Source organism: Lucilia cuprina, chromosome 6, assembly GCF_022045245.1.
Source record: "Lucilia cuprina isolate Lc7/37 chromosome 6, ASM2204524v1, whole genome shotgun sequence".
Lineage (NCBI taxonomy): Eukaryota > Metazoa > Arthropoda > Insecta > Diptera > Calliphoridae > Lucilia > Lucilia cuprina.
Window position 1 is genome coordinate 38,626,331 of NC_060954.1, and position 69,774 is coordinate 38,696,104.

The 69,774-nt window shown below is 30.8% G+C and overlaps 1 protein-coding gene and 1 long non-coding RNA gene across 2 annotated transcripts; both read left to right on the forward strand.

Annotated features, from left to right (window-relative positions):
- Positions 1-4,203: 4,203 nt before the first annotated feature.
- On the forward strand, positions 4,204-8,426 carry LOC124420913. The gene is made up of 3 exons (XR_006941436.1): positions 4,204-4,398; positions 7,741-7,832; positions 7,910-8,426. It is a non-coding gene; the product is annotated as an uncharacterized LOC124420913 (long non-coding RNA).
- A 37,607-nt stretch (positions 8,427-46,033) lies between these two features.
- Positions 46,034-47,279, forward strand: LOC111686580 (sodium/calcium exchanger regulatory protein 1-like). Its single transcript, XM_023448950.2, has one exon. The coding sequence runs from the start codon at positions 46,723-46,725 to the stop codon at positions 47,173-47,175; it is 453 nt and encodes a 150-aa protein (XP_023304718.2). The 5' UTR covers positions 46,034-46,722; the 3' UTR covers positions 47,176-47,279.
- The last annotated feature ends 22,495 nt before the right edge of the window (positions 47,280-69,774 follow it).

Sequence of the window (69,774 nt, forward strand, 5' to 3'; positions counted from 1 at the left end):
AACTAAGCTTCAAACCATGGTAAACAACCAAACTGACAATCAAACAAACCAAACAACATAAAAGATTATATGAAGCCACTAAAGCGAACACAGTTATAAAGGTGTTGCCAGATTTAATGTTTTTGAAGCGTTAAAAATTATCCTAATTTTACTTAAACTATTTACATAATATTATTTAATTACATATGGATGTATGTGATGAGCCTGACTACTTCGTCTGAATATTGGATATTATTGCTATTGAATCATGCTGTGTATAAAACTATGTATATACTGTTGTCAGATCTTACAACGTTGGCAAAAAATGTCTAATAACCTTTTTAACTCGCAATTTGTTGGTTACAACGTTGTAAGGTAAAATCACTGCCAGTATATTGTAAAACGATAATATTGCCAGACATCTAAAGCTAGATATACACGGTTGTCAAATCTTCCAACATCGGCAGAAAAAATGTTCAGAAAACGTGTAACAATTGTGTGAATATAAAATGTTTGTCTTGCAAAGTTTTAAGATAAAGTATTGTCAGTAAATTGCAAAACAATAATTTTGTCAGAGATCTAACAATCATGTAAACACGTTACATTCCTCATTGCTAGATAGTTGTCTATATAGTTTTTTGTCAGATGTGCGAATTTTATGCATCTGTATCTTAAATAAGATCTGGCAATTTTTGTCATACAGCAACATGCCAATAATATAAGATCTGGCTCACACTAGAAAACTTTTGTTAAGAAACTTTTAATTTTGTGTGTGAGAGAAAGAAATGGTTGATATTGCTTTCTCTTTCTCCCACACACAAAAATCAAAAGTTTCCCAAAAAAGTTTCCTAGTGTGAACCAGCTGTAAGTGCCAGTTCACATAGAGAAACTTTTTTTGGAAAACTTTTGAATTTTGCGTGTGAGAGAAGGAAATATTAACCATTTCTTTTTCTCACACACAAAATCAAATGTATCTCAGCAAAAGTTTCCCAGTGTGGACCTGGACTAAGCTGACAATTTTTGTTGACATAAAATTTATTGTCTCACAAATGTCTGTCAATCAAATTGTAAGATTTACTTGCAACCGTTAAAACTGAAAATTTATCTGTTGCTAACAATGTTTCATTGTCAGTACATTGTCAGCTCATTGACAGATCTAAAAACTTTAGTAGATCTAACAATCGGGTACAAAATTTAACAATCGTGTAAACACATTACAGTGGATTATTGTCTGCAATTTTTTTGTAAAATGTGAGAATTTGAATGTTAACGATTGACAACATGGTAGGTACATTAAAATAACATATGCGCCAAAAATAATATCTGACAAATTTTGTCATTTAAATATCTAACAACGTGTGACTTGACAATAATTGTTGTCAGATAAATTAAGCAATTGTCTGGCAATGTAATTGTAAGATTTTCTGGCAATCGTCTGAACTCACAATACCTACTGAAAACAAACATTCACTGTTACAACCATGGCATAATAAAGTGTAACCTGGTCAGATCCAGCAATGATCTCTCAAAGTTATATGATATGACAACCGTACATACATAGCTTAAGACATATGGCGGAAACTTTGATGGTAAACAGATATCTCTAAGGACCTGCATCCAGCGGACGTCTGTGAAAAAATGGAATGTGTAAAATGGATTAGAAGAAATATGGCTTAAACATGGCTTATCATAAATACATATTTACCGACTGGCAAAATACAGTAAGGACGACATCAGGTACCAAGGTAAAACATGAGAACATAAAAAATCTTACCCAAATAATCTTCCAGAGTTAAGCAATCCGTCATATAGATACAAGGTATTCGAGATGAAAGACGAATACTCTAATAAGATGAAAACAAGAAGCCTTCTTAGAATGAGTGAGGCGAAGGAACACATTCTGATATCTGATTTAATATCTCTAGAGCGATAAGATTCAAGATGTAACTACCTTCAACGACATTGATTAGGAAATTTTACTGAACTACGGATGATATTAAAACAGGATGTCACAACTTTAAAAAATATTTGTATAAAATTTGGTGAAGGATATGAATTTACAAAGCGTACAAAAATATCAATATGTATTCGAAAGGACAAAATTTTCTGCGTCTATTAATTTTGTGTGACCGATATATGTGGTCGAATATTTTTTGTTGTGTTTTGTCTAATGCTCGCTTTAAATGAATCTGAATTCTGAACAGATCTTATTAATATATATATATATTGTGCACATCTGCGAACAAATACCTATAAAATGATATACCTTTGGCCAAGATCGGATGTATACTGTAAGAGTAAAAGGGGTCACAAAAAATCGCCTTGCCTATCCCAGCAGTTCGACAAAGAGTCAATGCATACGAAAAAGACAGTAATTTCCACTAATAGTTATCCACCTGGATGATTGTTATTTGTATGCTTTGGTCATTCGTCATGAATGTACCCTTTGTAATCGAGAATGAAGGCAGTCGTCACTTTAGTGTCCCCTTTGTAAGCGGGAGCGGAGACAGTCGCCTCTTTACTGTCCTCAAGTAACCTAGAGATTGTACTCTAAAAAGTTTTGTTTTTGTTGTACTTCCGAAAGCAGTTATTTTACCCATCTTTTGGAGAAATTATTATTATATTATTATATTAGGCCACAATCTGGTTGACTCAAATTTATAACTTTTCGGTCAATCGTCACATTATTGTCTCATAGTATTCTGGAGAGTAGACACTTGAAATTTTTAAATTTTAGTTCCATTAATATTTTACTACCTGGCTTACTCCAATTCGTATGTTTTTGGTCTTTCGTCACAAATAAACTCTTTGTAATCGAGAATGAAGACAGTCGTCACTTTAGTGTCCACTTTGTAAGCGAGAGCGGAAGCAATCGTCTCTTTACTGTCTGTTTGTAGGGTGTAGAGTGACGATTGACTTCCTCGTAGGACAAGCCCATGTTAAAATGGTTGGTCACCTAGGTAGTCAGGTGGCTAGGGGCCACCACAAGTGGTAGGTTAAGTGGTCAGTTCGGGACTGTCCCATCGAACTGCTGGGATTAGTTATATAGATATAGCAAATGACAATATTTTCGTCCAAATATTTCGTCTTCATTTTTGAAAAAAGTAACGTCAAATGAATTAATTGTTGCGTTCAGGTTACTATTCAGTGATTTCAGTGACTTATAATATATACTTTTGTAGGTTAAATATAAATTTTTCGATTTGATAAAAACGGAATGTAAAAAAATTATATACTCCTTTATATTTGAGAAATCCGTCAGACTGAAATGAAAATTGGGCTAATTTGAATTAAGTATTAAATACCTTTTTCCGGAATATATCGGACATGGGATATTTCCCAGCACTACACAGACAACGGATGTGTATAAAATTTAGATGTCGCTAACGAGTGATGTCGTACGTATGTATATAAAGTTAAACTAAGAGGTAACCTAGTCTAGCGAACCAGTAGTTACAACTCATACATGCCCAGACTAAGCGATCAAACTGAAAACACAACCAAAATATTATAACAGTAAAATAATAAAAGATGGTTTGGCTTGGAGAATAAGGTTGTAGTAGTAATAGTAAAGAGTATGATCACGTTTATTTTGAATACCGGCTTAAATTAAATTACTCAGATTTTTTTCTCTCACTTAACACAATATTCTTTAGGTATGTACATATGTACATATTAATGTGTGTTTTTTTTTTTGTTTGCTCATTTTATGAATTTATTTTATTTTAAACAATCCGGTTTATTTTCAATCTTAAAAGTTTTGAAAAAGAAATGAGAGCAATTGTACTGATCTTAGTATGTATTTGTATGATGTACGTATGCAAGTGAATGTATGTATTCGTAATAAATAATTAAGTTTTATTGACAAAAATTATTTTTGTTAATATTTTTTATTCAACAAAGAAACATTGTTAAATTATTCTAGTTGTCCAAAAATTGTTATTTTTTATTGAAAACACAAGCTGCAATGTAATTACTAGGCCATTGACGTTAATTATCCATAATTGGTGAAAATAATAATTTTATATTCTGTATTACTCATTCAATATTTTTGGAGAAGTAACTGTTGAATGTTTTTTTAGTTTGCACTAAATAATCTGTGTATTACACCCACCCAGCAAAATTCTAAAATGAAAGTAGATTTTAATATATGTTTTAATTGAAGTTGAGGGAAAGGACTTATAAACTTTTAATTTAACATTTATTATTTTTTTTCAGAAAATAATGTGTCACCGATTTCATGAATGAAAAAACTCGAATAATAAATTGAATAATTTGTTTTAAAAGTATATTTTTTTGCTGGGGAAACTAAATATTAATCCGTTCATAAATATTCAATGGACGTATTACAAATATTTTAGAAGAATATGTGTCATATATCCCTTAAACGACAAAACTCGAAACAACATAAATCATTTGGTGAGCATCTCCATATGTATTACTTTAATTTAATTTCAAAGAAACACTTTCAGAATTTAAATATTGCGATCTTAAAAATTCACTATATGTAAGATATCCAACCTAACAAAACCGTCTGTGAAAGTTATTTTTATACCCTATATAATATATAATCCATGGTAGGCCTGAAGATTGTGACTCACATTTTTGTGGTGTATTTCTAAGAAACTAACTAACTAACTAACTAACTAACTAACTAACTAACTAAAAGAGAGATAGAAGATAAAAGAGAGATTATAGAAAGACTTCTTATATGTATGTGGTAGGAGTAAGTGTGGGCCTATTCCTATAAGTTTTGATAGAGGAATATACGTCAAGTTCACGTCTAGTTAGTTTATTTAGACTATAGACTAGACTATAGACTAGGCTATAGACTATACTATAGACTACACTATAGACTAGACTATAGACTATACTATAGACTAGACTATAGACTAGACTATAGACTAGACTATAGACTAGACTATAGACTAGACTATAGACTAGACTATAGACTAGACTATAGACTAGACTATAGACTAGACTATAGACTAGACTATAGACTAGACTATAGACTAGACTATAGACTAGACTATAGACTAGACTATAGACTAGACTATAGACTAGACTAAAGACTAGAGTATAGATTAGACTATATACTAGAGTATAGACTATACTATAGTCTGTAGTATAGTCTGTAGTAGACTATACTACAGACTAGATTATAGACAAGACTGTAGACTAGACTTTAGACTAGACTATAGACTAGACTGTAGACTATACTATAGACTAGATTAAATTGCAGAAGATTTAAGCATCGTTTTTAGGCAAAATGAAAAGAACGTGTAAAATTTTATTAAATTACCGTAAAACTGGGACTTGTAACATGCGCATAGGATTTACATAGACATACAGAAAGACGGACAGATATAGTTTAATCGACTCAAAAAGTGATTCTGAGCTAATTGGTGTACTTTAAGGTGGGACCAATATATCTGGATGTTACAAACATCAGCACAAACGTAGAATACCCTCCCCATTATAGTGGAGTAGGGTATAAAGAGTGAATTGTGGAAGAAAAAAAAAAGAAGTCGATATATCTTTAATAGAGTTCTCAGAGAAAACTATTTTGTGATAAAATTTTGGTAAATTAGATTTAATTCTTTTCTGTTATGGATTTTATATCAAACCTTACCGAAATATAAAATTTTACTTAATAGGAAACATGTAAAGTTAACCATAAACTGTAATGATCAATTTTAAGGTTGGAAGATTTTCTTTAAACTATAGTGAATATTATTTTGTTTTCAATCTATTTACATGAAATTTAGGAAAAATATGTAATGAGGACTCGAATTTATGATGACTTCGAAAAAATCGATTTAACCCTTAAATGTTAATATATTTTTATAATAAACAAGAAAAGTGTTCAAAATAATTGGACAACGAATTTCATCACAATTCCCACTTTCGAAAATCTTATTCTTTTGTTGTAGAATACAATATCTGCAGACATTCCCTAATAATACTTTCTGACTTGTTAGATAATTGTTGTTTGTGCTAAAAAGTTAAATAAACAACAGATATTGAGAAAAATAATAAAAATTATTTTTATTTTATTATTCAAGTTTTAAGTTAGCAATAATTGTTTGTTTAAAAATATTTGGGTAGATATTTTAAAGGTTATTAAACAAAAACCGAAATTATACTTAATATATGAATATATATATAGTATAGCAAATATATAAAATGGGTAAACAAACCGATAAACAAGATTTAAAGGTCCTAGGAAATTATTATATAAAAAATTAAAAAAATTAAAATTAAAAATATTTAAAATGTTCTAAAATACATGCACATTAGGGTATAACTTTTAAAAAACTTTTGAAAATTGTATAAAAGAATGATTTTAGAGAATGGATTTACAGCCACTAGGTTCTGGCACGCAGGTAATGACCCGGGAACACTACTAGCTATCACATAACGATAGGGCTTTATTTTGGTTATTACCCTAATATACATGTCAAAGTTAAACTGATTATTGTTTTTTTTAATCCCTTTTAGCACTTGTAAAGTGTTAAATGAATATTAGCGCTGGAAGTGTTTTTAAATAAATATTTAAATTTACTTTAATTTGTAATTCGTAATTGGAATCGATTTAAATATTTAAACGCATTGACGAGGGTGTGAATTTATTTATTTTCTATTTGTTTGTATGTTTTCATCTGATTTATAAATTAAAGGGAAATTTTACAAATATATATTACAAAAATGTTTATTTTTAAACTGTTTACGTAGTAGTACTTATTATTTGTTGTATAAAATATTTAACTTATTAGTAAAGGGCACTTCACACAATCACACTTTAAGTACGTATAGTCTAATGAAAAAGTAAAATGTAATTCCATTCGTATAACATTTTTTGTGTTAACACGATTGGTATAAAACAATAAAAAAAGTAAGATGGAAACAGCTGTTTCATTTTTATTGGATACATAAAAACACATCCCTGGTCAAATGAGACCTGACTCATTTCAAAAAATGAAGAGAGCCATACGACTGTCAAATTTTCCATTCGAAATCTCTCTCAATGTGTGATGGTTTCTTTACATATTGCGTTTAAACGATCTCATCCGCACTCTTCTACACAAAATTTTAACAGATCATATTACTTGTGTGATCGTGTAAAGGCTATCAGACTATAGAGTCTAGACTATAGACTCTATAGTCTAGTCTATAGTCTAGTCTATAGTCTAGTCTATAGTCTAGTCTATAGTCTAGTCTATAGTCTAGTCTATAGTCTAGTCTATAGTCTAGTCTATAGTCTAGTCTATAGACTATTCTATAGTCTAGTCTATAGTCTAGTCTATAGTCTAGTCTATAGTCTAGTCTATAATTTAGTCTACAATCGTGAGGCGCCAATAGTCTAAGTAATTTATAGACTAGACTAATGAGTGGTCCATAGACTAATACTATAGTCTATAAGCTTGTCTATAATCTAGTCTATAGCCAATTATATAGTCTATTTTAAGGTCTAATCAATAGACTAATCTATTTTCTATTCTATAGTATAGTCTATTCTATAGTCTATTAATTTAAAGAAAACATTTGCAAATGTATAGGGACTCATAATTATTAATAAATAAAATTAAATCATTTCTCACATTATTAATGCATTATTTGTAAAGAGAATCTGTAGTTAGTATATTTAAAAGTGTTTAACTTCTTGTTTACATATATAAATCACTAAAACTATATTAATATTATTTTAAATTGTAGACGATAGTGATTTACACAAAATATATTAATAGCTGATTGTTTCAGTTTGAAGTGACAAACAACCCAATAGCTGGCACGCGATACACGTGATGTTTGAAGGCTTGAGGCGCAATTTACATAGTGAATGATTTAAGAATGTACGTCAATTGCACTCAAATACACATTACACACTATGACTAAATAATACAATTATTAATTTTGTGCCTATTTCTAGATTACCCTACATTGTGATGCATTAGTGAAAGACTTGGATTAATGGCGAAATAATTGACATGTTGCGTAGTCCATAGTGCGAACTGGACTTTCATATAAGTTGCCCCTTTGTTAGTTACTTTTATCTGTAAAGGCCGAAAATGTCGTTAATTCTTTTTATGAATGGGATTAGATTAATCTAAACATACTTATATAGATCTGATTGATCAATCTATATTAACTTGATTAAAAAAAAAATTAATATGATTAAGAAGTAGAGTATTATAAGTAGCGTCAGCCTTAATCAGTTTCTTTTTGCATTTCACCCATTTTACATATATATTCAGTTTGAGGCGCCAATTAATAAATTATTTAGCTCAATTTACAGCAAATTCAATATACTTAATTAGATTAATAAATTAGTTTAATTGTAAGCATTTAAATGGAATACCTAAGTAAAAAACTAAATATCAGTTGCAGCAAAAAAGTATTAGATATGAAAATTATGTTATGAAAAAGATGTATGAATATGCAATTTTCCAAAGAAATTTTGTGACTAATTAACTGTTTTCTATTTTAAGTGACTTTCAGAATCTAATCGATTCATCTAATGGATTCATTTGTCATTTATACTGTACCTGGAGTTTTTCGGGGTAGTAACATAAAATGTTGTTGGTTTAAAACAATTTCTACAATTGCTACCAAAAAATTAAAGAATCACGATTTTAGCTTTTGTATAGTGGTGATATAGGTTATATATAAGTTTAACGATACATGTGCAACAACAAGGAATTCTAAATCGATTTTTCTATGTCCGTCTGTCTGTATAAAACACGTTCACTTTGAAACTAAGCAAAGGAAATCAAACAAACGAGTATTTATTACTACTAGCATACCCAAAGGGAGCTTCGCTTCCCTAATCGAAATTAAATGAATAATTCAGATTCTACAAATATGTATTTAAAAACTTTAACTAAAAACTACAGAAACAAAACACCATCAGATGTAATGTACTCTCCTCTCTTATATCAATATGCTCTTTTGATACAATTTTGTTTCTTGCTTTGTTTGTTTGTTTGTTTTTTAGTTCAAGCATACATACGTGTGACCTTTGTTTCTATGTATTAGTAATAACTTTAAACGCTTGTAACTTCCACAATTCTTAACCGATCTTATTAATATTTATATATTGTGCACATCTGAGAACAAAATCCTATAAAATGATATATTATTGGCTAATATCCGATGTGTACTGTAGGAGTAAAAGGGGTCACAAAAATCGCTTTGCCTATTAATTATATGGATAGATATTATCCTAAACTGTTTGGTATCAGCAAAATGGGTTCGGAACGTAAAAAGTTATGAGTAAAAATTTTAGACTGCATCAAAAAATATGACTTTATTTCCTAAAGTTTGCTTAGAAACTTCAAAATATATTTCGATGGATTTTTTTAAGCGTTTTTTTCTGCCAGGGACCAAATATATTCCAAATCATTATAATAAATCCAAAATTTTCCATTACTCTTATACTAAAGTACATATTCCTCGAAATTATTATATAAATATAATATAAACATAATTATATTAACTACGTATATCCGTCGACCAACTATTGGCTGCTAAATCTTCAAAATAATAAATTTTCTAAATTTTATTCATAAATAAAGCTATCATGAGAAAATATGTTTTTATACCCTACATCACTATAATTGGGAGGGTATTATGCATTTGTGCTGATGTTTATAAAAGCCAAAAATATTAGTCACTTTCTGAGTCGATTGGGCTATGTGCGTCTGTCTGTCCACCTATCTGTCTGTCTAAATTATTAAAGGAATAATCTACATGTTTGGGTACTTAAATTGAAAGAGGGGTTAACCGCAGTCCCTTAACATATAAATATCGTAAGTAAAACCTTAACAGAAGCTATTTTAACGCTCGAGGAAAAGGCGTATACTTTTTTGACGTACTTCTTTATGCTCTATGAGGCATAGATAGGAGCGATTTAAAATTTTAAAAAAATTATATAAAAGTTATAAACTTAATGTATATGTAACTTATTTTGTAAAATATTTTAAAACGTTGGAACCCTGAGCAAGACAAGAAATCTCCTCAAAATAAGCAGGTCTGAGGTTAGTATGTTGGTATGAATATACACAAAATTGGACGTGCGGATTCAGACAAATATAGAGCATGTAGAGAGGACAGTGAAACTCTGGAGCACTTTCTCTGCTACTATCAGTTAGATCCAAGTACACGCAGAGAAAAAAACATAGTTCGATATGGTTACTATAACTAAACTATGTTCACGATAACAATATATTCTTATCAAAAACATATAATTGTTATTTTAATTCTGTTTAAACAATATTGTTGTTACTGTCATTATTTTCATGTTCATTGTTATTATAAATTTGAGTATGATTTACTGAAAAAAATTATTTTTTCAATAACTAATTAATATGGTAACGATAAAAACATATTATGTTACTAAGAAATATTTTAACTTACAAATAAAAATTATATGTTATGTCGCACATCACACACCTCACACATATTATTTTTTGTCTTTGTGTAAGTTTAAGCGATAATAAAATGAGTTGAAATAATTCTCATTTAGTTTATAACATTATATGTATAAGTATTTCACTTTGCATCTAATAATGTAGTTATGTTTTGTGAATCAAATTGAAATTTTGTAGATCGTGTTGTGTAATGTAAATTTGTTTTTCTTTTTAAAAACTGTAATTTTACTGATTCAGTAATCAAAATAAATTTGATCGTACATTTTTAATGACATTTTGATCATATTGAATCATAATATAGTCATGTATAAAAAACAATATTATGGCAAATAAATAGTATTATGATAAAATATTTTAGCTCATTTTAATCATAATATGATATTTTAAAATTGTTACAATAACCATAATATTTTTAGACTACAATCATAATTTTAACCATAATATGTTGACTTAGAACATGGTTACCACAACCATGTTTTTTCTGTGTGTGTATCTTGGGAGTAATGTTATTCCGGAAATGACAATCTTTACTAACACGGATTAAAACCACAGTGAACCATTTCTTCCATGAAAAGGAACAGGCCAACTTAATCTAAACAAAACATAATGCGTTTTAAAAAAGAGAAGCTTGCTGGTGGAGGGTATTTAAGATTGGGCATAGCCGAACCTTATTATTCTATATAATTACAATAATTTGTCAAAGAATATTAAATTTTAAGCTTTTTACTTTTATGATAAATCCTTATAAACATGTAATAAATAAATCATTTTAACACTTAATTTTATTTTATATTTTTATTGGTCAATATTATTACTTACCAATTGACTATAAATAAATTGAATGTAAAACTTTAAATAAATGTTAAATACACAATTATTGTTTGTTTTACTGATGACCAATTAAATAAGAATATTTTAATTTTTTATTTACAACACAAATTTTGTTTTTATAACTTTTATGTAATTTACTTTTTTTTATTTTTTTTTTGGTAAATTTTTAACTTTATCAGCATATAATAAAAACACTTATAAATATATTTTTATTAGTGTTTTTGTGTATAAATATTTATATATTGTAAATGTTAATAAAAAAAAACTTTTTTTATTTAAAAATATAAATAAATATGTAAACTAGTTTCAAATAAATATTTTAAACTGAAACTAATTATTTAAATTGACAACAATTTATAGAATTTTGTTTTTTTGTGTTTGGGTGTATATGGATTGTTCTTTTTTTCATTTAATCAATAGTAGTGTATTAAATATACATATGTGTATAATAAATTAAAAAAATAATTATAAAATTTAAATGATTTTTTAATTTAGTTTGATTATAGAAATCGATTTGTAATGTGTGTTGCATAATACAATTTTGTAATTAATATGTTTATTTATATCACTTTTAGACATTTTTTGCTTAAAACAGCAAATTTTTGAAAAAATATGTTTTTTTTTAAATACGTAGTTAATTGAAAAGTTATTAAATAAAACTAAAAGTTCTTTATACCTTCTATACATATTCAGTATAACATCTTGTAAATTGACAGTACACAAAATTCAATCTTAAGACGATCTAGACATGTTCGTCTGTTTGTTGCATATTTTCCTACCTCCCATATGCAGTCCTTTTAGAATTTACTTCAGATCTGCCGTAGTTTGGACATAAAGCAACCAATTACAGCTTTCCTCGAATAATTATCTTAGAAATGCGAATGTAAGTATCGGGTCATAAACCCGAGGAATACCAAATAGCTTTTTGTCATGGTAGTAAAGCCCATACTATTATGTTGTGCTCTTGTCTGGTGGAAATTTGTACAAAAATAATCACACCTCGAAAGCTTTGAAGGAATCCACTGAACATCAGCTTAGCTGATAACACTTCCCCATTAAAGACTCTCTATGTCATAATGGGATAGTTACATATAGTTCTAATAACTCAAAAGAACTTTACCTTCTTTACATATTTCTGTATAATATCTTGCGAATTGACAGTATACAAAATTCCACCTTAAAACGATCTAGACATGTCCGTCCGTCTGTCGCATATGTTCCAACCTCCCATAAGCAGTCCTTTTAGAATTTACTTTAGCATTCAAATCTGCCGTAGTTTGGACCAATTACAGCTTTCCGCGGATCATTATCTCAGAAATGCGGCATCACACCCGTGTAGGAGAGCAATATGTAAGTCACGGGCCATAAACCCAAGGAATACCGAATACCAAATAGCTCATAGACATGGTAGTTAAGCCCATATTATTATATGGTCCATTTGTCCCATGGAAATCTGTACAAAAAGACTCACACCTCAAAAGCATTGAGGGAATTCACCGAACATAAGCTTTGCTAATAACGGGAGACTTTCACACAACCCCATTGAAGGAATGGCTACATATTGCTCTCAATGTTGCGATTAAACTGGTATGTGGCAGATGATTCATGCAGGCTACTCAACCACTTTAGATTCTCTGGGAGCAATGCATGACAATATTGATTTTTACGTTGCCAAACCATCTTTTGATATAAGCTTTTCGGTGAGACTAGATCATAGTGAAGACAGTAGCTTCTATACAGCACATTCTAGAACGGAAGTTTCTTTAAAGCTTCCAGACTAAAGTAGCGTTCTTCAGACTAAAATTTCAGACATAAAACTGGCTGCAAACCGACACAGGTTTTACCGAATATACGGCGTTAACACTTTCACGCACAAAACTAACCGCTGTACTTTTTATACCCTACACCACTATAGTGGGGATGGTATTATACGTTTGTGCTGATGTTTGTAACATAAAAAAATATTGGTCCAATACCCACCTTAAAGTATACGGATCGATTCAGAATCATTATTTTTAGTCGATTAAGACATCCGTCTGTCCGGCTGGCTGGCTGGCTGTCCATGTAAACCTTGTGCGCAAGGTACAGGCCGCAAATTTTCAAGATAATTTGATGAAATTTGGACCAAGCATGTTTTTTGGCACAGAAACGAAGCCTATTGAAAATGGTTGAAATCGGTCCATTATTTCACCTAGCCCCCATACAACCGTACCTCCCGATTAGTACTTTTTATGCCATAATTACGTCAAATATTCTATTATCTCTCTGAAAATTGGCACAAATAAGTTCTATATAAGTATAAATGACACTGCAGATTTTCGTAAGGAACGGCCCTTATTTGACCCTAGCCCCCATACAAACCCCCCTTCAAAAAATGTCTTAAACGTCTAAAATTGACTTGTAACCATTTGTATCGTAATGAGATTTAACAAAACTAACTGTTATTTAAAAATATATCCTTTCCCAAATTTACCGAGGATCGGCCCATATTTGACCTATATAAAGCCTCATTTAGAAATTTTAGTTTTTTTTTATCAATAAATTGCTTAAATATTTTGGAATTATGGTAAAAATTTTAAAAATATACTCATGGTGTAGGGTATTAAATGGTCGGCCATGCCCGACTATACTTTCCTACTTGTAATGTATAAGACTTTATTTTGACGTATATTGTTCATTTCTGATGAAAATTGGAAAAAGTGTTTTCGAAGGATATCACAGGATATTATGCTTTTTAGCATGTACATCAAATTCTATGAAATAATGTATTTGTCTTTGGAAATAACCGTGAAATCCAGAAAATTTAAAAAAAAAACTTGGAATTCTTGTATACCTTATACGTGAAAGAGTTAATGTATCTCTCAGGGTTCTTAGTGGTGTTTACACAACATCAAACTTAGTCCTAGAATGCCGGCCATCCTCAAATGAGATGACAAAACATTCCCAAATATGACTGCACTGAATTGTAGAATACTAACAAATTTCTGGTAATACCATTGCGGACTCTCTTTTTAAAGTGGGTTTCTCAATAGCAAGAGAGCCCTCCCAAACTTTCGTAGACACACCGCTCTCAACCTGCAAACGTTCTATACTTGAAAGCTATGTATATATATGAACTTGGGCAATACAGATGATCAACTGAGGCCACCTGCAGACAGGCGAGGATCATGTGGACATCCTTCAATCCACAAAGATCCCAAGCCCTTCTTCATATTTCAAGAATAACTCTACAGAACTTAACTATGGTTGTGACTTGACATTGAACCTTTGGGTTTCATGCAAGAAGACTTAACTTACCCAGTAATGAATTCTGCAGGGGCTGCTTCGCCCTAGTATATCGTAGACTGAATCTGTTATGTTGCAACATTTTGCACGACTTGACGGATCTATCGGAGGTTGATATCGGTAGAATTTACTCCTATATTAGTGTGGCAACGGGTTTGGCTTAGGAACCCAGAGTACTCAGGTCGAATTGACCGTTTCTCTTATTTCTGGTATTACAAAGGGATCAATATATTACAAAGCGATCAAAAAATATATCGGTCTATAATTCATCTTACCCCCATATAACCTTCTTCAAAAATTAAAAGACTGTTGCTCGTTCTATTATTTATTCGTGACAAATACGTCCTAAATGTTATTTAATTATATTTCATTATTTTCCTACTATTTATAAGGCATTTTGAAACTCTCCACGTATGTTTTTCATGCTGGTGTTTATATACCAATTAAGATCAAGGTTGTCTGTTTCACTTTCGTTTCAATTAAAAAAATAAATAGAGCGTATAAATTATTGAAAATTTCTAATAATCAAAAACAAAATATTCTGTTAGTATTTAGTTATTTATAAAATACATTTTTTTACCACATTTTTGTTTAAAGATAACAATAAATGTAGTACATAATTGTAAATTGTTAGCTAAAAAATATATAAATTGATTTTATAAAAGTTAGAGTGTTAAATTTTTCAGAGTTGAATCTGACAAATTTTAAAAGTTGAATAAAATACTTTTCTAAAGAATTGAGCCGCGTTGAATTCGAATCTCAGAATTTCTCTATCACATATGGGATTTAAAATATCATCTCCTATAGTTATATGCCACATAAAAGTCCTTTCTATTATTTTTTGAAATAAAGTCTAAAAATATCTGATATATATCTTCTCTTCTTTGAGTAAACTCATCTAAAGCATATCAACAAAATGACATTTAAAATTTTTCACAAAAAGGGTCAAACGTAACACATTTTCAAAATTGAGAACATGATATCTCAAATCACAGATGTGAATGAGAAAATGTGAGGTTATATTTGAATTCAGAAAGGCTCAGGCATTCGGCTTATTTTGTCGGCCTATGTTATGGACAAATTCGCAAATATGATGCTCATAAAATTGGGTAGGAATATACTTGTATTTGGGCTATGCCATAATGTGGGGAATATTTGTGGAAAATTTAAATAATTGAAGACGTACTGACTTAACTAGATTCAGAATTCAGAATTTAATAAGGACCCGTAATATGGTTTTTCTTTTGATGTGTGGTATCAAGATTGTAGGTAATGTGATGTTCTTCGCTAAAAAGCAAAACAAGCGATTTTGCCACAGCATTGTTGTTATAAAAGACAACAACCACATGACAACTTCGCGCGTTTTGATTTCATGCGAAGTACATCACACTCCCATGTATATGTGATTCTGCAATTTTAATGTTGTATCGAAGCTGTGACCAATTATGAACCTAGTTCGATATGAACAAATTATTGCTTAATGTTTTTCAATAGATATGTAAACTTAGAAATTATCAATGGCCCAGAATATATCAGTGACAAAAATAAACAAGTAAGAAGTTGTAGACGGGCGAGGCCACCATATAATTCTCAACACCTGTGTACAAATAAAATGTGATTTAGTTTTTATATTAAAGCATTTATGTTGAACTGTACCTAGCCACAGATATACTGAAGCCATTTATTGTTGAAAATTGAGGACATTTAAGTTAAATTTTGATAGGGGCTAGGGTCAAATGAGGCCCTATAATTATAACGTTCATGAGAGTCATCAAGGCTAGTATAGAACTTGGTTTTGCAGCTTTTTTTCGAGATACGAGTATGTTAAACATAATTATAAACTCAGTTGTTTGCTGGCTCTCTCAGCATTCAGAAGTGTTTCTATAACCAATCAGCTGTTGCTTTTTTCAAGTTTTTTGATCATTATCCTAATTTTTTGGAATTTAATTGAAAATGTCTTCAAAACGAAAAAAATACTGGGGTAACAACCCTAGATTCAAAAAACCAAAACCCAGCAGTAATAGGTATCAGTTATTTTCTGACCTAGAGGATGATGATATTTCCAGTGTGGATAACGATGCTAAGACAGAGGAGATTATTAAAATTCCTCCTATTACAGTGGATATTTCTCATAGCTTCACCACAATAATTAAAATGTTAGGAGACTGCTGTAAATACAAAAGGATTTCAATTGGAACAAAACTAATTCCTAATTCGCTGACCGATTACGAGGAAATCTGCAAAAAGTTGAAGACTAATCAGTATAAATTTTTTACTCACCCTCTTAAGGGCAATAAACAGTTCAAATTAATGTTGTTTGGTTTACCACAAATCAACATTGTCACCATTAAAGATGAATTCAAAAATACGTTTAATATAGAACCTGTAAACATAAAGGAAGTTATAACCTCAAGGACCAATCCAAATGATGCTCTGTACATGTTGGAATTTAACAGGGATCAAATTACAAAGCGAGAAGTAATGAAAATAAAATACGTTTTGGGAATCGTTGTACATTGGAGAAATCCTATTCGCCACAATAGAGGACCCACACAGTGCACAAAATGTGCTATGTATGGCCACGGTTCAGCAAACTGTTTTAGAGCGGTTGCATGTCTCGGTTGTGGTGGATCTCACGATTACTCTAACTGTCAGCTAAACAAAACACCGACAGATGGTCCCGTCATCTATAAATGTTTCAATTGCATCAAGAGAAACTTAAAGAATGTGAATCATCGTGCTGACGACCCACATTGTCCATCTAGAAAGGAATACCTAGATATTCGCAGCAGAGTTACCGACAAGATGCGCCCTACTAGATTGAGAAACAACAGTAATATGGATATCTACACAACAGATGATGAAAACTTTTCGCCTGTAAACAAAGACATGCCATCATTCTCACAACAAAGAAAAGGTAAAAGTAACAAAATTTCTTATGCCGATATTATCAGTTCTAGCAATAGAAAATCTGACGATAACGATAATCTGTCAAACCAAAAAATTTTAGATATATATTTCGAAGCTATAGATGCTTTAGAAAAATGTAAGACTAAGTATGATAAACTTAGGGTGCTCGGAAACATGCTCAGACATGTTATCTAATACGACAATATGTAGACTCAATGTTATGCATTGGAATGCTCAGGGCATAACAACACCTGACGCTATATTACAATTAGAACAAGTTTTATGTCAAAAACAAATAGATGTTGTATTTATAAACGAAAGTTTTCTAAAACCAAAACACAAATTCAAACTAATAAATTATATAGTTTATCGAGAGGACAGGCTGACACACGGTGGTGGAGTTTTAATAGCAATAAGAAATTCAATTCCTCATGAACAAAATTCTAAATTTTTAACTTCAAATATGGAAAATATCTCCATTACAATAAAAATAAACAATAGAAATGTAAGATTTTCCTCGGTTTATTGTCCAAAATACACAAGTACATTTGTTGCTGACCTTAACATTATCACCCGAGATACGACAGACTTTTTTATATTTGGTGACTTCAATGCGCACCATACCAGTTGGAATTGTCAACAAAATAATGCTGCCGGTAACACCTTATACAATCACCAACTAAACTCTAATTATTATATATATTCTCCTGATTCTTTTACCCGTTTTGGCCAATCCTCATCTCACACACAGCCGTCGGTGGTTGATATTCTCCTTACAAACTCCAATCTAAATATTTCACAAATTAAAACTCATCCAGAATTATTGAATTCAGATCACGTTCCAATCACATGCAAAGTCTTTGGTTCCGTAATTGAAAAAACATCACTAGTCCCCTTGTATAATATGGCCAACTGGAAGGAAATTGCGAAATTTGTAGATAATGAGCTCAGAAATATCAGCTTACGGACTGCAGACTTATCGTGCACATATATCGAACAAACTCTCTCTAAGATCACACACGTTGTTCAGGAAGCCTCCAAAAAAATTCCAATGGCCAACAAGCAGCAATGGCAAAGAAAATTATCTCAAAATAGCTTGTTTTTAATTGGCCAAAGAAATAGATACAGAAGAAAACTTCAGAGAACAACAATTTCATCAGAGAGGAACTTTATAATATGTATTATAAAACAGCTGACTAATTTAATAAAACAAAACATTCACAATGATCGTAATAACAGCTGGCATCAATTCATACAAAGGTTACCAACTGGCAGTAAAAAATTTTGGAAGTTAACTAAAGCCATAAAAGGGAATAAATCATCATTAGGGAATCTGTTAATAGATGGCGCTGCGGTATGTAATAACAAAGAAAAAGCTAATGCTATTGCTGATGTTTTTGAAAATTACCACAAAACTACCTACGACTTAGTCTCGCCACTTGATGTTAAGGTAAGAAAGCATATTAAATGGCTTAAAGATCAGGATATACCCGACACCACTCAACAATTTTTAACAACAGTTAATGAAATACGTTATTATGTAAAGACTTTGAAAAATGCAAAAGCCCCCGGATTAGACGGGATACAGCCAGTTATTTTAAAGAATATGTCTGATGACTTCTTCGGTCATATAATGAAAATATTTAACTGGTGCTTGGAAAATGGATATTTTCCAAAACTCTTCAAAACCGCTAAGGTTATACCGATTTTGAAACCAGGCAAAGACAATAAATCGCCAAATAGTTACCGTCCTATCAGCATGTTAAATTGCCTTGACAAGATTTTTGAAAAAATCATATTATGTAGACTTAATGAGTTCACAGAAGACAACAATATCTTACAAATAGAACAGTTTGGCTTTCGGAAGGATCACTCTACAGTGCACCAAATACGAAGGATTGTGAAATTTATAACTATGCACAAACTCGAGCGTAAAAGTACGGGAATTGTCTGTCTAGACATAGAGAAAGCCTTTGACTCTATATGGCATGATGGCTTAGTTTATAAATTGAATATGTTAGGCTATCCAATTTACCTGCAAAAGTTGATTCAATGTTTTTTGAGCGACAGACTCTTTGTGGTACACATTGGAAACGAACAATCAAGTCAACGTAACATTCTTGCAGGCGTACCTCAGGGATCTGTTTTGTCTCCAACATTGTATTCTATATATATTTCAGACTTTAAACCTCAAAACGACCAGTCAACAGCTTTGTACGCAGATGATACTGCAATTATAACCAGAGGAAAACTTTCAAATACTATAGTCAAAAGAATGAAAAGCGCTCTCTTACATGCCCAAAAATACTTCATCAAATGGAAAATAAAAATAAACCAAACAAAAACACAGGCTATAATATTTCCCTTCAACAAATCGCCTAAAAGAATGCCTACCATTCCTCTTACTATTGATGGTGTAGAAATTCCTATTCAAGAATCGATTAAGTATCTTGGCATTGTACTTGATAAAAAATTAACCTTTAGACATCACATTCTCCAGTCATGCGATAAAGCTAATAAGTGCGGGAGGGCATTATTTCCCTTGTTAAATCGTAAATCGAAATTGAACCACAAAAACAAAATATTGCTTTACAAAACGTGTATCCGTCCAATAATGACGTATGGATGTCAAGTCTGGTCTGATAAATGTGCTAAAACATATCTTAAAAAAATTCAAATAATTCAAAATAAAAATCTAAAAATTATATTTAACTTGCCCAGGCGGTATTCAACTAATAGACTTCATACAAAATTTAAACAGGATATGTTTGTAACGGTTATTAATAGTTTAACTAAAAAATTTGAAGATCGAAACAGGTCTTCAAATTATGATATTATAAGAAACCTTTAGCATTAACATCTTTTTTAACTTTAGAAATAAAGTTAAAGTAAGGGTTATTGTTGGACTTTTCTTAAAATTTTTAAGGTTTTTTTTTCCTATCTTTTTTCCTTACGATGTTAATAAAATATAAATAAGTTGTATATCTTGTCATTAAATAAAGTTAATATTTGTTGCAATACTTTTAAGTAAAAACTCAAAACATGTATATATAAATATTGAATATATTTTTAATGTAATGATGATAGTAAAATAAAATAAAAAAAAAAAAAAAAAAATACATAATTATAAACTTAAAAGCCATATGCGGCTCATTCAGTTGTGGTGTAGGGTATAAAAAGATGTGTAATCTCCATCTATGAAAAACAACTCTATAATGTGTCAATTATTCCTTTATATCGCATCAAAATTTTTGAAAATATCGAAATTTTTTAAATGTATTTTACAATAGTTTTGTTTTAGCTTTTAAAAATTTAAAAAATTCTCCTGAAAATTATAAAAAAAGTACATAATTTTACTTTTTTACTATGATGACTAAAAATCTTTTAATTTCTGTACGAAACATCACACTTGCTGATTGATAATTGAGTTGAAACATCATTTAGTTTTGATACGCATAAAATCCCTTTAACAGCTGGAAGAAAAAACGTAAAAAGTGCAGCATTTTGTTTTAAGAGAATAACTGTAAAAAAACAAAAACTAGAAGAACAATTTTTTTTACAAAGTTTTTTTTAAACATTAGTTACCTTTCAAAATCCATTAATAAAATCTTGAAATTCCAAACCTTTTGACAATATAGTAGAAAATCAAAGGAAAAAGTAGAGGACGAGTTCGATCTAAAAAATGCCCTGCATTTGTTACACAAGGTAGGCAATCGCTAATGAGTAAATAGTAACGTTACATAAACCCAAGCAGTTGCTCTAAGCTAAATACCATACTAGCCTATGGTACTATTATACCTGTTGCAAAAAAAGAGTTAAAAATGCGTTGATTTGTGTTTAATTAAAAGTGGGTTATATAAAATTCTTCTGTTTGTTAATCAAAAGTGAAAATAAGAATGTAGGGCACATGTAGATATGACATAAGAGATTAAAAATCTCTTTAAATTCAATACTACATGCATGCATGAATGTATGTATTCATATGCCATTCTCGACATAAACCTAAAAAAAGTACAACAGGAAGAACGAACAATTTAACACGTTCGACTATAGTAGATTTTTCCAATAAGTTAGTTAAAACTGTTACTTTTTATTTTTTAAGTGAAAACCAACAAAAACTAAAGAAGATTTCTGTTAAGTGAATTTAAAAATAAAATCACGTTTTCAACACCAATTATCGTTTCAATACGATTTTTTTTATGTCTTCTACCTAAAACTATTTCTTTCCTTTTATTTCTTTATCGCATGACAACTAGACATTTACCCATTGAATCAGTCAATGACATTGCGAAAGTTTGAAAAATTTTTACGTATGTATGTGTAATATAAAATCCGGAAAAAGTATTTAAGTACATATGCAGGATTTAGATACAAATTAAGAATTTAAAGCTTAAAGCAAATTAAGGTAACAGGCATGATACAACGATTAACTGTTATGTTATGGTTAATAGGTATTCAATTGTTGAGGTAAAAAAGTATACGATAACCTACATTGGGTAGGATTGTTGCTGTACTGTTTATGGGTATGGTAGAGTTACGGTCCAAACACAAATTCTTCAAGGTCCAAATTCAAGTCATTTTCTTTCAAAATTTGTAAAAATAGACACATATTATATGAGTTTGATACATTGTTACAGTGAGCATAGTTTAGTTATAGTAACCATGTCGAAAAAAGTTTTGCCTCTTCGTGTACCCATCAACTTTACTGAAGAGGACCTTGTATGAGAAATAATGCTAAAATTGACATTTTTTTACGTTTATCACTATAATCATACTTTTAATATAGTAATGAGCGTTAAAGTCATTTTATGAAGGGACCTTATATAGGGGGTAGGGTCAATTATGGACCAATCAACATAAAGTTAGGTAGTCAGATTTTGGATCATATGAAATTTATGTATGTTAAATTTTATCACTATATTCATATTTTTAAGCCAGCGTTAAACAAATTATCTAAAGAGGGAATTATATGGGGTCAATTATGAACCGATCCTAATAAAATTTGTTAGGGAGATTGTGGATAATATGAAACTTATTTATGTTGAATTTCATCGCTACACTTGTACTTTTGAAACAGATGTGATCATTAATGCTGTTTTTCGGGGATCCACTTGTATAGGGGCTATCCGAAAACAAACAAATTTTCTAAAGAGGGAATTATATGGGGTCAATTATGAACCGATCCTAATAAAATTTGTTAGGGAGATTGTGGATAATATGAAACTTATTTATGTTGAATTTCATCGCTACACTCGTACTTTTGAAACAGATGTGATCATTAATGCTGTTTTTCGGGGATCCACTTGTATAGGGGCTATCCGAAAACGTGTCCCGATATTTCCCATTTTCAATACCAAACAAACTTTACCTATAGAGAATATTTGTGGAAAATTTTAATTCCTTATCTCGTTTTGTTCGGACTCTATCCTGACTGACAGACGGACGGACGGACAGACATGGCTAGATCGCCTTATAATTTGGTAAGGACCCATAATATATATATACTTTTGTCTATTTATGACCAATATTTCGATGTATTACAAACGGAATGACAAAATCAATACCTATCCGATGATAAAACATGCAAATAAATTATGTTTAGTTATCGGTAAAAAGCGTCTGATTAAACGTCATATTCATTAAAAATACTGCAAAATTTTGCTTAATTTTAAAACGAATTTAATTATAAATATGTTTCAAATTACAGTTGCGTTTCCATAATTTCAGTTATACGAATATTACAATTAACCTTAACCCAATTAATTGTTGTTATATTAAATTGTGCAGATACACTACAAACATAAGTATAAACATATTATAATTTTTTAAGCCAAATAAGTATAACGTGACAATAATTTTATTAGATCCAACAATTTACGTGCTAAAGTACGTCATAAAAAGATTTTGTTTTAAAATTGTTATTTGCAAGTTTGTTTGTTGGTTTGTTCGTTTGTTTTTTTTTTATTTTGTCTGTCAAAGGTCAGTTTTACTAATGGTGACAGAATACCACTGGTATTGTCATAATTTCATTTTAGCTCCAGCACACAGATCCACATAAACATTTATGGTGATTTCATGCACATGCAAGTTATTTGAATGTGTTTGTTTCGGCATTTGACATGACAACTCGACAATTTGAATTGTTGTTTAAAATTGTTTAAATTAGATTTTAATATGTATGAAGAAGTATAGTCGGTAAAAATAGATTTATTATATAGATATGTATAACTAGGTTTTGTTATAACCAATTACGATCTATATCGTTTAAAATAATAAAGATTAAAAAAACTTTAATGAAAAGTAATTCTAATTAAAATTCCTTAAAAATCTAACTTAGAGGTCATATAAATGGACCCTTCAGACCCTTCAGATATAATCTTTTTTAATATTGTTTTTTTGGAAAAGATATTTAAGTATTTTTAAAAATTTAAATTTTAAACTTGTGTCGTTTTAGCGTTCATTGCACGATAAACATATTATGTAGATTTTTATTGTTGCTGACACTTTGCCGCATACAATTTTAATAAAAGTTTTTAAAGTTGAACATTTAATTATATATAATGTTTAGAAATTGTTATATTGTTGCATCAATTAAAATGACATTTCAAAAATGCAAATGGAATTTATTCTGCGCTTCTTTTCATGAAAAAAAGTTGATAAAAACAAACTTCCCAGCAAAAACTCTTTAATGACTTGTATTTGTACAATCATTTACTTTTTAATGACTACAACATACCGTCTACATTACTTTAAAGTACTGTTATAATGCCTTACATATAATTACACCAAAGCAACATGCACATTGATAAATTTAAACGAAGCAGTTTACCAGATTGTAGAATCGTAAGTTAAAATTAGTCTGATTACAATTTTAAAATGACAGTGTGTCATAGTTGGACTGAGTCACCATTTCAAGCCCGTAGTTCTCCTACTCAGTCCCTAATATCAAAATGCTACATATAAGTATTTTACCCTAACGGTCGCTGATATCATCCTGTTCAAAATTTGGTGTTCAGTAAAGGCTGTAACTTTTAACATTCTTGGATGGATTTTTGTTTTTACTTTTTGTTGATATTCAACCTGCTTGGAAGAGCTCAGATAAAAGCTATATTACGAACTAGGGTTGTCATTCGAAGAAATTGTTCTTTAGTTGAACAAATAAAAAAAAATCCTTTTAGAATAAAGAATAATTCGGAAACTTTTTGTCGAATAATATTTTAAATGTTACTTTTTTCCCATATTTTTATACCCTACACCACTATAGTGGGGAGAGTATTATGCGTTTGTGCTGAAGTTTGTAATACCCAAAAATATTGGTCCTAGACACAACTTAAAGTATAACAATCGATTCAGAATCACTTTCTGAGTTGATTTAGCTACGTCCGTCTGTTCGTCTGTCTGCCTGTGTGTCCATGTAAATCTTGTGCGCACGCTACAGGTCGCAATTTTTAAGATAATTCGGTGAAATTTAGCACATACTCTTTTTTTGGTTCAAGAGCGATCGCTATTGAAAATGGAAATCGGTCCATTATTTCTCCTAGCCCCCATACAACCGTACCATCCGAATCGGGCATTAAGGCTCATAAGTACGTTAAATGTTTTATAATTTCAACATAAATCAGCAAAAATTAGTTTTATAGAACAATAAATGATAACACTAATTTTTATTGTGATCATTTGGCCTCATTTGACCCCCATACAGACTCCCCTTCAGAAAATGACTTGAAGGTCAAAATTAACTTATAATCACGATTAAAATTACGATTAAAATCTACATAAATTACTTTGCAGTAGACGTAAATTCATCTACCAAAATTTATAAGGATAGGTCCATATTTACCCCTTCTCCCCTATGAGGGCTACGTTATATCGTAAACAGATATTGGCTATTTTAAATACAAAACAAAAAAATATTTTATTTTTCACGCTTTTCAACAGACAGACAGACAGACGGACGATCCACATAAAATTTTGTAAAACGATTTTGGTTCATACAAATCACATTCTTGTCGAATTTCACAGCGGATTTTTAAAGAAAGTAAAAATGGGGACCTTTTATGGGGGTAGGGTCAAGTATGGAAGGATCCCAAAAAAATTGCATGCAGGTATTCGGGGTGATACGCAACTTGTTTATGTTGAATTCCTTCGCCACATACTTATTTTGAAGTCGCTAATTAGCGCTATGGTAATTTCTGCAGGGGACCGTAATGGGGGGTAGGATCAATTATGAACCGATTACCTTCAAATTTTGTAGAACGATTTTGGTTCAAATAAATCATGTTTATTTAGAATTGCGTTATTTTTAAGCCAATCATAAGCGTTTAAGTAATTTTCTGATGGGGACCGTAATACGAAGGTAGGGTCCAATATGGATCGATCCCAAAAAATTTCATAGATTAATTTTGGGGTCACACAAAACTTGTTTATGTAGAATCTTTGAAGCCAGTAATCAGCATTATAATCATTTTTTAAAGAGGACCTTATATTTGATTTTGGAAGTCAAAAACAACGAATTTATGAATGTTTAAATCTTTTTACGCCTATCTCTTTTTTTGTGGACATTATGGTGCCAACAACAAACAGAAGGACAGACGGGCGGACATAGCTAGATCGTTTTAGAATAGAGGGCCCAGAATATATATACTTTTTGGGACATATGAACAATATGTCAAAATATTAGAAAGGGCTGTCCGCCCTTATAAAATGAAAGTATTTGTAAACCATTTCGGACCTCTGTCTTCTACCGGTTGTCCGTCCGTTTGAAATAAATGTCAACAGGATTAAGTCCGGTTAAATTTGTTCTGCAGATGGCAATATATTTCAAACTTGACATAATTACAATATATGACACTTTAACAGCATAAATTGATTATTAATATTGGTATCGAGATCAATATTAATAGCAATCACTTCCATGGATATAGTGGCCTCCGGTAGGTTAGTGGTTAGTGTTCTAGTTTGGTAGACCGGAGGTGGTGGGTTCGATTTCCACCTGAGGCACTGGTTAAGAAGCGTACAACAGGCCCGATAGAGGCCTAGGTGTATGTCTTCGGATTTGATGTACATCCTCCTTTCAAACTAACTAACTAACTAACTAACTAACTAACTAACTAACTAACTAACTAACTAACTAACTAACTAACTAACTCCATGGACATAGTCCATGTAGGAATATAGTTTTATATAGTAAGTCCTAACATTAATTTCTTAATTGTTTAAATGTGCCTTTTGTCAAATTTGTCAACGTTTCTTGATTGTTGCACATTCTATTTACATCAAAGTATTCCTACAGTAAAATGACTTAATGCGGTGTGTAAAGAAAACATAATTTATATTGCCGCCCCCTTTGCAGAGGTTTCACCCTCACAAAAAAGTAAATAAATGACATTAAGGCATCATGTTGTTATAGTTTTTGATTTATGATCTGAAATTTTGTAACATCAGTGATTTGTTGTACAATCATACATGAAGTTGATAAATTGTCTTCTGGTGTGTACACTTTAACCAGCAATATAAAAATCACTTGTTGTGGATTTTTTACTTTTTTTTTGGAATTTTTAAAAATAAATTTTTATTAAAATTTTTTTGCTATGTTAAAAGAATCATAGATGTTAATTATTTAAATTTACGAATGAGTGAATTTCAAAAGCTTTTTCTTAGTTTTTAACATAAAACAAATTAACATTAATTTTTATTTTCTGCTGCATATTTTTAGTCATAATATTAAATCAAAAACTTTGTTTTACAACAACATTAAAACAAGATCTTTTAATAGATACAATAGTATCTCGATTGGCGACTTTTTTGGAATTAAAATTTATATTTAATTAATTATTTCTAAACAGTTTGTCAGATATGAATATTGTTTGAAAAGTTTAGAGATAAGCTATTGATGGGTTTTTATACCCTACACCACTTTAGTGGACAGGTTATCTTGGGTTTGTGCTGATGTTTGTAACGCATAATAATATTGGTCTTTCTGAGTCGATTTAGCTATGTCCGTCCGTCTGAACGTCCATGTAAACCTTGTAATCAAACTGCCGGTCGCAATTGAATGAAATTTGGCACATGATAATAGGTGTAGGTTATAATATGGTCAGCCTCGCCCGACTATAATATCTTACTTGTTAATTAAAAATTTGTACTGCATAGACCCAATTATTTTTACCTTTTTTATAGCCACCATCAAAAAAGATGGGGGGTATATTGTTTTTGTCATTCCGTTTGTAACACATTGAAATATTCATCTAAGACCCATAAAAGTATATATATTCTGGGTCCTTATTAGATTCTAAGACGATCTAGCCATGTCCGTCCGTCTGTCTGTCTGTCTGTCTGTCTGTTGGAAACACGATAGAGTCCAAACGGAAGTAGCTAGCGAGCTGAAATTTTGCACAGTTACTTATAGTTGATCCAGTTTGTTTGGTATTGAAAATGGGAAATATCGGTCCACGATTTCGCCTAGCCCTCATATAAGCCCCCCTTTAGAAAATGACATTATCGCCAATAACTGACTAACAAAAGCATCAATAGCGCTGTAATTCGGCACAAACATGTTTTATGGGGACATAAATCCTTTCATAGAATTTCATAAGGATCGGTCCATAATTGACCCTACCCCCATACAAAGTACCCTTCAGAAAATGACTTTATCGTTCACAACTGACTAACAGAAGCATCAATAGCGGTGTAATTCGGCACAAACATGTTTTATGGTGACATAAATCTCTTCGTAGAATTTTATAAGGATCGGTCCATAATTGACCCTACCCCCCCATATAAAGTCCCTTCAGAAAATGACTTTATATCGCCAATAACTGGCTAAGAGAAGCATCAATAGCAGTGAAATTCGACACAAACATGTTTTATAGGGACATAAATCTGTTCATAGAATTTCATAAGGATCGGTCCATAATTGACCCCCTACCCCCATACAAGTACCCTTCAGAAAATGACTTTTATCGCTCACAACTGACTAACAGAAGCATCAATAGCGGTGTAATTCGGCACAAAGATGTTTTATGGGGACATAAATCTTTTCGTAGAATTTTATAAGGATCGGTTCATAATTGACCCTACCCCCCATATAAAGACCCCTTCAGAAATTGACTTTGTCGCTCATAACTGGCTAAGAGAAGCATCAATAGCGGTGAAATTCGGCACAAACATGTTCTATGGTCGCATAAATCTCTTTGTAGAATTTTATAAGGATAATAGACCCTATACATAATTGACCCTATCCCACCTATAAGGTCCCTTTCAGAAAACGACTTTAATGCTCATATCTACCTTAAGAAGCATATATATAACAATAATATTCGACATATAAAATTTTATGGGAACTAAAATCATTTCTTAAATGAGTCCATTATTATATGATGAGTCCATTATTATGTAACCCCCTAATAATGTGCCCTTTAGACAACGAATTCAACGCTCATTACTACAAAATTCTACATACACAAGTTTCGTGCCAAAATCTCCCTATCAAATTTTATAAGGATCGATCCTTATTGAAAGTAAGAATATCGGTTCACGTTTTCTCCTTTCCCTATTATAATGCCCCCTTCAGAAAATAACTTTATCGCTAAGAGATGTATGCTCATATCTGCTCATAACATATCTGCTCATAACATATATATAAAGCAATAAAATTCGACATAAAAAAGTTTTATAGGAACAAAAAAGAGTTTTTAAATTTTTTAATATTTATTTAATGAAAAGACCTCAAGCCGAACAAACCCAACATTTCTGAGAACAACCAAAAGGTCTAGAGAACAAATAAACTAACAATTTTATTTTTAGTTTTTAAGACCAGAGATTATTTTAATAGCATACAAAAAATTTTCGATATAACTTCGAATTTTCGAATGTAATTTCGAATATTCGAACATAATATTGTATTGTCATTAGCTGTACTCACAACCGCCAAATTTCCGGGCTACCACAAACGGTCTTAAAACAACTTTCCCCAATTAATTCGTAGTTCGTCTGTGTATGAAAAAGAAATAAACCTTTCGCACAGTTCGTTACGTATGATTTTTACGTAATTTCGCTAAATGCACTAATTGTTCGTATTTTCATATACTTTAGTGTGTTCTATTTCTGACGAGAAAAATTCGTTCCGAAAAATTCGTCTCAATTGTGCGTATAGCATAAAGTGTTTAATAAGCTATCTCCCTTATTTATAAACATTTATTTATGGTTTATAAAACAAAATTTCATACCAAACATGTTCTATAAACCTTTGCTAAAAGTTAATGAATAAGTCGCTAAATATGTACAAATTTTATTTTATAAGAAAATTCCTATTTATACTGAACTCCGGTTCTATAATAACATCAGTAGCTGATAGGATTCAACCTAGACATTATCTGTGATTGAAAACTATATTGGCAGCACTACATAGAGGCGAGAACCTTTAAAGCATATGCGACAAAAATAAATACCTGGGAACGGATACTATTTTTCTAAAAGGCGGATCCGAGTAGAACAAGAATATGTTTTTGAAATTTGACAATCACCTCCCTACGGGTAAAAAACCGGGTTTTTGTACCCTTAAGCACTTATAAGTCATTCAGTTAAATCATAACTTTTTCTACGGATTTAGAAAGCAGAAGTTGAGGCCTTTTTTAAAGACAAAGTTGCATTTTACTCATGAATAAACACAGGTTTCATATCAATTAATAAACTCCAAACTTGGACCACTCAGCTTCAGCTTTTTAAATCCTTAGAAAACTGAAATATCGGTTGAGATTAAACTGAATTAGTAAAACTTAAAATCGGTTGAGACTCAATTAAGTTACTCACTTATAACTACTTTAGGGTAGAAAACCCCGTTTTTTATTCGTAACTCAAGAGTTTGGAGGTGTTTAGCAAATTTCAAAAACACATTCTTTTTCTACTCGCATCCTCGTTTCAGAAAAATAGTATCACATCACAGGTATTTAAATTTTCATTTATTTTGTCTTACTATTTTATAGGATCGATTTGAAGTCACAGTCCAATTATAATACTAATTATAGCATCATTAGACTAATAATAACTTATGCTTCTGCAATAAGGTCTGCTTAACGATCATGTGTATTGAATTAAAGGTTCGAATTGAAGTCTCAGATCAATTAGTGGATAATACCACTGCACATAGTTCACAGTACATGTTGCTATAAACATGTTGCTTGAGTGTAAGAGTGCCCTTGAGTAAAACGTCAACCAGAGCTTAAGAAACATTGCTGAACACTTTTTCGATTGAAACATATGTATGCTACAAAGCAACACTCATAGTCGACCGCCTCTAATCTTTATTTCAATTAAACAGAACCGGTTATAAGACATGTCGCCAATGCATACTGGACAAATTGAACGGTTATTCATAATCATCACATGTGTCCGGTGTTATAACGAAAACAGAAATTGTTATTAACATAGAGAAACTGGCTTTCAAATGGGAGAGCATTTTGAAGAAAAACGTTACAGCAAACTCTCGTGGAAATTTGTTGTAAACTGGATGACAAACGATTAAATTTAAAAATTGTTACAAATTCTATTAAGTTAATGTCTGAGTTTAATAAAAATTGGTGGGAATATTACTTAAAATATGTGATTTGTGAAAAACAGTGTATAAGTCTATATTAACTACTTATGAATAACGAAACAATTATGACAATGTTGTTATTTTGCCTATAAGAATATGAAAATATTAGTGCAATGAAAAAATTAATGCAAATTATACTCAAAAATATTATTCAACCGAAATGTAGGAAACTTAATTCTCTATAGAAATTTTAATAACATTAGCACGCATTTCGCTACGCGCACACGATACACACACGGTGACTCTTAATCCTTTACTAAGAATCATACAATCTATGATTCTACAGATTACTAGTTCTACCCTACACCACTTTAGTTGGAAGGGTATATTGGGTTTGTGTTGATGTTTGCATTGATAATCAAACTACAGGTCGCAATTTTGGAGATATTTCATTGAAATTTGGCACATGATCTTTTATGGTACTGCAGACAAAGTTTATTGAAAAATAGTTAACATCGGTCCATTATTTCACCTAGGCCCCATAGAACTGAATCCGCAAAATAGGTCTTTTAAGTTCATAATTATGTTTAATATACTCGTATCTCGACAAAAAGCTGCAAAACCAAGGGAGTAAATCAAAATTTTGAACAATTTTTTAAAGAAAATGATCACTGGATATTCACGGATTTTTCAACCTTTGACCTCTAATATTTCGCTTAAGCCCTTACAAGAATCAATGAATCAATGATTCTTCACATTGCTTGTTTTTGACTAATTTTCCTGGGATTATAATAAGGCGTATACTTAATATTTGTAATAATAACAAAACATTAAAAAGTATACGTACAGGCGTCGTTAATAATGCACAATGTAAAACATTGCGCTTGAAGTAAAGAAATTAATAAATTAAGGTGAAATTACTCCCTCAGGGAAAAAATCAAAATTTCAAACAATTTGTAAGAGAAAATTATCACTTTTTTTGCAGAAATGACACCGAGTGTCCGTATATAATTATATTTCCACGACTTGGAGCCCCCATATGAATTAAAAGAAAAATTATATATCTTACAAAATATTAGTACTGGAATCTTTATTTTTTAATTGAAAAACATTGACATTCATTTGAACATTTAGAGTATAACGGGAGGACTTACAATGGGGACTTAGCACCTCCCCTATGATATAAATATAAAACTTTGTTTATCTGAGAGACTAATAGAACTAGATTCTTTAAATTTTGAAAAAATTACTTCCATATTCTCCTGAACATTTTGAAGGAAAAAGTTTGGACTTTCATTTGGGGAGCTTGAAGCCTTCACATGAATTAAGACACTATTACAGCTAAAATCTTAAAAATCTTCAATGAAAATTTTGATATCGTCATCTCCATGTGACAAATTATTTTTCCCAACATTAAACTTACAAAATTTTCGATAAGTATTTTAAATACCTTTTAATATGAATAATCTACATTTGCAGTTTTAATTATAAGTAGCCATCGATAAATTTTATGTTTATTACTACTTTAACACCTGCTTACTGTTACATTTCTCACAGATTAAGCTCTATATATAATAGATATAATAGTACTGGCTGAGCATAAATAACAATCAATAATGGGTTAATGTATGCCATATTTCTTATTAAATTCTATACATTTTTTTTGGCCATGATATTAAAAACAACTGTAAATCTTGTTAATGACACACAAAACCATTTAAATGAATGAAGCATTTAAGTCTTATAGTAAATTGTTTTTCAATAACATTACAATTGATTGAGTCTATATACTTAAAAATGTATAAATTTATGTATATTTTTGCCTACAATTGTAGCAACATTAAACGAAAAAAAAAGATAAAATGAAAGTACTTTCATAAAATCCTGTATGTAGCATGCAGCATATTAAAAGTAAGTAATTAGTTGATAAAGTGTAAGAAAAATAAACGGAGCAATAACGATTTTGGTTTCTTGTTGACTGCTTGGATGCACTTTATTAATTTTATACCCTACATAGCGTTGTGGTATAGAATGATTATAATTTGCGAATTCTAAATGGCTGGACATGCGCAAATAAAGGGTGGTCCCTAGTTCAGTTCTAGTTTAGTTCTAGTTCTGTTCTAGTTCAGTTCTAATTCAGTTCTAGTTCAGTTCTAGTTCAGTTCTAGATCAGTTCTAGTTCAGTTCTAGTTCAGTTCTAGTTCAGTTCTAGTTCAGTTCTAGTTCAGTTCTAGTTCAGTTCTAGTTCAGTTTTAGTTCAGTTCTAGTTCAGTTCAGTTCTAGTTCAGTTCAGTTCTTGTTCAGTTCTAGTTCAGTTCTAGTTCAGTTCTAGTTCAGTTCTAGTTCAGTTCTAGTTCAGTTCTAGTTCTGTTCTAGTTCAGTTCTAGTTCAGTTCTAGTTCTGTTCTAGTTCTGTTCCATTTTATTAGAAATGCAGACTTGATTTCACGTAGAAGACAAGAACAAAGTTGTCAATGAAATTAGGGAGGGAAACTATTCTCTTAACATAAAGGTAGCACAATGAGTCACTAGGTTTCTGAGTGAACCTATAGATCTACCTAGTGAGAGGCGGTGTTGTAAAAATTGAAATTCTAACTCTGAATGACTAAATCCATTAAGTCATGTCCGTCCGGCTAATGAGTTGTCCATGTAATTATTTAATATAATGTTTTTTAAAAAGTAGCTGAAACACAAAAAAAAACAAGATAGAGTGCTATATTCGGCTGTGCCGAATCTTAAATACCCTCCACCAGCTACTTGATCAAATATTTGTAGAAATAAGTTTTCTCATGTCTTTAATAGAAAAAATTCCAAAAATTGAATCTATTACAATTCCAAGATTTATTGAACATTATAAATTTAGTAATTTGCATGTATGTATGTATGTGTGTGAAAGATTTAGAGATTTTCAAAATACAAATACATATATAATTTTGTTCCTCACAAAATTTTGTTTAACACAAATTGATAATGCTCTTTAAATACAGTTAAAGCGCTTTTAGGGGCTCGACCTAGTATAGGAGAAATAGAAGTATACAAAACTAATATTTTTGCCAAATTATGTATCAATAGCTTAATTAGGTAATAAGTAATGTGCGTTTAAGAGATTTTCGTAAAAGGACTTTGTATGTGACCTATGACCAATTATGTATATAAAGTAAAAATTTCAGAATTCTATTTGGTAATAAATATTGTGAATCTAAGTGATTTTCTGGACCTAGTATGAGAGCTATGACCAAATATGGACCGATCGTAAAACAATTTTATAATGAATTTATGTATATAAGAGCAATATTTTTGCTAAATGTTTGGTTATGAGTTATGTGCGTTTTTTCTGATTTTCGGAAGAGAACCTTGTATGTGTGTTTTTCTAACCGATACAAAGAAACATTCATGGTTATATTTCTGTATATAAAATCAATACTTGTACCAAATTTTATATCGATATCTTAATTTAGTAATGAGTTATGCGCGTTAAAAAGATTTTCGTTAGGGGACCTTGTATGGGAGCTATGACCAAATATGAACCGATGGAAAAAATCTTTCTTTGTAATATTTCTGTATATAAGAGCAATACTTGTACCAAACTTTATATCGATATCTTAATTTAGTAATGATTTTCGGAAGGGGACCTTGTATGGGAGCTATGACCAATTATGGCCGATCCAAAAAAAGCTTTCATTGTAATATTTCTGTATATAAGGGCAATACTTGAACCAAATTTTATATCGATATCTTAATTTAATAATGAGTTATGTGCGTTTAAGAGATTTTCGGGAGGGGACCTTGTATAGGAGCTATGACCAAATATGGACCGATCCAAAGAATCTTCCAGGGTTATATTTTAGTATATTAAAGCAATACTTGTACCAAATTTTATATCGATATCTTAATTTAGTAATGAGTTATGCGCGTTTAACTGATTTTCGAGAAGGGACCTTGTATGGGAGCTATGACCAATTATGGACCGATCCAAAAAATCTTTCATTTTAATATTTCTGTCTATAGGAGCAATACTTGTACCAAATTTTATATCGATATCTTAATTTAGTAATGAGTTATAGGCGTTTAAGGGATTTTCGGGAGGGGACCTTGTATGGCAGCTATGACCAAATATGGACCGATCCAAAAAAAATTCCATGGTTATATTTTAGTATATAAAAGCAATACTTGTACCAAGTTTTATATCGATATCTTAATTTAGTAATGAGTTATGCGCGTTTAAGTGATTTTCGGATGGGGACTTTGTATGGGAGCTATGCCCAATTATGGACCGATCAGAGAAATCTTTCATTTTAATATTTCTGTATAGAAGAGCAATACTTGTACCAAATTTTATATCGATATCTTAATTTAGTAATGAGTTATAAGCGTTTAGGTTATTTTCGGGAGGGAACCTTGTATGGGAGCTATGACCAATTATGGACCTATCCAAAAATTTTTTCCTCTGAATAAATTCTATTGTCATAGAATTTTAATTTCTAACATTTTGTGAAGATATCGACATTACGACGGAAGTTATTAACAAAAAACCAAATTTCCGGGAATATGTACTTTAGTATGAGAGGTATATGAAATTGTGGACCGATTCTGACGATTTTGCACAGAAATTAAGCTTTTGTGTGGAAACGAGTGTATGTCAATTTTTATGGAATTATCTTGCATAGTTTTCGAGAAAATTACATCAGAATATATAAAAAATGCTTATTTTTTTCGAGGTTGTTTCAAATTTTGATTCATAACTTTTCCCGATGTGAACCGATTTTGCCCATTTTCAATACCAAACTGCTTAGGATAACAATAAATATTTTCGGTGAATTTGGTTGATGTCCTTGGCTTAGTTTTAACGTGAGCGTGTTTTAGGCAGACAGACGGACAGACAGACGGACATAGCTAAATCGACTCAGAATTTCATAAGGACCAAGAATATATATACTTTGTTGGGTCTCAGATGAATATTTCTTGGTGTTACACACGGAATGACAAAGTTATATATACCCTCTATCACCACTGATGATGGTGGTGGAGGGTATAATAAATAAAACCTTGACGAATAAAACTGAAAATTTACATTTCAATATTTATTGAATTTGAAGAAAAACATCGATTTTTTTAAAACTCAAAATGAATAATTAATATTTGGCGATTTTATATTATTTTTTTTTGTGCAAAATGTACTGTAAAATTTAAAATTAATGTTTGTAAAATACAATCAGAAATAAAAAACGAATAAATAAAATAAGACAAACTAAGTAATCCGTTTTACAAAATCCAGTTACTTTTCTCTTTTAATACTAATAGAAAAACGTTAGTCTAAATAAAAAAAATGCGTACATTATACTAAAAACACCATTTCCGTGAAGTAAAATAAATTTAAAACCACATGTTAGTTATGCCATTAACATGGTATTTGTAAAACACAAGAGTTACAAGAGTTAAGTTCTTCTTCCGGTATTAATGTCATACAATGTGCTTAAATTGCACTGAAAATGGTGCAGTTTGTCAGTGCGTTAGCTTGTAATATTATATTGAATACAACATTTTTAGCCCTTATTGTTGTTTATCGTCATATAAGTTTATTTTTGTAAAAAAAATACAAAAAAAATCTGTACAGAAACCAATTTTAAATGTATGTTGATGCCTACTACTATAAACACAATCACATTACCACCCTATCCAATGCTATTATCGCTAGGAATATTCATAAATAAACACATACATATGTATATTTTACATACACATAATATACTTATACAGTTACATCTACATATTGTATGTAAATTAAATATATACATGCATACGTTCCGTTAAAGTAAATCCTTGTGTTTTAACAGCTTTAAGCTATTCAATACAAATACACAGAAATGCCTTCATGCAGATATTAACACAAAATAAATACGTATGAAAGTATGTAATATATATCCCTTTTTCCATGCCCAGTTGTATCCAGATCTAAAGGAATTATATTTGTTAGAGGTATTCAGTGCAGAAAGCGGAAGTTGAAAGTAAAACACTTTTATTTTGATTAATTCGGACATAATCGCCCTCTTGTAATCGATGTTGTACAAAAATCCGTTGCAATAGTTATTACTATACTAAATTATTTATATGAAAATTGGTTCAGAAGGAACTCTTTATTCTAATCAGGAGGAACAATGCACACCACAGACTGGCTTTATGTCTTTACTATTTTGGTTTATTGTTGTTAATTCGATTTTTATCGAGTTGCTTAAGCAAATGTTTCAAGACCTGATTAGTTAGCATTAACATCATATTGCAACGACAGATGGCCATTATATTAAGATCGATAGGGATTATAAAGAATATAGTAATCGGAGCTTCAGTTGGTCTACAGTAAAATTATTATTAAAAGTCAAAAATAGTTGTGTACATCATATATTCAATAACAGCAACCGAATTTTACAATAATTACAATCGAATTATGGTATAGTTGTGAGAACCGACTAAATTCGATTGGAAACAAATTCGGTTATCACAACGAATCCGTTTTCTGAATATTAATATGTTGTACATTATCTCTATCGATCTTCTTATAATGGTTATCTCTAGCTGCAATGCAGAATGTTAAGCTCGAAATACTGTTTTTTGATGAAGTATCAGTTACGTCTTTCCTAGTTATTGCGAAACAAAAGACCAAAGATGAAAACGTTTGCCACCTATACTGCTACAGGCTGGATCTATCATTACATTAATATACAGTTTCGCCGCCAATCAACCAGACTAAAATTTTCTTCCATAAATATTACATTTAGCAGTTTTAAAACTGTAGGGTATTTACATGCTTTCACATATACACATACATATTTACATAAAAGTCATGCTTGGCAAAAAAATAAGTTAAGAAATATTTGCATATCCGTTTATTCCGTTTATTGTCGTAGAGTTAAAATAAAAATGCCGGGATAATGTGTATTGGAACAGTGTAAAACAAGACAATTATGAAATTAAATGTCAGTTTTAATTTAACCAAAGAAAGTTAGTGAAACTTGGTCAAAAATAATTATATATTTCATTTGTTATATTCAAAACTGTGACCGCAACATTTATATGAAGACAGTAGAATAGTTTTCGAGATTTTCCTATCGTTTTGCCTTACAATTTTTAGTGATAAATTATTTTTAGCAAAGATCAAATATACTTTGTAATCTCCTGAATTGTAGCCGATTATTTTGCATTCGTGTTAATTGTTTACAACATCATTTCTCGAATTTTTGTTCGGTAGCCGACTATTTTATATTTTTAGTCGAAATCAGGACAGCCCAAATTCTTCTATTTCTAGTTCAGTTCTAGTTCAGTTCTACTTCAGTTCTAGTTCAGTTCTAGTTCAGTTCTAGTTCAGTTCTAGTTCAGTTCTAGTTCAGTTCTAGTTCAGTTCTAGTTCAGTTCTAGTTCAGTTCTAGTTCAGTCACAAAGTATACAGAGATGTCTCTTTTGACATTTGAAAAAGTCTAAAATCAGCTTTTGTTTGATTTTGAAATTGTTTGGTGAGAAGAGGTACTTATATAAAATACAGCTAAAACAAGTAAGAGTGTTATTCGGCTATGCCGAATCTTTTATACCCACCATCAAATCACTGCAATATAAATGAACTTTGATATTTTGAATATTTTATTATTATATATCGATATTAATGAGAACATCAGGGTAACATTTGAAAGAGGTCCATTAATGGGGGTTTTACTTCTGTGAAATTTCATCGCTATACTCGTATTTTTAAGGCAGTAATGAGCGTTAAAGTATTTTTATGGAGGGGACCTTATATGGGCGCTAGGGTCAATTATAGACCGATCCACATAAAATTTGATATAAAGGCTTTGGTTCCTTAAATACATACTTATGTCAAATTTTTTCGCTATATTCGAATTTTTACGCCCATAATTAACGTTAAAGTCGTTTTCTGAAGGAGGCCTTATGTGGGGGGAAGGGTCAATTATGGACCGATTCACATAAAATTTGGTAAATTTTGACTTGTATAAATCTTACTTCTGTGTAATTTCATTGTTATAATCCTATTTTGAGCCAGTAATGAGCATTAAAGAAAGTTTATGGGAAGACTTTTTATGGGGGGTAGGGTCAATTATGGACCGATCCCCATAAAATTTCATAAAGATTTTTTGGCCTGTAAGCACTTACTTATATCAAACTTCATCGCTATACTTGTATTTTTAAGCCAGTAATGAGCGTTAAAGTCATTTTCTGAAGGGGACCTTATATGGGGGGTAGGGCCAATTATGGACCGATATACATAGGGTCAATTATGGACCGATCCACATAAAATTTCATAGAGAGATTTTGGCTAGTAAGAAACTTACTTATGTCAATTTTCATCGCTATACTTTTATTTTTAAGAGAGTAATGAGCGTTAAATTCATTTTCTGAAGGGTCGTTATATGGGGGTAGGGTCAATTATGGAGCGATATACATAAAATTTGGTTGAGAGATATTGACTTGCATGAAACTTATGTGTATCGAATTTCATCGCTATATTCCCATTTTTAAGCCAGTAATAAGCTTTTTAGTCATTTTCTAAGGGGGACTTTATATGGGGGGTAGGGCCAATTATAGTCCTATATCCGCCATAATGCAGAATTACTTTGCAGACGTCAAAAAACTGACCTATGCGAAATTTTGTGGTATTTGCTTCATAAAAAACGAATTTGTGAATACATTTGTATGGGGGCTATGTGAAATCGTTGACCGATTTTGCCCATTTTCAATACCAAACATTTCTGATCAATAAAATATATTTTGGGAAAATTTCATCTCAATATCTCTTATTTTGTGGACGCTATCGTGCCAACAACAGACAGACGGACGGACATGGCTAGATCGTCTTAGAATCTTACGAGGTCCCAGAATATATATACTTTATGGGGTCTTAGAGCAATATTTTGATGTGTTACACACGGAATGACAAAATCAATATACCCCCATCTTTTTTGATGGTGGGTATAAAAATCATTGAATTCGTTTTGTGCGAAAGAGAAGAAAATAGCTTTTTGCTCGTGACGTCTCTGTATACCCTGTGGTTCAGTTCTAATTCAGTTCTAGCTCAGTTCCAGTTCAGTTCTAGTTCAGTTCTAGTTCAGCTCCAGTTCAGTTCCAGTTCAGTTCTGGTTCAGTTCTAGTTCAGTTCTAGTTCAGTTCTAGTTCAGTTCTAGTTCAGTTCTAGTTCAGTTCTAGTTCAGTTCTAGTTCAGTTCTAGTTCAGTTCTAGTTCAGTTCTAGTTCAGTTCTAGTTCAGTTCTAGTTCAGTTCTAGTTCAGTTCTAGTTCAGTTCTAGTTCAGTTCTAGTTCAGTTCTAGTTCAGTTCTAGTTCAGTTCGAGTTCAGTTCTAGTTCAGTTCTAGTTCAGTTCTAGTTCAGTTCTAGTTCAGTTCTAGTTCAGTTCTAGTTCAGTTCTAGTTCAGTTCTAGTTCAGTTCTAGTTCAGTTCTAGTTCAGTTCTAGTTCAGTTCTAGTTCAGTTCTAGTTCAGTTCTAGTTCAGTTCTAGTTCAGTTCTAGTTCTAGTTCAGTTCTAGTTCAGTTCTAGTTCAGTTCTAGTTCAGTTCTAGTTCAGTTCTAGTTCAGTTCTAGTTCAGTTCTAGTTCAGTTCTAGTTCAGTTCTAGTTCAGTTCTAGTTCAGTTCTAGTTCAGTTCTAGTTCAGTTCTAGTTCAGTTCTAGTTCAGTTCTAGTTCAGTTCTAGTTCAGTTCTAGTTCAGTTCTAGTTCAGTTCTAGTTCAGTTCTAGTTCAGTTCTAGTTCAGTTCTAGTTCAGTTCTAGTTCAGTTCTAGTTCAGTTCTAGTTCAGTTCTAGTCAGTTCTAGTTCAGTTCTAGTTCAGTTCTAGTTCAGTTCTAGTTCAGTTCTAGTTCAGTTCTAGTTCAGTTCTAGTTCAGTTCTAGTTCAGTTCTAGTTCAGTTCTAGTTCAGTTCTAGTTCAGTTCTAGTTCAGTTCTAGTTCAGTTCTAGTTCAGTTCTAGTTCAGTTCTAGTTCAGTTCTAGTTCAGTTCTAGTTCAGTTCTAGTTCATTTCTAGTTCAGTTCTAGTTCAGTTACTTCTAGTTCAGTTCTAGTTCAGTTCTAGTTCAGTTCTAGTTCAGTTCTAGTTCAGTTCTAGTTCAGTTCTAGTTCAGTTCTAGTTTAGTTCAGTTCTAGTTCAGTTCTAGTTCAGTTCTAGTTCAGTTCTAGTTCAGTTCTAGTTCAGTTCTAGTTCTAGTTTAGTTCTAGTTCAGTTCTAGTTCAGTTCTAGTTCAGTTCTAGTTCAGTTTTCAGTTCTAGTTTAGTCTAGTTCAGTTCTAGTTCAGTTCTAGTTCAGTTCTAGTTCAGTTCTAGTTCAGTTCTAGTTCAGTTCTAGTTCAGTTCTAGTTCAGTTCTAGTTCAGTTCTAGTTCAGTTCTAGTTCAGTTCTAGTTCAGTTCTAGTTCAGTTCTAGTTCAGTTCTAGTTCAGTTCTAGTTTAGTTCAGTTCTAGTTCAGTTCTAGTTCAGTTCTAGTTCAGTTCTAGTTCAGTTCTAGTTCAGTTCTAGTTCAGTTCTAGTTCAGTTCTAGTTCAGTTCTAGTTCAGTTCTAGTTCAGTTCTAGTTCAGTTCTAGTTCAGTTCTAGTTCAGTTCTAGTTCAGTTCTAGTTCAGTTCTAGTTCAGTTCTAGTTCAGTTCTAGTTCAGTTCTAGTTCAGTTCTAGTTCAGTTCTAGTTCAGTTCTAGTTCAGTTCTAGTTCAGTTCTAGTTCAGTTCTAGTTCAGTTCTAGTTCAGTTCTAGTTCAGTTCTAGTTCAGTTCTAGTTCAGTTCTAGTTCAGTTCTAGTTCAGTTCTAGTTCAGTTCTAGTTCAGTTCTAGTTCAGTTCTAGTTCAGTTCTAGTTCAGTTCTAGTTCAGTTCTAGTTCAGTTCTAGTTCAGTTCAGTTCTAGTTCAGTTCTAGTTCAGTTCTAGTTCAGTTCAGTTCTAGTTCAGTTCTAGTTCAGTTCTAGTTCAGTTCTAGTTCAGTTCTAGTTCAGTTCTAGTTCAGTTCTAGTTCAGTTCTAGTTCAGTTCTAGTTCAGTTCTAGTTCAGTTCTAGTTCAATTCTAGTTCAGTTCTAGTTCAGTTCTCGTTAATTAAGGAAAGATCTGTATTAAAGGAAAAATCTGTAATTATTGTTTACTTTATTAATTGACTCAAGCTCTTTCATTTTAGAAAGTCACTCAATAGTTCACAGTATCCTTTAATCGTGTATGTAGTGTAAGTTTTGCTCACAACTGTTTATGTTAATGTGACTTAATTTTAAATACTGTATGTGTGCACACTTACACACATATGCGTGCGAGATTGTTTTATATATATTTAGATCCTCTGTAATTGATAACATATAGTTTAATGTATTTTTAACGGTTATTTATGGAATTTATTGCTAAATGATGCATACAATTTAAAAACATTAGAATTTGGTTATGTATTTAAGGTGAGTATTTGCATAGGTTCTTTTTGTTGATTTTATTTAAATTTGTTCAAGTATTTGACTTTCACATACATAGATATGTATATATGTTCAACGCCTCATTATTTTCTGTATGTACCGCAATTATGACGCAACGCCTTCGGGGAGCAAAGATGAGAAGGTTGATATACAACAATATTGTTATCAAAACGCACAAACTTTAATATATTAAAATTGATTATGTGTTTTTTCCCACTTTGCTTCATATGAAAGAGTATGAGATTGTAAATATTATACGTGTATGTATGTGTTTATTCATTTCAAACATCAGCATCACGTTTAGCACGTAAAAAAGATGAAAATTTCATTTGCATTTTAACGCGATAAAATAGAATAATAAATTTGTTTCCACAGCTATAAAGTAATAAAATACCAAAAAAAGTTCATGGTAATTTGGTAAAATGTGCACAACCAAATAAGAAAAAAAGTTTAAAATGACCCATAGACCTCTGAATAAAAAAAATAGGCCAACTCATAGCGAAATGTATACAACAAATGGATTAAGTTAACAAGGGCAGAGAAAGAGAGAGAGAGAGAGAGGCATAATATAAGGGCAACTGCAATAACACCTTTTGAATTATAAATATTTCCTAATTCAATTTTAAATTAAAAAGTATTTTACTACTAGTATTAAAATCAAAATCAATTCATGAGATTATATAACGATTTCCTGATTTGAATTCGAATTCGACTTATTTAATGAAATATAGTTATAAAAACTTTTCTCAATACTTTTCGAAATGTATTCTCAAATCAATTTACTTTTATCTCAACGAAGGTGACACTTTGTTAAATTTATGTGACATTAGAACAGTTTGACAAAAAGAAATGACAGCGCATATGCAATTTAAGGTGTATTTCAAACTAACTTACATACTAACGGGCCTATTGTGCGTTCCTTTTCATGATTGATTATGATTTCAAAATTGTTCAATGTTCAGAAACTTATTTTCTTGGACATAATTGTTGTAAAGGAATGCTATTTCCGGAAGAACATCACTTCCAAGATGCTTTGATCTAACTTCGTCGAGTGATTCAGATTTTTACTTGGTTCTCCACATGCTCTACATTCGTTTGAATCCGCACGGCCAATCGTAATCCTATGTGTCCACTAAGAATGCGTACCATCATATTAACATAAGACTTGCTCATTTTGAGGAGATTTCTCATCTTGTTCTTAGTATCACCCCATAGGTTATGGTTCTACCTACCCTTTCATTATTCCAAGATGCCTTATAGGTTTCTCTCACCCATATTTTTAATCCAGCTTTTATTGCGTCGAATGGTTTAGCGTGTGTGAGGTTAACTACCTCGAGCTCTCTTCCCGGTGATATATTTCTGAACCACAGGCCTAGTTTATACCTCAATTTAGATACATCCCTGTAACAGGGAATACTTACTGGTATCTGCCTAACATTGCCTGAAAGATTATCATCTTTGCCGGTTTAACATTGTGGCCTTTGATTAAGCTTAGCTCAAGGTAGTAATCAGAGCCTCCTCAGCTCTTCTACACAAGCAGGGAAACCGATAATATGCTCTAAAAAAAGTGTTTTAAGCACTTTAAATATGCCGTAAAAAAGTCAAAATATGCTCTTAAAATTTAAAATATATGCTCCAAAAATAAAATTTTTTATTATTTTTTAACATTGAAAAGCTCAAAAAGACTGTAATTGTAATGAAATAATAAATGTTTAATGTCATATTCTATATCCTACAACATTTTTTTTATAAATGTTTCATCTCATAGTAATAGAATTCCGTTTTACGTTCAGATAACCAATAAATAACATGAAACCATTTGGTCCCCAAAAAACATATTTCAAACGACAAAGTTTGACACATTTTATCCAATTGTATTTATAGCTTTTAAACTGACATTTTAATCGGTGTTGTCATAAATTCCATTAGTTAGTTTTTTAAACTATAAAAATGGATTGGTCTCATGAAATCAAAAGTAATCGGTTTTATGTCCGATTTAAAATATAATGCTTTATTGAATAAAAAACTATAACATAACGAATTTTTTTTCAAAATTGTAAAATAGGCTAAAAAATTAAAAAAAAAAATAAAAAAATAGATTTTTTTTAAATAAAGTTTTGAAAAGAAAATTAAAAATGTATAAAAACGAAAAAAAAACGAAAACATGAAAATATGCACTAAAAGAGTAAAATATGCTCTAAAAACTCGAAAGTATGCCTTAAATATGCTAAAAAGTCAAATCATGCAAAATTATGCTCTTATGGGTAAAATATGCAAAAATATGCTCTAACAAATCGATGCCAAAATTCTCAAATTGGTCTGAAACGTGTAAATATCTTATCCATGAGTCCATACGACGCACCACAAAAAACATGCATTTGCATATTTTGGTTTCCCTGTACACAAGTAATTACGACACCCTTTGTGTAGCATATAGGTCCCAGTTAGGATCCTTAAGAGGCTATTGTCCCTTTACATATGCATTTTAGGGCTTAGAATCGTTGATTAAGCAAATCAAATGCTTTATTTTTAATTCCCATTTTTAACAACTGACTGTTGCAGGATATCATATGGTCGGCTATGCCCGCCTTCACTTTCATACTTGTTTATATTTATGTCTGTAAACGCTATATTCTGGAAGGCACTAGTTAGGGCGCTATGCGATATTGTCTTTTTTTAATTAGAATATTAACTATGTAACTGATTTTAAATAAAATACCTTTCCAAAGTTATTCAAATTCATAATCCATTTAAGTAATCCAAAAACTACTCTACCGTAAACTTTATTAGAGTACATGGTCGGTTAAGTAGTTCAACAACTAATCCCATAATTTAAACAAGAAAGAAATTTAGTTTTCATAATAAAGCATTTAAGTTGAATTGTACCTTGCCTTAGATATACTTAAGTCATTTATTGTTCAATAAAATTATGGATTTTTAAGTAAAATTTTGATGGGGACTTTTTATAGGGGCTTGTGTCAAAGTTTACAAGCCATATTCGGGGGTACAGTTGTTAGGAGGCTAGGTGAAATAATGGACCGATGTTCACTTAACCATTTTCAATAGGCTTCGTCTACGGTACAATATTCGGGGGTACAGTTGTATGGGGGACTGATGAAGTAATAAACCGATATTTAACATTTTCAAATTTCATTGAATTATCTTCAAAATTGCGACCTGTAGTTTGATTACAAAGTTTACATGGACGGACGGACATTGCTTAATCGACTCATAAAATCATAATATAACCATACAAGGTAGAATCAGTAAAAAAGTAAGTTCTCAATTTTTTATGCCTTGAATTGTCAGACAAAAACAAAACATCAAAAATTAAAAAAAAATTATTAAGTATTTTTGTGATTTGTGAAGAAATCAATTCAATAAATTTACAATAATAGTATTAATTGTATTGAACCATATAACAAGAAATATGCGTGTGAAATGTGCGGTGTGTAAATGTTCATTTGAACAAAAGGATATAAGGTTTTTAAAATGTCCTGAACAGAAAATTAAAGAATGGAGTACAGCTTGTGGCGTTGAGTTGAAGAAACACTCCAGAATTTGTATGTTTCATTTTGATGACAACGATTACATTGAGCTTCATCAAGACTCTAAACCAAATTTCAAAAGGAGGACTCAAAAAACCGAATATTGCTTTTTTTAATAATTTAAAGGATCTTGAAAATGTGTTCAGAAATGTAAATGGTGATTCGATTATTAACGTTAATAATTTTACTAAATATTTGTTAGATAGGAGTTCTCAAAATGTTTTACCGGAAAATGTAAAGTCGTTTTTCTTTAAAATAAGAATGCATTTTCGAATAAAATATCTAAATAGAAATTTAAATAACAAAAATGTAAAAGAAAAGTTATCTGTAAACAAAAAAATGATTAAAACACTTATTTAATAAATTTAAACTGTTTAAATCACTACGTTTATCTATCTAAAACAATGTTTTACTTGTTTTTTATTTGAATTATATATATAGTTATTAAAAAGCACATCCATGTTCTATTGTAACTTAGGTAAATAAAGACCCTACTGTTTTTCAAATGTAAACAATTTTTAAATTTTCTTTATTTTTATTCATATATTTTTTTCTCATTTTCTCATATTTGACATAACAAGGCATATAATTTTAAGCTCTCCCTACTGATTCTACCTGGTTATTGTTGTATCATGATTTAAACTATATTCATTTATTTAAATTTTAACATTTAACAAAAAACTATCATAAAAATTTATCAAAATTATTTAATCGAAAAAAATTTTAATCTGTTCTGCCCTAAAATCCCTGGTATTCCAAAAATGATAGATAATTTCCTTGGACAAAAATACATTCTAAAGAAAAGTGAAAATTTCGATGCCTACATGAAAGAATTGGGTGTTGGTTTGACCCTACGCAAGATGGGCAACACTTTAATATCCCAATGTCAATTGTTGCGTAATGACGATAATATCTACACATTTACCCTGGAAACTCCTTATCATTGCTGCAGCATTAATTTCGAATTGAATAAAGAATTTACCGAGTTAACTTTGGATAATCGTGAGGTCAGAACAATTTGTCACTTAGAAGATAATGTTTTCGTACAAAAACAACAAGCAGAGGGCTTGAAATCGACTAAAATTATACGAGAATATAAAGACAATGAACTTAGAACCACTCTGACTGTGGGTGATGTGAAGGCAGTTCGAATTTATGGTATTTTAGAGGAATCGGAAGAGTCTGAGGAGGATGAGAATACTGATAGTGAATAGTGGTTTGCCGAAAATTAAATTGAAATAAAATATTTCGGAATAAACTTCAAGTTAAGGCAGTATATTCAAAAAAAGTTTCAGTAAGTATTGCAATTTGCTACTAAGTATACAAAAATATTAGGTGATTTTCATAAAAATAACAAAGTTATTATTTCTTCGTGAAATGTCCTTTTGCATATAAACACTTTTCCAACTACAATTAAGTTTACCCATACACAGATACATCCTTCTGAATGTATTCAACGAAATAAAATGAAAATATTTAACAAAACATTCATTTGTATATAAAATACCAACACATTGAACGAAATTGCATCCTTTATGGCTTTAAAAGACTTTCCGGCGCATTGCAGTGCCAGTCAGTTATTTGTTAAACTATTCCTTTTTAATGTGTATTTAGTTTTATACAAATGCACGTAATTTTCCAGCACAATCACGTAAATTTTAATGTTTAAAAGCTCTCACTATATGTATTCATTGTAGTAGTCCCCATTGACGTTGTCATGATAGTGTTTATGTCATCACAGTTTTAATAATTTACACAGAAAATAATTATGGATATATTGTTAACAAGCTTATCGGAAATATACACGTAAGTACAATATATATGTATACATAATACCGTTAGTACTATGAGTACCTTTCGGGATTTTTTCTTTGACAGTGTTTTAAAATACTTTGTTTTTCTGGGCTCTGGACTCAGGAAAGATTCCGAAATGCTTTACATGAACGCCTAATTTCAAGGTGGTCTGTTCTATCCACAAATTGTTAAGCTATCTAATCTCTCACAATTGCAATCTCCGAAATGCAACAACATAACTTTTGTTTACAATCAAGAAGATCAGATTACTTCTGTGTCTGCAACAGTATCTAATGAAGTAATCGGTACACCGAAACACAAACTAAGAACAATTCATGAGAACTTTTTCTTGCTCACAGAGAACACATTGCGGTAAATGTGGTACGAATAGTATTAATCCTGAACATATCCGGACAAGGAAGGAAATTTCAATCACTTGTATAAGATACTCGATATCCATCCATAAAATACACTTAACATCAACTGCGGGGTGATAGACAAAGTGCTTTACATGAACACCTGCCGTGTTGGCACGGTAGTCTTTTTCAACCACTGGATGAGCTTCTTTTGCGACTCACCACCGCTCCATTGTGTAGCATCTTTCAAGCAGGTGACTGCTAGAAGAGGAGGTCCCAACACCAGCTGAAAACACCACCTAAAGTCGCCCAACCACACTACTGAGATGGCTTCTGCTTTTTCCGCAATCATGTTTAAAAAAAATGCTTGATAAAGTTGTTGGTTGTTTATTGTAGGATGTAGAATAAACCTAAAATAAACGATTAATATATTTATGAATATGGGGGTAAGGTTTTATAAATCCACAAGATCTCAACGAATTCGAGCTAAACTTCATCGCTCCTTCTTTTTTTTCCGACATTTCGACAAATACAAATTAGGATCCCTCTCGTCTATCAGATACAAGTATCCGGTGTCGAACTTGTCCGACACTTCATCACTCCTTCTTTCCTTCCGTCATCTCGACATAAACAAATTAGGATCGCTCTCGTCTGTCAGATACAAATATCCGATGGTATATCTCACGCCAACACATACTAAATCTTTGCATTATCAGCTCAATTCAAACATTTTATTAATGGCTATGAGCCATGTCCTGTGTTTTGTTACGCTCCTAGAAACTAGAATTGGAAACCGAATCTTATCCCGAGAGTTTATTTTTCACAGTGTATTAATCTTTTAACCCGCAAATTTGGGTTTAAACCACAACGTGGGTCCCGACGGAACCTCAACCAACTGACCAGCGAGGACAAAGTCTTGCGCGCAACTGGTTGCCTGTAGTACCAGATTATGAGGTATTCTCGTTCGACCGCATGTCAAATCATTGCAAGAAAAGAATGAGGATACATTTGGGTTCTCTCAGCAAAATAACCGACCTTTTCCCAAATTATAGACATAACCATGCATCCATCTTTTAACCAACATTCTATTCCCCTGAATTTTGCGTTTGAACCACAGAAACATCAAAAAGGACTCTCCAATAATTGGGACAAGACATAGCCCAAAATAATTCCTTATGCCCCGCCGGATTCCACGGTGACAGATTATGTGGTTCTCCGGTTTATCCCCATGTCGAAATCAAATCGGGGAGAATACATTATATCATCACCAGTTCATAGTCCTGTAAGACTAGACTAGATTGCAATAACATCAGTATGAGGATCTTTCATTAAGGCGACATGCCCCCAAGGGGCACTTAACTTCACACAGGTAATCTAATATAACAACATTTTCTTTAGTGTCTTTAAAGTATTCTTAAATTTAATAAAATTAATATTTTTTTACACTAACAACTTCATTATGAAAATGGTTGTAAAAACAAATGCCATGCTTAAGAAATGGCCCCAACGAAATTCTTCCAACACATTTGGTTAATTGCTAACAAATTAGTTGCAATGTATTTGCTTATTAACATAATTTAAAAAAAATGAATATTTAGTCTTTTAGTTGATTGTTGAGTTCCTATAACTTTGACAAATTAAAACGCTTTTTCTTTTGCTTTTGAAAATAAATAAGCATCAAGTGAATAAAACGAATGCGATGAATTTAAAGTGAGATTAATAAATTATTTTTTATACGAAAACAAAACCAACCAATTTATTTTCCTGGGTGTCTGAAAATCATACATTAAACATTCGAACGCCGCAGAGTAGAGTGTTTGTTTCCTTAAGGCAATTAGTAACATTTTCTAAACGTTTTTCATGACATTAACACAAAAACACTCACACACGCACACATGATATACAGAAATTAACACTTATTAAAACATAAGAGTAATCAATTTCAAGTCACTTGTTTCAATACCCTACACCAATATTGTGAGAAGGGTATTAAGTGTTTGTTTACATACATATATAATAGTTCTGTGTTGATTTTAAAGCAGAAAAATCTGTACCAAATTACTTTGGATCGATTGAACTTATTGGCATAAACTTTGCTTGAAGGACTAAGACTATTGAAATCGGATAAAGATAATATTCAGAAGAGACTTATATGTTTATTTAGAAATCATATTACAGAACCTAATGATGATAATAGTTTGTAGCTCCTATATAGTTAAAATTTCTGAAAATGACTTAATAATCAACTTTATCACGAATTATGCTTTTACAATCGTTTCATAATTCGACATACCACTCCTCATAAATAGTTTCCTAATATAATATAGTCGACCATGTTCGACTATACTTTCCTATTTCTTTAATATTTATTGCGTGCGTGTTGTTTTTTTTTATGTTGCACGAGTACACGTTGCATGATGTAAGTAGAGTATAAATGAATGTATAACAATTTGTTGTCTGTAGAAATTAATTTGATTTACAGAAGTCCATTAAATTTTGTTACTAAATTAGCTTCTGTAGTCGATTTAGCTTCCATTTTCATTTTAACTTTCGTTTACGTTTATTCCTTTGTCTTCTGTCTATTCGTTTAATAATACAAAAATAATAATATTAAAGTGGTTGTGTGTAAGAATGTACAGTGTGTGACATAAATGTGTAAATGAATTTTTGCATATCTATATTTTTAATTTTTGGCTTAACTGTTATTCATATGGTAACTTTTGTTTACTCAATGTAAAGATCAACTCTGGTGTAATATGGCAATACCAAAAATCGTCATGTGGAGTAACGGAACTTTGATACCACGAGATCAAAAAGTTAAAAACTGATTTACACAATTCTGACTCGCTGGAAAAAAGTTAAAAAATAACACGTTTTTAATATTTAAAAAATATTAATTTAAAAAATTTCGTTGATTAAAGTATGTTAACGTGTTTTAAGTATTAATTAAGATAATATTTTAAATCATAAACCTAATTATTTATTATTTCACAAGGAATTTTGAATCATGAAGAAGATTTGCAACGAAGTCGAAAAATGTGTCATTGATGAGCTAAAAAATGGTTTCTCCTACAGAAAAATTGCTCAAAAATTTAATATTTCATTTAAAACAGTAGGAAATATAGCAAAAAGGAGCCGTTTGACTTTCCCAGCACCACGTTTGGGACGCAATTCAATCCTTTCGCTAAGGGATAGACGCACGGTACAACGTTTAGTTGCATCAGGAGAAGCTAATTGTCCTCGTGAAGTGCAGCAAAAGTTATCTTCATGCTACCAAATTGAAATATCCAAGAGAACAGCTCTTAGAGAAATAAATAAATGTGGTTTTCATGCAAGAAAAAGGGTTAAAAACCACGTTTACCGAAAGACACAAATCACTTAGGTTAGCATTTGCAAAAAAATATCAAAACTGGACTATGGATGATTGGGAAAAGGTAATATGGACAGATGAGTCCAAAATTAATCTTTTTGGTCCCGATGGGCCTAAATATATTTATAGGAAGCCAAATGCACCTTTGACGGACCGCGATGTTATACCAACTATGAAATTTGGTGGTGGAAAATTGCTTTTTTGGGGATGTTTTTGTGTGCAAGGAGTAGGAAAACTTCATAAAATACTTGGAAATATGAATGCCGAAATGTATATCGACATAATAAAGTCATCGTATATGGATAGTCTAACTGCTTGGGGTCGAAATGTTGAAAACTCTATCATGCAACAAGATAACGACCCTAAGCACAAGGCTAAAAAAACACTTGAGTTTTTCGAAACTGCCAAAATTATTTTATTGGACTGGCCTCCGCAGTCACCGGATTTAAACCCGATTGAAAATTTATGGGGAATACTTAAACGTCGAGTTTATAATTACCAGCACAGCTTTAAAAATACAACTGAGCTCTGGCAGCGCTGTCATGACATTTGGTCATCGATAACACAAGAAGAATGTCGAAAACTGGTAGAGAGTATGCCTTTCAGAATTCAGGCAGTTATAGATTCCAAAGGAGGATATACGAAGTACTAAAATTGTGATTTTAATAACTAGCGACAAAAGTGTGTAAATGAATTCAAATTTAATTTTTTATATTTCTGAAGAATAAACTAGTTTATATTTTATTTGTTTAGGAAAAAAAATCGTCAATAAATATTGGTTTCAAAACCACAAAACTTTTGTTAATTTACTTTGTACCTAAAATATTTCGTCACAAAGTGTAAATATTAGGATATCATTTACACATTTGTGTCACACACTGTATGTATGTATGTATGTATGTATGTATGTATGTAGGTTGTTAGTATGTGAGTGTAATATTTTAATGTTTATGTTGTCATTGAACTTAAGAAATACAATTTATTTCACATGTCAACACTTATTTATGCTTATATGTACAGTGGAATGCAAAATGGTTTGTGGATATTAATATCGTTATTATGTGTTTGTGCTGAAGTTAGTAATGCTTTGTCGTCGACTTTGTGTTCGTTTGTGCGTCAATGTAAGTGTATTAACCTACACACTTAGTTGGAGTTTGTTCGAATGTTCATATAGTTCCAAGATGTTGACTCATATATACAGACTATAGTTGGTTGGGGCCTAAAAGGGTCCAGCATGTAAAGATCAAATATGTAACAAAAACTACTATACATATACTATTTGATGGAAACAATTTAGCAGATTTTCAAAATGTTCCCACTGTAAAACTCTTTTAACTTTTAGAATACTTAACTGGAATACATTTTTTTCTTAATTTTCCTATGACAACATCTATACCCTACTAATATAAACGAATTTAGAAATTACACTTATAAATTTCCACCTATTAACTTTACGAGTATATGTTTCTTAAATATCGTTGTCTTACACCTTCCGGCTTAATTTTTTTCTTTTTTATTTCCAACTTGCAAATAAACACCAAATTACTGTTCCAATGAATAAAATACAAGAACAATGTTGTTTTTGCCGTTCCTGCTCCATGACAGAGTATCAATGTTAATGGAGCATGTGTTCGTTTTTGTTCTTTTTTCATTTATTTTGATAAGGAAACACAAGGTGTAACAAAAATATTTTGACATAATTATTGCTTGTGCTGGTTTGCTTTACAAGAACAAGTAATCATACGCTACACAACTGTGGTAGGGGGGATATAATACCAGGGGGCAGCAAAGACCTGGTGATGACTTGTACGTATTCTACGATATAACTTTCAAAGACATATGTGTTTACCGTTACAGTCTTACAATACATCTTACTTACTAACTAACTAACTAACTAACTAACTAACTAACTAACTAACTAACTAACTAGCTAGCTAGCTAGCTAGCTAACTAATTAACTAACTAACTAACTATCTAAATTATTAACTTACTGACTAATTAACTAACTAACTAACTAACGTACTAACTAACTAACTGCCTAACTAACTAACTTACTACATTAAGTAGGGTGTGTCCATATCCAATTCCTTTAGAAATTTATTTTATAAAAAAGGAACAAAAATTATTAAGTTACTTCACGAAAGGTGCGCAAGAAATGTTATTTATTTGTAAAAATTCAAAGTAAACACAGTGACAACAGATGTCTGGAACATTGTCTTTTTATTTTCTGTATTAATTGCTACAATTTATATATAAACACTGGTGAAATACTTATTAACAGACTGGTGATTGTATAAAAAACGGTTTCTTTTTATTTTACTTAAATAAATTTAGATTTTTATATATACGTATATAGCATGCTGAAGTAACAGATGGATACAGGATATGTGCAGCCTACTCCTCCACAGAGGAATGGGTTTTAAGTATTTGCATTTTTAACATTTAATAGTAGTTGTTCTTAGACCATCTGAAGTTAAACAATCAGCTTAAGATCACTTAATAAATTTAACGATATTAAAAACAGAACACATAAAAAAATTAAAATGCTGTTTTTCGACATTTTATTTCCAATTTCAAAATTTTAGAATTTGTTCTACAATTGAGTTATTTAGTTCTCTTGCATTCAACAAGTGTTCTCATTTTATGAATTTTGTTAGTTACAATAATAATGAAAAAAATCATGTGGGCGTATAATTAATATTGATCAATTAAAAAACAAGTATACGCATCGTATGCATTTCACTTCAAATAGTCCTAAAACGTTTTGTATTAAAATTTACCAAAAATTTATACAGTACGCAAAGGCCTTTCATAGAAATTTAAGAAAATGTAAGTTCTTTCCTTAAGTGTGTGTTAAGGGATAAGAACTGTTGATAAACTTAATGTTGGACATATCCGACTTTAACATAAAACTGAGTTCTTTGTGTATTAAGTTAGTAGGTTTTCGATTATCTGAATGTTTTTTTTTTTTTTAACGACGAACATTTTTTCAATTGCATTTTCTAAATTTAATTCATTTAAGAAATGAATCTATGTAATACTTATTGATATTTATTACCCAGTTTCTGTTCCATTTAAGCAATATGGACCTATATTTTAAGGCAATAAAACATGAGTGTGTCAATATTGGAAACTTACTTACCCTGGAGTTGACAAGTTGTCAATGTATCCTTTTTAGTTAGTTCAGTTCTAGTTCAGTTCAAGATCAGTTCTAGTTCAGTTCTAGTTCAGTTCTAGTTCAGTTCTAGTTCAGTTCTAGTTCAGTTCTAGTTCAGTTCTAGTTCAGTTCTAGTTCAGTTCTAGTTCAGTTCTAGTTCAGTTCTAGTTCAGTTCTAGTTCAGTTCTAGTTCAGTTCTAGTTCAGTTCTAGTTCAGTTCTAGTTCAGTTCTAGTTCAGTTCTAGTTCAGTTCTAGTTCAGTTCTAGTTCAGTTCAGTCAAAAAATTCTAAAATTTATAAAAAGGAAATATCATTTCTAATGCCAAACCTACTGCCGGGTAATTTTATGTATTAAAAAACTGACACAAAGTAAACGAATAAAGGAATAAATAATCGCAATAAAAAGTACAAAAATAAAAACGGCAACTAAATACAAATCTACTTCAAAGTCATGTCTCTAGAAAAACTCTTACTCACTTGTACGTTTAAGCAAATAAATAAATAAATAAATATTAAAATACAAACAAATTATATTTCAAGACTTTAGTTAAAGAAAAAAGAAGCTGTCAGTTAGTACTAGTACATAAATTATTTGCATTTATCTCGAGAAAGTAGGGAGAATATAAATGTAATAAACAACAAATTTTTCGATAAAAAATATGTATTAAAATAGAAAATGGCTGTAAAAGAGATGTCATCGTAAATTTTGTACTTACTTAGATATGCGGCAATGTGTAGACAAAGTTAAAAAGTTTAAGTTAATTTGTTTGTAAATTGTTAAAGATTAAGTCTGCGAATATGTGAGATGTTTAGGAAAGGTACTGCTAAATGTTGATGAAAAGAGGGACTGGAATCGAAAAAAGGTTTGTATTTAATGTCAATGTAATTCAACATACAACTTCGAAAGTTATCTCACATATTTGTGGAATGTATAGTTATTTTTTGTACGCCTAACATTCGTGAGAAGTATTCCGTTTTTAATTTGGTAATATATTTTTCCTACCTTATAAAGTATATGTTCTGGATTCTTATATGATAGCTGTAGTAATAGGCGACTTTTTGGTATTTTTACGTTCTTCAAAAGGTATTTTTTGAATTTTCTATAAAAAGAGACACTTTTGTACTTTTTAAATTTTCTATAATATTGAACCTAGAAATATGGATTTAAGACTATTAAAGACAACTTTATGTACTTTTGTGTTCTTCAAAAGGTACTTTTTGAATTTTCTATAATATTGAACCGAGAAACATAAAATTAACCATGTAGAGTGCGGATTAAGTAAGAACCTATAACTGGGAACTTTTTGGTTCTTTTTCGTTCTTCATTTGCATGGCTAAAATTAACCCATTATTTGGCCTGGTCCTCTTATAACAGAACCCCCCGAAAAGGTCATTTGAGCTCATAGTTGTGTATAAAGAAATAAGTTTTATACAAGCCTTGATGGTCTTGCAAAATTTCGTAAAGATCGGTCCATACTTGCAACAAGTCCCCATATAAACACTCCTTTATAAAATTAATTTTTCGTCTATAAATTGTTTAAATGCATCGTAAACAAGGTGTTATGGAAGATAAATAATTTATTATGAAAAATAAATAACATTTCAAAATGGTGTAGTGTATTATATGGTCGGCCACGCCCGAATATACATACTTTCACTTGTTTCTTCTTAAATAGATACTTTTTGAATTTTTTGTAATATTGAACCTAGAAAAATCAAATTAAGCATATAGAACTTAACCTAGAGCCAAAAGTTAGTAAGATAAAGTGAACTTTTTAGTACTTTTTCCTTTTTTGAATAGTACTTTTGAATTTCTTTTATAATGTTGAACAACGAAACATAAAATCACACATTAAGTTAATGCAAATCAGCAGAAAAACTTTTAGTTGATGAAGTTTGTTATTGAAAATGAGCAATATCGGTCCACATAATGCCCCTCCAGAAAATTGGTGTATTGTTCTTAATTGGCCAATAGAAGCATCTATAGCGGTCAAATTCGGGACAAAACCTAAATCACTTTGTAAAATTTTGTAGGGATAGCCGATGATTGATGATGATTGACATCTATAGCGCTGAAATTCCACAGGAACGGTCTACTTCAGAAAAAGAATGAAGTTTTTTTATTACTGGCTCAAAAATTTGAGTACAGCTAATTCTACATAAAAAAGTTTTGTGCAAGACAATAGGTTTCTATCTCGTTTTATAAAGATCGGTCCTTAATTGACCCTACCTTTCATATAAGGTTCCCATTAGAAAATTATTTTAAAAATGATTACATAAAACAGCGATTAAATTCGCCATGAACAAGTTTTGTATGATCCAAAACCTCTCTACTAAATTTTATAAGGATCAGTGTAAAAATGATCCTACCACTCTATAAGGCCCCCTTCAGAAAATGACTTTAATTTTAAAATTCAATATAGATATAAGAAATGGAAAAATTGCTTTGATAAATTCAAAGTTTATTAATAAGAATGTTTTGATGGTGGGTATATAAGTTTCAGTTTTCATTATACCCTACACAACTTTAGTGGGACACGCACAATAATATTTGTCCTATACCCAACTTAAAGTATACCAATCGACTCACTTTCTGAGTCCGTATGTCCGTCCGTCTGCCTGCCTTCCTGTCTGTCTGTCCGTCCATGTAAACTTTGTAATCAAACTACAGGTCGCAACATTGAAGATAATTCAATGAAATTTGGTACATGATATTCTATTGCCCCAGGGACTAAGCCTATTGAAAATGGCTAAGATTGGTTCATTATTTCACCTGGCCCCCATACAACTGTACCCCCGTATAGAGTTTGTAAAACTTGTAATCAAACTGCAGGTCGCAATTTTAGAGATAATTCAATAAAAATTTGGCACATGATCTTTTGTGGTACTGTAGACGAAGCCGGTTGAAAATTCTTCACATCAGTGCATTATTTTACCTAGGCTGCAAACAACTGAACCTGCTTTTATGTTCATAATTGTGTTTAATATACTCGTATCTCGACAAAAAGTTTCAAAACCAAGTTCTAAAATAGACTTGATAACCCTAATGAAATTTGTAATTATAGGGCCTCATTAAACCCTAGCCCACATTTTATTCGTATACAGGTGTAGGGTATCTTACTTGTTTTAAAATTGATCCTTTTTTCCGTTTTCTTTTTCGATTAACAACTGGTCTTTTTTTGATTTTCTATAATACAATTCGTACTGACTGTTTTTTAAACACATCATGGTCATAGGTGATTATGATTATTATTTAATTTAAATAATTCGGAGTTTTAAATTATTTGATAATTTTTATATTCATTCAAGAAAAAATGTTTAAGAAAAATATGTATGTATTTCTCGGAAATATAAAATGAAATTCTTAAAACGGATATAGAAAAATTTCATTTCATTGTGGGACCTTTTTTAATATTTTGGTATAAATGATTACAATTTACACAAAAATATATGCTTCTAAGGCACAATTTCACTGTAATAATCAATCCTCTTATTTATCCATTTACTCTTTGCAAACCAATGGAGTATGCCACACATCAAATTAAATGAAAAATCAACAAATTAACTTTTTTTGTTTATTTTATTTTAAATAAAAACAATAATTTTTTCAACTTTTGATACAAATATAATTTATAAAATTGCGTAAAATAAGAGTAATTTTTCATTTTTTAAATAAACTTTTGATTTTATAACGCAGCCTTAAATGCTTTTTATCTGTTTTAAATAGAAAATCTCAAAAAGAAATGAAATGAAAAAGGCATGAAATGAAATGTCTAACTGTATGTAGATTAATGTTTTTTTTCTCATCAGCAAACCTTTTTCTACACATTTATAGCTCCATTTTTATTTGTCCTTAAGACGGCTAAATTTGTTTAGCAAACAATAAAATAAGGAAAAATGGAAAAAAGAGTATAAAAAGAATAATAATATCAAGACAATGTGTAACGACTTCCAAAAGATTTACACAGTTTAATGCGCTTAAGTCAAGGCAAAGTCATTTATGTAACAATAACAGGAAACTAAACTTGCACACATACAAACAGGCATTCATATTTGCTTACATACATATTTGAATAAACTAGCAGACCATTTATGCAGTCAGTCAGCCAGTCAAGCAACCAAACAAACAAACAGACAGTCATTTAGTCATCTGTCCATCTATCCATTCATTTATCCTTCATGTTGTGTATCCTAAATATAAAATGATGGAAGTCTTGGTTATCAAATCCAAAAAAATTAGTTATACAATTTATGTGGACATAACCGACCGTGTAGTAGCCTACACTAGTTATAAGAATTTTGGAAATTTGTAAATACATTATTTCAGAACTTTCCAGTTATATTTCATTCTTTATCCCATTATCATTTTTTTTATTAATAGCATGTATAATATTTAATAAATGATTCAAGGCTGATAGATATATATCAGCCTATAAAGGTTCACCTTAAAGGTTCAATACCATCTCAACTGCAATAGTGTAGGGTATAAAATCAGAGTATAAATAAGGCTGATGATAAACAATACAATGGTATGTAAGTAAACACAACTACTAAGTCAATGATTTTATCTAAGGAAACATCCTTAAAGCATAACGGATCGTAAAAATAGAGAAAGTGGAGTTTTGATAAATGTGTATCTGCCCATGCACTAACTTCATGAAGACTATACAACTCCTTTAAGGGATGTTTAAAGAGAAAATACTCAAAACTCTTGCAAGTATAAATAAGTAATCATTTTTTTGCAAACCCAGTAGTTGTACTTAAACTAAAAAGCAATTGTATGGACTATATTAAAAATAACCAAGTTAAAGTAAACTTTGTAGTTACATAAAGAAACAAGTATGAATGTATAGACGGGCATGACCGAACATATAATACCATACACCTAAGAGTATGTTAAAATAAGTAAGAAAGTACAGTAGGGTTTGACCAACTATATGATACTCTACACCAGTTGTTCAATTTATTTAAACAATTTCCCCACAGAAAATTTTCTGAGTACTCGGAATTGTAACCAATGTTGTGTGCTTTACTTTGTGTTACTTATAATTTGATTTACTTGTATATAAAATCTGGATATGAAGTTTAAATTTTTAATATTTTTATACCCTACACCACTTTAGTGGGGGGTATATTGGGTTTGTGTTGATGTTTGTAACATTCAAAAATATTCGTCCTATACCCACCTTAAAGTATACCAATCGGCTTAGAATCATTTTCTGATTCGATTAAGCTATGCCCGTCCGTCCGTCTGGCTGGCTGTCCATGTAAAACTTATGCGCAAGGTACAGGTCGCAATTTTCAAGATAATTGGATGAAATTTGGCTTCTTTTGGCCCAAGGACGAAGCCTTTTGAAAATGGTTAAAATCGGTCCATAACAAAAGTCGACAAAACTAAGTTCTATGGAACTTTAAATGACACTACCGATTTTTGTAGTGATCGGGCTTCATTTGACCCTATCCCCCATACAAACTCCCCTTCAGAAAATGACTTAAAGGTCAAAATTCACTTACAAACACTAATAACACTTTTAAATTCTACATAAATAATATTGAAGAAGACTTAACTTCCCCTACCAACATTTTTAAGGATAGGGCCATATTTTGCAAAAAAAAAAAAAGCAAAAATATTCCGAAATAAAGTTAAAAAAACAAACCAAATGCTTTATTTTTTAAATAATCCCCATTTTTAATATACATACTGACTGGTGTAGGGTATCATATGGTCGGCTACGCCCGACTATACATTCATACTTGTTTTGCATTACATCTTAATGTACTTGTGATTAACATTGTATATGAGAACAGAAAATTAAAATATAAAAAATCAAGTGTGCTGTATTTTAATCAACAAAAAATTTTTCATTTATTGAAAAATATTTTTTGGATCAACATTTTTTCAATGTTTAGATGTATTTTAAGCCAAATTTGTTGCTTAAAATAAGGATCATGATCTAGTGATGATTGGAATGGCCTTATACTTATGAATGAATTTGTAGATACATGTATTTGGGTAGCGTTAAAAAAAGAAAAAAAAAAAAACATACATATTTAAATACTTCTTAATACACATGTATTTTAACTAAAAAGTTGTTGTAGACACTTTTTGATATACTTGTGTTCCAGCTAGGAAGGTGCTGTAGAAACAATTCTACTTACCAGGTATATCGGTAAGAATTTAGAAATAGCTACTTTTCCACACACAAGTATATTATAAAAAATAATCTACACACAATATCGCAAACCAAGTATATCACTTAGTGTGTCATTTTCAAGCGGTCATACCCTGTGTAATGTAAGCCAGAGTGTAAGTAAGTGTAAGTGTTTGTAAGCACTTTCGAATACAAAATAAGCAACACAATATCAATGTAGTAAGCTATATATTTTCTGTTGGGTTATTGACGAAAAACTTATTTTCTAAAAGAGGCTTTATATGTGGGATAGGAGCAAACATGGACAGATCCCGATAAATATTATTTAATGTATATGTAATATTTGTCTGTTCTACTTAGTTGAACCCCCCTTTTCGGGGGGTTCAGTTGTATGGGAGCTAGGTAGAACGGACATCGATTCAGAAAGTGATTTTGAGTCGATCGGTATACTTTAAGGTGGGTAAAGTACAAATATTTTAATGCTTTACAAACATAAGCACAAACGCATAATACCCCTCCCATTAGTAGTGTAGGGTATAAATATGGATTATTATTAAAAAAATAAATGTTTTACCTTAAATCCGGAATATTTTTATTTCTAGACCTAAAACTTACCAACCAACCAACCAAACAACTAACTAGCTAACTATTGATCGATTGGATATGAACAAAACCTCTTATATTTATTTTGACATTCCGCTCGACGAAGTATTGGACATAGACCTACTAAACTATTTATGGTTTAGTAAGTAAGATGATCAAGCATTATCCGACCGTCTGTCTGTTGAAATCAATATAGATATCACAGTTGAAATTTTGCATAGATATACCCTATTGATATGCTTAGTTTCGTATTACAAGGCCCAACTATAATATGAATAAGCAAGCTTAAGTTAATGATAAAATCAAACGAAAAGTCTCTCAAGTGCTTAAGAAAAACCTTGGAAACTTTTATGTGGCTATAATGTACTTACGTGCATTCAAAACACTTTAGCTCCATTTGCACATTTATGTGCCATACGTAATAAAAAAGCACATATTTCATAATATTTTATTGAAAAAAATTAATTTTCTTGACAATTTTAATTTTTTTTCTTTATTTTCTTTGTGCACAATAAAAAACAATTGCTTTCTTACTGAATGTGCTGTCAGTATCGATCTCTGCTTAAGCAAATAAAATTTGACGAAACTTAATGAAACTCTCTTAAGTTCGCACAGTTTGCTTAAGCTTAAGCTGACTTCAGTTTATGTAAGCATATTATAGTTAGGTCTTTAAATTTTTCATAAGCAAATTTTATGTGAACTTAAATCTCTCAACCAAATTTACGACAATCGGTACATAATTTACCCTTTCCCTCATATAAAGTCCCCTTCAAAAAATTCGTTTAACTCTCATTACTGGCTCTAACATGCCAGTAAAGTGATAATATTGAATATAAACAAGTTTTTTATGAGTCAAAAATTTAACTTTTGTAAGAATTGGAGTGTAATTTAAAACTTTAAATTATAACTTTAACGCTTAGTACTGTCTCAGAATTCATTTAATTCAAATGGTATACTTTCGTTTTAGAGGGCGTGGTCAATTAACAAATTTATTTTAAATTTACTTATATATATTTCATTTAAAGCTTTCGTATGATTTCTTTAATTTATGGCAAAAGAATCGATTTGAAATAATACTAGTTAACTGCACTATATACTAAAGGCCATGCTACACAATTTTTTGCTACTAAATAATACATTTTTCTTCAAGAATAAGTTTGTAGGATCTTTACTTAAAATATATCTTTATCCAGTATTTTTTGTTTTTTTTTAAACATCATTGATTTCATTAAATTAAGTATTTTATAGAAATTTATGACTCTTTTTGCTAAACATTCATAAAAAGAACAAATAAATATCATAGAAATGTATTTGATAAAAGTCTAATAGAAAAAACTTTAGCAAAATGGTTTTTATTCATTTGTATGTGTAAGACTTATTATGTGTATTTATGTCTTAAAATATCCTTATTAAAGGGTAATGATTTAAAAATGTTTTTCAAAAAAAGTTTTTCTATTTAAATTACAAAACTTGCTTCTAATGTTCTGAATTTTGCAAGAAGAGTCTGCTCATTGCGATACCCTTGAATCGATGCCTTGCTCGGGCTTTTGATGTCTGTGGTCCTTGAGAGAATATACTATATTATCGAAACACCCTTTAAAGTAACCAATTGCCATTAAATCTTTAACTTCTTTACTCCTGTTGCTGTTGCTCACGTTAAACGTTACTGCAATGTTATTAAAGTAAATGTGTGTGTTTTTTGGATTTCTTTATCAATATTATTGAACAAACAATAAAATCATTGAAGTCAATGATGGATACATTCATTAAGTAATGGCCAACTGGGTGTCATTTTGAAAATTAACAATAACAACAACATCATCCAAAATAGCAACAACAATAACAAAGATATCATAAACAATATCAACAATTGTGTAGTGGTTTTTGTACAATGTCAACATAAATTTCCAAATCAATGATTCATGTCTGCCTTATGTCCTTGTTATTTAAAATCAAATAATATTTTCTATAAGAAGTAAATACAAACAGAAATTAGTATGTATGTATATTTTATATATGTATGTGTGTATATTTATACATACACATATACATTTATAAGATATTTGTTTGTGGGCATGAAGATGGTCCTAGTTGTACTTGATAATAGTTACCTTGCAGTTCGACAAGGTGTCAATGCATCCGTAAAACGTCTGATTAGCTCTTTTTTGTTTTCCGTCATAAATGTCCTTTTTGTAAACAAGAGTAAAGACAGTCCCCTTTGTAAGTGAGTGCAAAGAAAGTTGTTTCTTTACATTAAAAAACAAACTTAAACAAAACTATTAATTGCCGAGTATTGACTTCTTTGGACTAGCTACCTAAATGTCTTTTTGTAATATGTAAGGTAATAGATTATTAACCCTAAGTAGTAGGTTAAATAGGTAGTTCGTGACTGCCCACCAGAACTGCTGAGGTAGTTGCTAAAATTTTGTGATTTTAATATTTAAATGTAGATAAATAAATCATTTTCAATATTTAAGATTTTACACATGTAAATATTGTTCTATAAAAACTCATTTAAGATCATATGAATAAATTCATTGCCAATATTCTTTCACTAATGTACTTTGTATATTTGACCAGCTTCATATATGTAGTATACATTTACACCATACATGGGAGTAGTTAATTATATCGATTAATTAATTGACGATTTCATTAGCATTAAATTGAAAAAAATTATAATTATTTTTTTTTTCATTAGCATTATTTTGTCTAATGGTAATGGTTTTTAATGAAACGATTTCATTAGTAATTACTTAAAAATAAATTTTCATTACCATTATTCAATGGATTTTAAAAATGTTCAAACATTAGTTCTAATTTCGAAATTAATTTCGAATATCCGAACATTATAATGTATTGTCATTAGGTGAAATCATGTAATGCAAATTTCAGCACATTCGGTTTAGAAAATCTAGTTTTAACAACTTTAAAAATTTTTCGAACACGAGTTCGAATTTTCGAAAATTTTTTTTTAGGTTTTATGGCACAGAGATTAATTTAAAAACATAAAAAATTTTTCGAAAATAACTTCGAAATTTCGAACTTAATTTCGAATATTCGAACATATTATTGTATTGGCATCAGATGTACTTATGACTGCAAAATTTCAGCCAATTTGGGCTACGGAAACTGGTTTTAAAAATTTAATTTAAAAATTTAAAAATTTTTCGAACACGAGTTCGAATTTTCGAAAATTTTTTTTAGGTTTTATGACACAGAGAATTATTTAAAAACATAAAAAATTTTTCGAAAATAACTTCGAAATTTCGAACTTAATTTCGAATATTCGAACATATTATTGTATTGTCATCAGATGTACTGATGACTGCAAAATTTCAGCCAATTTGGGCTACGGAAACTGGTTTTAAAAGCTTTCAAATCTCGAATCTTCGAAAAATTTTCCTTAATATATTTTTCGACAATTATAAATACAAATTAAATTCGGTTTTGAAAATTCATTATCAAATTCATTACCATTATCAAAAAAAGTTATAATGAAAAAAATATAATTTTCATTAAATGATACTTAAAATATTTTTCATTACAATTTTTTTATAAATGGTAATGAAATTTTAATGCTTAATGAAAATTTCCCATGTATGATTTACACAATATATACATACGTTTGTGCATATTTTTCATTTCAGCAGTTTTCAATAGATACAATTTAAATCTTAAAAGTGAAGCAAAAAGTCTAGACAGTTTCGATGTTAGTTTAATTTAAAGAAGACTCGAGTGTAGGCTATGCGGAATCTTATACATTAGACCGACTCACAAAAAATGGAATTTATATGTATATTACTGTATTATGTAATATTACAAAAAAAAATGAGTTTTTACATGTTTTATCATAGCTCCTAAAAAAGTCATGATCAAGTTTCAATTAGTTCCACACCCAGCAAAAGTAAAACGAAGCAATTCCAAAAGAATAACATTTATCACCACTTCAAAAGCAGCACTAAATGAATTTGTTTACCTTCTGAGGAAGTGATGTTTATTGACGTCCATAGAAGCGAAAATAATACATTTTATAATTATAGGGCCTCAATTGAGTTTAGCCCCTATAAAAAGCTTAAGTATGAGGCAAGGTACAATTTAACTTAAATGTTTTATTCTGAAAACTAATTTAGATTTTACTTTTTGTAACAGGTGTAGTATATTATATGGTCCACCTCGCCCGACTATAATTTCTTACTTGGTTTTGTACTGAAAATTTTTTACTGCCCCATCCCTTTATGTAGACGGTGGACTTTAAGAGCGCCGGAAGCTCGCTCTTCTTTGCCAGTTCTATCTTAGCGCCGTCCCAGGGAGGAGAGATACTTTCCATCAACTTCTTTAGGGTGCTAACACATTGGTGAAATTCCAACCTCATCAACATCACGCCCATGCTGAACTCGCAGCTCACACTCTCAAATGGTTTTTTGCCCTTTGAAACATTTGCATGGTTCAATATTTTATTGTTCACAAGATCCTTTACCCTACTCTGTTGGTCTATTGGAATTTTGCCTGTCGGATTACCGGCATTGTAAACTACATAGCACAGTTCGTCCCGGAGTCTTCTTCTGGTAACTTCGGCATATGATGGCAGTTTTTTTTCCTTTTCCACTCTCTAGCCTCTCTTTCCTCGCTTTTCGGGGCTTCTTTTGAGGTACCCGTACCTTTGAGGTTGATTTCGCCGACGTGGTGGTCTTCGGAATACCTTTCTTGGCGTTGTCACCTTTACTCTCAGGATTCTGATTTTAGATTCCTTTGAGTGAAGTGTGGCTGTGCTTCGTCTGTGTATTAGAGTATAAATATGTAGATAGATGCATCTTCAGAATATAAGACCTGAAGATGTTACATTTGGTATTTAGCCGCTACCGCCGATCAAAGTATTCGGTGCAGGTCTTTGCTTCCCACTTAAAGAGTATTCCGTTATGGCTCTCTTAAAGGACTAAATCTTTAACTAAATTTTCTGAAGAAAAATGCTCCCTTGGAAGCCTTTGGTTTGAAACCGTATATAGTATTATCTTCGGATCTTCAGAATAAAAGTCCTGTGATATGTTTTAGTTTAGGTTATGGTCCTCTTACAAGCAGATACGGTCTTAGATTGAATTTTCTGAAAGAGTCAAATGCTGTCTGATTTTCATCAAAATTTGCAATATTATAATGGTTGGAAACCGTATATAGTACTCTATGAAGGTATTATTTTCGGATCTTTAGAACATAACTCCTGAGAGATTTATTATTTGCTTTTAGCTGCTGCCGCCGATTAAAACGCTAGACTCAGATCTCTGAAAAGTATTCGGTTATGGTATTCTTACAGGCCAATACGGTCTTAGATTTAATTGAATCTTATTTTAACTTGGATTCGCTTCAATATTCCGCTTGTCACAGTTTCCTAATTGGCCTCAATGTTTGATAGTTCCAAACAATTTCTATTTCCATTATGCTATCGGGCACATCTATATTGCCTTTGTATGAAATCATTCACTAAGTTTAGTATAAATTGATATATAAGCGGCTTTAATCAATTCACATTAAAAATAAGAGCCGCTAAGGTACGAGAGCCGCTGTTTATCTTACAATTGTCAATCGATTGAAACAATATGCCCTTTTGATAATGTAGGGCTTATGACATTACTGAAATTTGGGCCATAATAATTAGAAATAAAAGTCAAAGTACTTTTGGAGCTTTTGTTTTGCACAGAATTATGCTTTACAAATCATGTCGTCTGTCAGTTGGGTCTTTATTTAATAACATAAATATTATTTAATACTATTATACCTTTTTGCAAATAAAGATTTGATACTTACTTAAGTCATTAACAGAATATACCACAAAAATATATACAATCATATCACTGTAGAGATCATAATGATAGAATGGGAAATATATTTATTTCCTCATCAGCACTTCAATCAGGACAACAGCAATAATAACGTCCACAAATACTCTGAAGTACACACACAAGTACTTATGTATGCACGTGTGCGTTTTTTTGTTTTTCCTGTCATCAGTGTTGTTGTTATTTTTGTTTTTCTCATAATATTATTGTTAAGCAATAGTCCGTCAGACAGTCACTCAGTCAATAGAAAATCATTTGCAAAAGCGAACAGGATGAGTGAGAAAACAAATAAATAGATAACAACAACAAAAATGACACTTTATCGAACAAATGACATTCATCAACATTTAATATTTTGATGGCAACAACATTGATTTGGCAGAATAAACAAAATGTTTGATGTTTAAATAAGTGTGGGATGTGATTGGAAGGTTGTAGTATAAATAAATGAATGCGAATGTATTCTTTATGTGTATCCTTAAACAATCAGACTGATTACATAACAGTTATTTACTTTATTGTACATACATGTGTACATAATACGTACATGTACTTACATGAGTGCAAACGTTGGAAAACAAAATCATTTTAAATTTGTATGTTAATTAGAATGTAATGATAGACTGCTATTTTTGTTGAAGATTCCTGGACTTGTTCGATTTAATGATTTTTATAAAAGGTATGGATGTTTTTTCTCAGAATACTTTGCTGAGGTTGACTTTCTAAATTTTCTGTTAAATTTTAGCGTAACATCGAGCAACAGTGATTTTGTGTCTGGACTATTATCCATAGTCTATCTATCTATCTATCTATCTATCTATCTATCTATCTATCTATCTATCTATCTATCTATCTATCTATCTATCTATCTATCTATCTATCTATCTATCTATCTATCTATCTATCTATCTATCTATCTATCTATCTATCTACAGTGTGTGACATAAATGTGTAAATGAATTTTTGCATATCTATATTTTTAATTTTTGGCTTAACTGTTATTCATATGGTAACTTTTGTTTACTCAATGTAAAGATCAACTCTGGTGTAATATGGCAATACCAAAAATCGTCATGTGGAGTAACGGAACTTTGATACCACGAGATCAAAAAGTTAAAAACTGATTTACACAATTCTGACTCGCTGGAAAAAAGTTAAAAAATAACACGTTTTTAATATTTAAAAAATATTAATTTAAAAAATTTCGTTGATTAAAGTATGTTAACGTGTTTTAAGTATTAATTAAGATAATATTTTAAATCATAAACCTAATTATTTATTATTTCACAAGGAATTTTGAATCATGAAGAAGATTTGCAACGAAGTCGAAAAATGTGTCATTGATGAGCTAAAAAATGGTTTCTCCTACAGAAAAATTGCTCAAAAATTTAATATTTCATTTAAAACAGTAGGAAATATAGCAAAAAGGAGCCGTTTGACTTTCCCAGCACCACGTTTGGGACGCAATTCAATCCTTTCGCTAAGGGATAGACGCACGGTACAACGTTTAGTTGCATCAGGAGAAGCTAATTGTCCTCGTGAAGTGCAGCAAAAGTTATCTTCATGCTACCAAATTGAAATATCCAAGAGAACAGCTCTTAGAGAAATAAATAAATGTGGTTTTCATGCAAGAAAAAGGGTTAAAAAACCACGTTTAACCGAAAGACACAAATCACTTAGGTTAGCATTTGCAAAAAAATATCAAAACTGGACTATGGATGATTGGGAAAAGGTAATATGGACAGATGAGTCCAAAATTAATCTTTTTGGTCCCGATGGGCCTAAATATATTTATAGGAAGCCAAATGCACCTTTGACGGACCGCGATGTTATACCAACTATGAAATTTGGTGGTGGAAAATTGCTTTTTTGGGGATGTTTTTGTGTGCAAGGAGTAGGAAAACTTCATAAAATACTTGGAAATATGAATGCCGAAATGTATATCGACATAATAAAGTCATCGTATATGGATAGTCTAACTGCTTGGGGTCGAAATGTTGAAAACTCTATCATGCAACAAGATAACGACCCTAAGCACAAGGCTAAAAAAACACTTGAGTTTTTCGAAACTGCCAAAATTATTTTATTGGACTGGCCTCCGCAGTCACCGGATTTAAACCCGATTGAAAATTTATGGGGAATACTTAAACGTCGAGTTTATAATTACCAGCACAGCTTTAAAAATACAACTGAGCTCTGGCAGCGCTGTCATGACATTTGGTCATCGATAACACAAGAAGAATGTCGAAAACTGGTAGAGAGTATGCCTTTCAGAATTCAGGCAGTTATAGATTCCAAAGGAGGATATACGAAGTACTAAAATTGTGATTTTAATAACTAGCGACAAAAGTGTGTAAATGAATTCAAATTTAATTTTTTATATTTCTGAAGAATAAACTAGTTTATATTTTATTTGTTTAGGAAAAAAAATCGTCAATAAATATTGGTTTCAAAACCACAAAACTTTTGTTAATTTACTTTGTACCTAAAATATTTCGTCACAAAGTGTAAATATTAGGATATCATTTACACATTTGTGTCACACACTGT

Excerpts from the sequence above, each read along its gene's own strand:
- LOC111686580 (XM_023448950.2), top strand. The coding sequence starts at position 46,723 with ATGATAGATAATTTCCTTGGACAAAAATACATTCTAAAGAAAAGTGAA.